This window comes from Hemicordylus capensis, chromosome 1, assembly GCF_027244095.1.
Source record: "Hemicordylus capensis ecotype Gifberg chromosome 1, rHemCap1.1.pri, whole genome shotgun sequence".
Lineage (NCBI taxonomy): Eukaryota > Metazoa > Chordata > Lepidosauria > Squamata > Cordylidae > Hemicordylus > Hemicordylus capensis.
This window is the reverse complement of record NC_069657.1, coordinates 9,775,725-9,833,857: the sequence shown is the minus strand read 5'-3', so window position 1 is coordinate 9,833,857 and position 58,133 is coordinate 9,775,725. Positions and strand designations below refer to the sequence as shown.

The following is a 58,133-nucleotide window of genomic DNA, read 5'->3' as shown; positions in this document are numbered from 1 at the left end:
ATACTCCCTGATAATTTGCAGTTCCAGCTGCATTAACTTCACATCACCACTGTTATACTGGGCTGTTGATAAACATCCACTTTCCTTTGATAATCATTTGGAAAGAATTCATGACAGCCAAGCCCAAAGTATATTTTTATTAGGAATGGCATAATTCTGTTTTGTTTGTTTTTTGAAAAACCAATGTCCTGTTGTCTTGGCAGCCTAGAGTGGTTTGTGTGTCCAGACTAAATTTATCCACTAGGATTCACACCTCCATTACGCACATCTCTTTCCTACTCCCACCCTGGCCCCTGAGAGGCCCAAGTTTTGCCTAGTGATCTCTTGCTCCCGCAGGATTGGATTCCCCAATCCCTTTCTTCCGCTCCGTTCCTGCCAGTGCAGCTGCAATATTGTCCTTTGGCCAGAAGGACTGGCTGTTCACCAAACTGATGAAAAAGTTGCCAATGATTTCCTGAAGTCCAGCCCAGAAAGATGGTCTGGCGCCAAGTGCATGCTACTGACAGGGGGGTTAGTGTTTTGCTCCGTACATCTATTTAAAACTCAGCCCTGTCTCTGGTTTTGCTATTGTTTTGTTTTTTAATTGGCTTCCATTTCCTAAAACGATGTTTCTAGCCCTCATGACTCGTGTGTGTGCGCGCCTTCCCCCAAATTCCCAGTTTTTCCTCCTTGAGCACTGACGTCTATAAACTAGGTTGACATTCAATTTAAAGAAGTCATGAGCTTTGTTCAGGTTACGGTGCACAACAAGAATCCTCAAACTTGGAGCTGTTGTTGGACTACAACACCCATCATCCCCAGCCAGTCAGCCACCATGACTGGGAAGTTGTAACCCAGCAAGATCTGGGGACCCAAAGTTGAGAAACACCACCCCCTGCCCAGTGTGGCAGTTCATTATCTAACTCTGTTTCCCACTGACCACAAGTGCAGCGGCCTTTGATCATAAACTTGGATAATTTGCATATGCAAGTACAAACATCTAAGTTACTACTTGCCACTTGGAGAAAGTGATGCCTGACTTTCAATTAATGCGGTGGCCAGGTTGGTCTCTGGGTCATCTCGGAGAGCACGTCACTCCTTTGTTGATAGAGTTACACTGGCTGCCAGTAGGTTTCCGGGCAAATTACAAAGTGCTGGTTATAACTTATAAAGCCCTAAATGGCTTAGGCCCTGGGTATCTAAGAGAACGTCTTCTTCAGTATGATCCCCACCACCCATTGAGGTCGTCCGGAAAGATCTGTCTTCAGTTGCCGCCAGCTTGGCTTGTGGCCACACGGGACGGGCTTTCTCGGTTGCTGCCTCAAGACTGTGGAATGCGCTCCCTACTGAGATACGATCCTCCCCATCTCTGACAATTTTTAGAAAGCATTTGAAAACCCACCTCTTCACCCAAGCTTTTTCCGTTCTTTAAAATTTTAAGGTTTTAATTTGTAGGTGATTTTTAAATTGTTTTAAGTTTTTGTATATATGTTACTGTTTTATGCTATTGTTAACCACCCAGAGACGAAAGTTTGGGGCGGTGTACAAATTTGATTGATAAATAAACAAATAAAGGGGAAGGGACAGATGTGTGTGTGTGTGTGTGTGTGTGTGTGTGTGTGTGTGTGTGCGCGCGTGTATAAGAAAGAGCAACTTGGAATAGACAGAGAACAGAAAAAGAGCAGAGTGTTAACTGAAGACTCCGGAGATCTTGTATGAAGTCTCTGAACCGCTGCCATGTAAGACTGCCTCCTGTTTGTCACCATCTCTGCTTTTTTTGGTATATTTGTAAGAAAAGCTGACAAATCTGCCATAAGTCCCCAGTGACATCTCACTCAATCAAACTTGCAGAGTGGTGCTGCCCTTGACACTTCTCACCACTCGGGGAAGTGGGAAGCCTGTAACTCTATCAAGATCTGCTCCTGCGGCTGACATTCGGCGCACAGCACACGCTTGCTTTTTCAAAAGAGAGAGCCAATCAGCTGGCACAGGCAGAGAGACCGACTTCTCCGCCAGTCCTAGATGTCTGCTGCCTGATACATGCCAGCCAGAGGCAGGCAGCGGGCATCGTAGCAGCTGGTCTTCCTAGAGCAGGGTTTCTTAACCTTGGGCCCCCAGATGTTGTTGGACTACAACTCCCAAAGTCCCCAGACATGGCCTTTGTGGCTGAGGATAGTGGGAGTTGTAGTCCAACAACATCTGGGGGCCCAAGGTTAAGAAACCCTGCTCTAGAGGTGTGAGTGTGGCTCAGAATCGTTTTGCGTGCTGCTTTTGGCACCCACTCCACAGGTTGCCTATCCCTGCCCTTGTGCTTTTCTCTGCTCCAAGAAATGCTTTGTTAACTAGTCCTCAGGGATCCTCAACATTGGGCCCCCAGATGTTATTGGACTTCAACTCCCATAATCCCCAACCAAAGGCCGCTGGGGCTGGGGATTATGGGAGTTGAAGTCCAAGAACATCTGGGGGCCCAGCATTGAGGATCCCTGTTGCAGATGATGAAGCTCCACTCCAGTGTTCCCTCTAACGGGGATTCCCAGATGTTGTTAATTACAACTCCCAGAATCCTCAGCTTCAATGGCTTTTGCTTGAGGATTATGGGAGTTGTAGTCAATGTCTGGGAATCCCTCTTAGAGGGAACACTGCTCCTCTCGCCCTGAAAGAGGGTCATCCTCTCCATTCTTTCTCCATTCAGCTCTGCCTGGTATACAGGAAGGGAAGCTGCTCATTTTACACCACCATACCCCCCTGAGAAGCCATGCCTAATTCCCCTCCCCTCCTTCCTGCCCGCAATGGCACTTCAGGGACAGGAGAAGGGTTACACTGCAGATCATTATGCCTGAAAGATGCCAGCAATTTTGCTGCTGAGTGCCAGGAGTTGTTTTGATTTTGTTGAGATTGCCAAGCGAGGAAGCGTGCCATCTGATTGCCAAATCACAATATTGATCAAGTCAATCTGGAGCACCATCAGCAGCTTAATTTATGCGCAGTTTAGCCTGGCTTTGGAAGGAAGCCCGAAAACTCCATCAGAAAAAGGAGGCAGGAAAGAGAGAGCGGAAGTGGTGGCGTGTCACAGTGTCTTGGCAGGATGCTTACACTCATGGCCTCCGCTGGTCAAATTGCAATTGCATCTCCAGTTCTGGCCGGTTTTCAAGCAGCCGTTCACAACCCAACCCGTGTGCCACAAGAGAATTGCTAATGTACCCTGAGATACCTATTAAGGCTGCAATTTGAAACATTTCCTAGAGAGTCCTACTGAACACAGCGGGTCTTACTCCTGAGTAAACATGCTAAGCATTTGGCTTTAAAAGATGTCTAAAAGATACTTTGCTGCAAAAGATGCAAATGGGTCAAAAAGTGGCTTACACCTCGGGATTGTTAAAAAGACAATAAATAAAATGTACGCACCAGAACAGAACAAAATACAGCACCTCACATAATAGGGCAAATAGTGTTTCGGGTTGCATTGTTTAGGAAACCCTGAATAAACCACCCATAGAGGAGGCTGCCACCGCCGCTGTGCTTCTGTGTGAGTCCCTGCTCCTCCTGCAAATACCTCCTGTAAATCAGAAGAGACTTATTGTGCTTATGCCCTTAGGAGATTTATTTGCAGGAGGTAGGCACAGAGCAGGGACTCCCATGTCAAGTTCTCCTATATCTTTACATGGGGTGATAAGCCAATCGCATCCCCTGAAGAGATGAGAAAGAACCATGATCTGCCCTCAGAGAGAGGCACTCCTTGCATCTCTGCACGAATCATTAGCAGCCTGCCTGCCTGTATCATGCAGAACATACTCATGGCTGTTGCTGGTGACTGCCTTATGTTTCTTTTAGATGGTGAGCCCTTCGAGAACAGGGAGACATCTTATTTATGTATTTATTTTTCTATGTAAAACTGTGCTTTGAGAACTTCTGTGGCAAAGCGGTATAGAAATATTTGGAGAAATTTGTAGTAGTAGTAGTCGTCGTCGTCGTAGTATAGGAAACTGCTTTCAGTTTCTCCTGAGTCACACCATTCGTCTGACTGGTTCTGTACTGTCTACAGTGACTGGGCAGCAGTCCCCCAGGACTTCAAACAAGGACTTCTCTCCGCCCTACCTGGAGATGGTGGGTGTGCTCTTTTGGTTAACCCATTCCTTGTTCCAGGCAAGCTTTTGAATGGTGCTTTTTTTACTTTTAGTCCAGTCCTGGTGTAGAGGCAAACAAACAGCCAGCAGCAAGAGCACTGAAAGCAGACTGCCCTTGTTGTTGTTGTGCCATCAAGTTGGTGTCGACGCCTGGCGACCACAGAGCCTTGTGGTTGTCTTTGGTAGAATACAGGAGGGGGTTACCATTGCCATTTTCCAGGCAGTATGAGATGATGCGTTTCAGCACCTTCCTATATTGCTGCTGCCCGATATAGGTGTTTCCCCTATAGTCTGGGAAACACACCAGCAGGGATTCGAACTGGCAACCTCTTGCTCCCTAGGCAAGTCACTTCCCTGCTGCCCTTGCCTCTCTGTAAATATCAAGTTCAGTATTCCCGATTCTACTCCACTGCCTTGTCTTTGCATGACACAACTCTTTCCTCTGGATTCTACACTGAGGACTGAACTGGGGCCTTCTGCATGCCAGGGAGCAAGAGTGGTCCAGAAACATGCAGTCTCCTATGAGTTTCAACAAAAGAGGAATTCAGGAACATGCATCCCTCACAATCTTGGTGGATAGGGCCAGATTATGACATGTTGAGGCCCTAAGCGATGCCAAGGTTAAAAGGCTCCATAGCATTATAAAAACGAAATTTTAGCAAAAGAAGGATGATGAAAACAGAAATAATAAAGCTTTGTTTTTACATGGCAAAGGCAAAGATTCAACAAAAAACAAATAATCGAGCAAACACAGTTACCTTCCAATAAGCCTTTTTGCACTGGAAAAGCCTTTAAATGAAAATACACTCTGTAAAACTTGGAACTGCAGTCTTTCTTTGTATTCAGAGAGGCCCCTCATAAAAGGTGAGGTCCTAAGGTGTAGCTTACTTCGCTTGTGCCTAAATCTGGGACTTCTGTTGGGTGGGAGAAATGTCATGCCTCAAACAGGTTCCAGAAACTTCCTGAGCATGGTTTTCTCAGAAAGTTGGGTCCTACCGACACCTGTTTCTCTAGCTGATCTGGGAATCTCATCAACTCAGCCTTTCTCTCAGGCCATCCCAATGAAAAATATATTCTGACCGGCTTCCCATAGCCGGGTTGCTCGCAGAAACAAGGCCTTGCCAGACCACCCAAGGCCTATCTGAGGTTGGGACTAGGTCGGCCAGTGGGTGGTTTTGATCGAGAGCGATGTTCCTGCCGAAGGTGACTCCAAGTCTGAGACTCAGGCGCTGTGAGTGGTGGTGTGTTCATGTCGCTGCTGCTTCAGTGATTGCTGACTGGAACAGAGGAAGGAAATGGCCTCGGATGGAGAGGGCTTTTTCTTTTTTTTAGGGCAGGAGTGACGCATGAGAGGCCTGTGAAAGAAAAGAAAAGACAATAGGAGGAAGGAGGATCTCCCACCCATCCCCAAATTCTTGCTCTTCCACAGCCCTCCCCACCTCCTGTCTGGGGTTGCTAATCTATCTTTTCTCTTGTAACGTTTTCTCCCTCTTCCCCTTCCTCCTCAGGACTGAGAGGAAGCGATTGTTTCACAGCCCTGGGTGATTATTTGGCCATGTAACCACACCAACAAGGTCATGTTTTCACAAGTTCCGCTTTGAAAGATGTCCCCCTGCCCTCTGCCATGCAGCTAAAGTTTTCAGCAGCTGAAATTTGAAGCTGATATTGACTAGAAAGGTTCCTCAAATGTCTGAGAGGGGAGACATTTTTTGGCAAATTAAAATCAAATGAGTGTTTAATGGCTTCAGCCGAAAGGTGTTCACTTTTTAGAGTGTATAAGATGAGGATTGTAAGCGGAGTCTCAGAGGCCATCTAGTCCATCCCCTGCTTGATGTAGAAAGTCCTGAGCTAAAACAGTCCCAACAGATGGCTGTCTAGCCTCTGCGTGAAGACCTTGAGTGAGGGAGAACCCAACACCCCCTCTAGGTTATTGCTTCCGTAGCTGAACTGCTCTCGCTGTTAAGAAATATCTCCTGATGGCCAACCAAAATCTACCCTCCTGTAACTTAAGCCCATTTGATCTATTCCTGCTGAAGGCTATCAGAGAACAAGTCTATTCCAAGAACACTTTCATGTCCCCCTCGGTTTTTTCTTCTCCAGGCTAGAATGGCCCATCCTCCCTGGTGCACACTCCTAGATGTACCTGCTCACTCAAAGCCCATAGCAGACTCATGCAGGGAGGCAATGGCTAAGCCTATCTCAGCAGGATCAAATCAATGATCCAACCCCCTGTTCCCAGCAGCAGTTGACTGGAAGGAGGCAAGACCAGACCAGTAACTCATTCAGAGGTCCAGTGAGCAGACTCCTTTGCAGGAGATTACTCTATTTGCACAGAAACCTTTAAGGAGACCCATTCAGGGTAACACCAAGACTCTCCAGCTTCCTGGAGAAGAGGCATGGCTGAGAGCTGAACAAGAAAAGGGTGTAGGTTCAGGTGAAGGCAGCAGTAACACTCCAAGGAGTAAAAGGGAATAGTTTTAAAGACAAGCATAAAGTTGGAGCTAGTGCATGGAATAGTGCTCATTGAAGATCTTGCAGTGCCCTCTGCTGCGTTTCATCTGCTTTACACCAAGTGATGTCAACAAATAGCAATGAGCCCTTGGAAAGAGATCAGACTACCAGGGCCAACTCCACTTTATTTATTTATTGAAAATATTTTATTTTCTCCTGCTAAAAGTTTCCACCAAGGGGATTCAAAGCAGCTTACAAAATGGGAAAAAGCGGGGTGGGGGAAATTAAGATAAACTATGATACAATAAAACAAGCAGTAAAACAGTGGTGCATCAGCTGGTAACCTCCAGGTTCAACTACTGCAATGTGCTCTACATGGGGCTGCCTTTGTATGTAGTTTGGAAACTTCAGTTAGTTCAAAATGCGGCAGCCTGATTGGTCTCTGGGGCAACTCGGAGAGACCATTTTATGCTTGTTTTGAAGCAGTTACACTGGCTTAGGTCCGAGTTATCTTAGAGAGCGTCTTCTTCTGCATGATCCCCACCACACATTAAGGTCATCTGAGGAGATCTGTCTCCAGTTACCACCAGTTTGTCTGGTGGTGACTCAGAGGTGGGCCTTCTCTGTAGCAGTTTCTGGGCTGTGGAATACACTCCCGGCAGAAATCCATAATTAGAGTTAATTACTGTCTTTCAGGAGAGCTCTTAAGACCTATCTGTTTGGCCTGGCCTTCCAGGGTTTTTAAATTATTGTAAAATATTTTAAATTGTTTTAAATGTTTGCCCTGGTTTTCCAGGGTTTTAAACTGTTAGAATGTTTAATTGTTTTTATTCTGTTTTTATAGTTTTGATTTTAATTGTAAACGGGTTCTAATTGCGTTTATTCTGTTGCGAACTGTCCTGAGCCATTTTTGGGAGGGCAGTATATAAATCAAAATACATACATACATACGTACATGACGGGCAGCATTACAGAGCCATGATGCTGTGTGCCAATACTTCTGCAGACTTCTAAGCAAGCCAAGATGCTGTTCTGAAGCAACAGATGGGGAAGCAGCATTTCTGCAGGTTTCCCCACATGCGACCCTCTTCTCCCTGTACTCCTTGCTGCAAATAGGGGCCAGCTGCTGTTTTAGTAAGGTATTTTTTGGCAGGGAAGTGACAGAGTGGGGAAATGCTAACCCCTCCCCACAGCCCATGGCCCTGATCTGCATCTCTCCTGACATACACAGCTTACTTTTTGTGAATAAAAGAGGCATCCGCTTTTAAGCTTAACTCTTAAAGATAAACAGACTGGTTCCAGATCGGCAGAGGAGTAAGACAAGGCTGTGTACTTTTGCCGTATTTATTTAACTTATATGCTGAACATATACTGAGACAAACTGGACTGGAAGAAGATGAATGTGGTTTTAAAGTTGGAGGGAGAAACATCAATAACCTGCGCTACGCTGATGACACCACTCTGATAGCTGAGAATGTGGATGATCGGCAGGCTCCAGTAATGAAAGTCAAGAAGCACAGTGAAAAAATGGGACTACGACTAAATGTAAAGAAGACTAGACTATTGACAACAGGCACAGCAACCAGCCTCAGAATTGACAATGAAGACACTGAAGTGGTGGATAGCTTCTGCCTTTTAGGATCGACCATCAACCGTAAAGGATCCAGCAGTCAAGAAATACGCCACAGACTACACTTGGTAGGGTTGCAATGAAGGCCTTGGACAGGATATTTAGATGCTGTGATGTCATGTGTCTATACCAGTGATTCTCAAAGTTGGGTCCCCAGATGTTATTGGACTTCAACTCCCATAATCCCCAACCAAAGGCCACTGAGGCTGGGGATTATGGGAGTTGTAGTCCAATAACACCTGAGGACCCAAGTTTGAGAATCCCTGGTCTATACCTACAAAGATTTCAATAGTTCGGACAATGGTTTTTCCCATGACACTCTATGGATGCGGAAGCTGGACTTTGAAGAAGTGAGATAGAAAAGCATTGACGCTTTTGAACTTTGATGTTGAAGAAGGCTTTTGAAGATATTACGGACAACCAGGAAAACAAACAAATGGAGCATAGAACAAACCAATCCAGAATTTTCACTCGAGGCACAAATGACCAGGCTCAAACTATCATACCTGGGACACAATATGTGAAGACCCAGCTCCCCTGAGAAGTCTATAATGCTGGGGAAAGTTGCAGGAAAGAGAAGAGGACGACCAGCTGCAAGGTGGATGGACTCCATTACGACAACAAGGAATGCACCACTGAGAGACCTGAAAGGCCAAGTTGAAGCCAGATCATCATCCTGGAGAGACTCTATCTATGTGGCTCTGTTGCCGGATTTGGCTTTTTAAAAGCCAAATTTTGGGTTACGGCCCATTTGACTCACGAGTATACCCCTGAGGTTCTTGCCACCCTGCTATGTGGTCACTAAGAGTCCACACCGACTTGACGGCACTTAATCAAACAATCAATCTTAAAGAGGGGCTTAATGCCAAAGGTTCTCAGACTTAGGTCACCATATGTTGTTGGGCTACAACTCCCATCACCCTCCTCAGCCACAATGGCTGAACAAAATGTTCTCCAATGCTATAGCACAGGTGGTGTTCTAAAACTTGGGTCCGCTGACATTGCAGGCTGCAACTCCCATCATTCCCAAGCACAGGCCTTTGTTCTTGGAAATAATGGGAGTTGCAGTCCAGCAATGTCTGGGGACCTGAACTAGAGACCCCCTGGCTTAATATAATGCATAGTCCGGCCTCAGGGCATGTCCGCTGGTGTTATTAACCTCTTTCCGCTGGAGTGCTTGTGAATGGCAGAGAGCCCGTTCATGATGTTTGCAGAAATAGCAGAGGATGCACAGCCTTTCCATGAGGCAAGGAGAGGCAGTTGCCTCAGGCAGTAGATGATTGGGGTTCCTGTATAGCAACAAGATGCTCACCTGCCTTCACTTGTTAAAAAGAAGGAACATAGAAAAGGAGGGTGCCCACAAGGGGGCAGCATTCAGTGCTCTGCCCCCTACACAGGAAGGTGTTGCGGCCCATTGAGTACTGGTTGCACATCTGAATGCGTCTGACATGACCATAGCCATGATCTATGTTGGAAGGCTACTCTGGGAAGAGCAGACACAGCTGAGAAGGTGAGGAAGCCTTTCTAAACATCTAGCCTTTTCCCCTTCAAACAAACTAAAAGGCAGAGGGGAGTTTTGCAGGGGCTGTTTCTCTTTCAGGGGTAGGTCTTAGTCTCTCTATCTCTCTCTGTGTTACTTGTTAGGGTTACTTCTGAGGGTTAAGATATCACAGGGCTAGGAGTTCTTAGGGTTACCTAAAGGCAGTGTTTACTCAGTGGTGGGGGTGGAGTCAGCTAGGGCTGGGATAGGCCCACATTCCTTTCCTGTGACTCACATCCTGTGTGACAGTTGGAAGGCTACTCTACATATGAGGTGAAGGCCAGAGAACATAGCGAACAGAGCATAGCGAACAGGATGAAGGAGTTTTGCAGGAGTTTGGCGGGAAGTGTGCGAGGGAGCCTGGAACAAGCCCCTGCGATCACAGAGATCACAAGGAGCCTGGTGGAGAAGAGAATGTAAGTACGTAGCCCTCCCTCGTATCCCTCATATTCTTGGGAAAGACTCTTTGGACAGTTAAATAGTTGACCATTACAGCTGAGACCTGTCCAAAAAAACTATGTAATAAACGGACAATAAGCTCCCTAAATACTGTAAAGAGCTAACTAAAACAGTATGAAGATAGAAGGTCAGCAGGGGAAGGGGCACTTCCCAGTGTATTGCACAGAGTGCCACATGTGCGACTATTTGCCCCATGGGCAGAAGTCATGGGTGTGTGCTCGGTGCAAGGAGCTCCTGGCTCTCCGGAAACAAATCCGTTCCCTTGAGACCAAGGTGGCGGATCTGGAGAAGCTCAGGGAGACAGAGAGGCATGTGAACGAGACCTTCAGGGATGTGATAGAGGCATCCCACTCCAGGGCTGGTAGCTCCTCTGCTGTCAGGGAGAATGAAGGTCTTGGGCAAGGAGGACATCGGTCTGAGGAAGAGGGAAATGCTCCTTTAGAAGGGACCCCTTCCGTGGATGATGAGCCCATATCCTCTCGCACAGGGGATACTCCTCTGTGGGGTGGGGGCCTCCTTGCAGTGGGTGATTTGATCATTAGAGGGATAGAGAGATGGGTTTGTGACCCATGTGTTGACCGCATGGTGACTTGCTTGCCTGGTGCGAAGGTTGCGGACATCACACAGTGTCTAGACAGGCTCCTAGGCAGTGCTGAGGAGGAGACAGCTGTCGTGGTGCACGCTGGCACCAACGATGTGGGGAAATGCAGTCGGGAGGTCCTGGAAGCCAAATTTAGGCTGATAGGTAGCATTTTGAAGTCCAGGACCCACAAGGTAGCATTCTCAGAAATGCTACCTGTTCCACGCGCAAGTACAGTGAGACAGGCAGAGCTGAGGGGTTTCAATGCGTGGATGAGACGTTGGTGCCGGGAGGAGGGGTTTAGATTTGTTAGGCACTGGGACACATTTTGGGGCAAGCAAGGCCTGTACAAAAGGGACGGGCTGCACTTGAACCAAGATGGAACCAGACTGCTGGCTCTTAAAATCAAAAAGGTTGCAGAGCAGCTTTTAAAATGACACCTGGGGAACAGCTGATGGGAGCTGGGCAGTATCCCGTTTGGCAAAAGCCATCCTTTAAAGTGTGAGGCTGCAAAGAATTCAAATAAAACAGTAGGGGACAGAGCAGAACCACATAAAGAGCAGAGACGGGAGCCTGTGCCAGCAGGTCAAAGAGTCAAAAGAATAGCATACATCCGGGGAGAGATTCAGTGTATAGGTGCTTGTATGCCAATGCGAGAAGCCTCCGAGCCAAGATGGGTGAGCTGGAGTGCTTGGTTGCTAACGCAGAAATAGACATAGTGGGCATAACAGAAACATGGTGGAACAGTGAGAACCAGTGGGACACTGTTATCCCTGGGTATAAACTCTATAGAAAGGACAGGGAGGGGCGCCTTGGAGGAGGGGTAGCACTGTATGTTAAATAAGGGATAGAATCTAACAAGCTAGAAAACCTAAGTGGACTGGAGTCCTCCACAGAAACCCTGTGGGTGACAATACAAGGCCGGAAAGGAAACGTGCTACTGGGGACGTGCTATCGCCCTCCGGATCAAAATGCCGACAGTGACTGGGAGTTGCAGCAGGAAATCAGGGAGGTGTCAAGGAGAGGCAGGGCTGTAATCATGGGTGATTTCAACTACCCACACATAGACTGGGTAAATTCACATTCAAGTCATGACAAAGAGGTCAGATTTCTAGATATGCTAAATGACTGTGCCATAGAACAGTTGGTCATGGAACCGACCAGAGGGAAGGCGACCTTGGATCTAATTCTGAGTGAAACCCGGATCTGGTGAGTGATGTCAGTGTCATCGACCCTTTAGGGAACAGTGACCACAGTGCCATCAATAAGAACATAAGAACATCCCTGCTGGATCAGGCCCAAGGCCCATCTAGTCCAGCATCCTGTTTCACACAGTGGCCCACAAGATGCCATTGGGAGCCATTGAGCTGCCGCACATTGAGTCGACACTTTCAACGAGCTGTCAACCACAACCCCAAGATCCCTCTCCTGGTCCGTCACCGACAGCTCGGATCCCATCAGCATATACTTGAAGTTGGGGTTTTTCGTCCCAATGTAGGACCCCACTTCTTACTTCCCTCCATTGTGAAAACTCTCCATTTATACCTACCCTCTGTTTCCTGTCTTTCAACCAGTTAGCAATCCACACATGTACTTGTCCCTTTATCCCATGATAGCTAACTTTCCTCAGGAGTCTTTGATGAGGAACTTTGTCAAAAGCTTTTTGGAAGTCCAGGTAGACTATGTCAACTGGATCACCTTGATCCACACACTTGTTGACACTCTCAAAGAAGTCCAAAAGGTTGGTGAGGCAAGATTTACCTTTGCGGAAGCCATGCTGGCTCACTCCCAGCAGGGCCTGTTCTTCTAGGTGCTTTACAATTTTATCCTTGAGGATGCTTTCCATCAATTTTCCTGGAACGGACGTTAGGCTAACTGGCCTGTAATTTCCCGGATCTCCCCTGGATCACTTTTTGAAAATCAGTGTTACATTTGCCACTCTCCAGTCCTCTGGTACAGAGCCTGATTTCAGGGATAAGTTATATATTTTAGCAAGGAGGTCGGCAATTTCACATTTGAGTTCTTTGAGGACTCTTGGATGGATGCCATCCTGCCCTGATGATTTGTTAGCTTTCAGTTTTTCCAGACAGTTTAGAACATCATCCCTTGTCACTTTTATCTGACTCAGCTCTCTAGCCTCATTCCCTAAAAAGCCTGGTTCAGGAACAGATATATGCTCAGTATCCTCTGCAGTGAAGACAGATGCAAAGAACTCATTCAGTTTCTCTGCAACCTCCATATCCTCCTTAATAATAATAATAATCAATTAATAATAATAATAATAATAATAATAATCACCAAGGATGTCTAACACAGATATTTTGAATTTCAGAAGAGGAAACTTCTCCAAAATGAGGAGTATGGTGAAAAGAAAGCTGAGGGGGGAAATCAGGAGAGTCACTTCGCTCCAGAGTGCATGGATTTTACTCAAAACCACCATACTAGAAGTCCAGTTAGATTGTATACCGAAAAGGAGGAAAGGTACCACTAAGTCCAGTAGGATGCCAGCATGGCTAACGGGTACCGTCAAGGAAGCCATAAAAGGGAAGACTTCCTTCCAAAATTGGAAGACCTGTCCAAACGAAGAGAACAGAAAGGAACACAAACTCTGGCAAAAGAAATGCAAGATGACAATAAGGGAGGTAAAAAGAGAGTTTGAGGAACATTTAGCCAAAAGTATCAAGGGGAATAACAAAAACGTCTTTAAGTACATCAGAAGCAGGAAACTTGCCAGTGAGGCAGTTGGACCTTTAGACAATGAGGGGGTGAAAGGGATTATTAAGGAGGATATGGAGGTTGCAGAGAAGCTGAATGAGTTCTTTGCATCTGTCTTCACGGCAGAGGATACTGAGCATATACCTACTCCAGAACCAGGCTTTTTAGGGATGGAGGCTAGAGAGCTGAGTCAGATAGAAGGGATGATGTTCTAAACTGTCTGGAAAAACTGAAAGCTAACAAATCACCAGGGCCAGATGACATCCATCCAAGAGTCCTCAAAGAACTCAAATGTGAAATTGCTGACCTCTTTGCCAAAATATTTAACTTATCCCTGAAATCGGGCTCTGTACCAGAGGACTGGAGAGTAGCAAATGTAACACCGATTTTCAAGAAGGGATCCAGTGGCGATCCGGGAAATTACAGGCCAGTTAGCCTAACGTCCGTTCCAGGCAAATTGATGGAAAGCATCCTCAAGGATAAAATTGTAAAGCACCTAGAAGAACAGGCCCTGCTGGGAGTGAGCCAGCATGGCTTCCGCAAAGGTAAATCTTGCCTCACCAACCCTTTGGATTTCTTTGAGAGTGTCAACGAGTGTGTGGATCAAGGTGATCCAGTTGACATAGTCTACCTGGACTTACAAAAATCTTCTGACAAAGGTCCTCATCAAAGACTCCTGAGGAAAGTTAGCTGTCATGGGATAAAGGGACAAGTACATGTGTGGATTGCTAACTGGTTGAAGACAGGAAACAGAGGGTAGGTATAAATGGAGAGTTTTCACAATGAAGGGAAGTAAGAAGAGGGGTCCCCCAGGGATCTGTACTGAGACCGGTGCTTTTTAATTTATTCATAAATGATCTAGAAGCAGGGGTATGCAGCGATGTGGCCAAATTTGCAGATGATACCAAACTCTTCTGGGTAGTGAAATCCCAAACGGATTGTGAGCAGCTCCAAAAGGATCTCTCCAAACAGGGGGAGTGGGCAACAAAATGGCAAATGCGGTTCAGTTTTAGCAAGTGTAAAGTGATGCACATTGGGACGAAAAACCCCAACTTCAAGTATATGTTGATGGGATCGAGCTGTCGATGACGGACCAGGAGAGGGATCTTGGGGTTGTGGTGGACAGCTCGTTGAAAGTGTTGACTCAATGTGCGGCAGCTGTGAAAAAGTCATGCTTGTCATGGACAGCTCATCATCTGGTGGGGTTTAGTTTGAATGCTTCGTCTGCCCTCTGCAGGGGTGGTGGGCCGATTAAGATGGTCCGCCCCCGGAGGCTTATGGATCTGCTTGGATTCCAGACAGCCCTCGGGGAGTTTCCAGTGTCCAGAGCTCGTGACCCTGTCGAGGCCCTGGTTGATCTCTGGAATGGAGAGATGGCCCGGGCTGTTGACACGGTTGCTCCTAAACGCCCTCTCCGGCTTGGTGGAGCCCGATCTGCTCCTTGGTTTTCCTCAGAGCTTAGGGCGATGAAGCAACTCGCGTGATGGCTGGAACGACGCTGGAGGAAGAGTCATCATGAATCTGACCGAACACGGGCTAGAGCCCATTTTAGGGACTACTCCGTGGGGGGGGGGCAGCGAAGAAATGCTTTTTCTCTGCCTCCATTGCGTCTGCTCAGTGCAGACAAACAGAGCTGTTTCGTGTGGTAAAAACCTTGCTCCACACATCCCCCCAGACAATGGGGGAGGAGTCATCTACAGCTCTTTGTGATCGGTTTGCCTGTCACTTTGCAGATGAAGTTGCTCGCATCCGTGCTGACTTGGACTCCAGAGTTTTGGCAGTTCCGGCAGACCTGCCTCTGGTACCATCTGGTCCCGTTGTGTTGGATTCTTTTTGGTTGGTGCGGCCTGAGGATGTGGACAAGATCCTGGGCAGCGTGCGGGCGACTTTGTGCGCTCTTGACCCTTGCCCTTCATGGCTAATAAAAGCTGCCAGGGAGGGGACAGGCAGATGGCTGGAGGTGATCGCTAATGCTTCATTAAGGGAGGGCAGGATGCCATCATGCCTCAAGGAGGTGGTGGTAAGACCACTATTAAAAAAGCCCTCCCTTGATCCCTCCAACCTGGATAACTATAGCCCTGTGTCTAACCTTCCCTTTTGGGGCAAGGTGATGGAGCGTGTGGTGGCGTCCCAGCTGCAGAGGGTCTTGGATGATACGGATTATGTGGACCCTTTTCAATCTGGCTTCTGCCCCGGGTATGGGACTGAGACTGCCTTGGTTGCTCTAGTGGATGACCTACGCCGGGAACTAGACAGGGGGAGTGTGTCCCTGTTGGTTCTGCTGGACCTCTCGGCGGCGTTCAATACCATCGACCATGGTATCCTTCTGGGCCGCCTCTCGAGTATGGGAATCGGAGGCACTGCTTTGCAGTGGTTCCGGTCCTTTCTTGGGGGGAGGGTCCAGAAGGTGGTGCTGGGGGACTACTGCTCGGCCCCATGGCCGTTGGCCTGTGGGGTCCCACAGGGATCGGTCTTGTCCCCCATGCTGTTTAACATCTACATGAAACCGCTGGGAGAGGTCATCTGGGGATTTGGACTGAGTTGTCAGCAATATGTGGATGACACTCAGCTCTATCTCTCCTTGTCATCTGATCCTAGGGAGGTGGTGGATGCCCTGAATCGGGGGCTGGAGGCCGTGATGGGTTGGATGTGGGCTAACAAACTGAAATTGAATCTGGAGAAGACGGAGGTACTGTTGGTCAGTAGGAGAGCCAATCTGGATGAGGAGATTTTACCGGTTCTGGATGGGGTTGCACTCCCCTTGAAGGAGCAAGTATGCAGCTTGGGGGTACTACTGGACCCGGCTCTGCTTTTGGAAGCTCAGGTGGAGGCGGTGGCCAGGGGTGCCTTTGCACGGCTTCTGCTAGTGCGCCAGCTGCGTCCCTTTCTCGAGAAGGCAGATCTGGCCACGGTTACCCATGCCTTAGTCACGCCGCGGTTGGATTACTGTAATGCGCTCTACGTGGGGCTGCCCTTGAAGAATATCCGGAAACTGCAGCTAGAGCAAAACGCGACAGCGAGGGTTTTATCCGGAGCTGCCCGTTGGGAACACATCACCCCCATTTTGAAAGAGCTGCACTGGATGCCGGTTCATTTCCGGGTCCAATTCAAGGTGCTGGTTTTGACTTTTAAAGCCCTTAACGGTTTGGGCCCGGGGTATTTGAGGGACCACCTGCTCCCAAGGGTTGCTGTCCACTTGACGAGGACATCTGAGGGGGTCCTGCTCCGGGTGCCGACAATGAGAGAAGCCCGGCTGTCGTGCACTCGGGACAGGGCCTTCTCTGTTGCTGCTCCTAGACTCTGGAATGCTCTCCCAGTGACCATTCGTTCCTCGGACTCCATCACGGCTTTTAGAAAGCTTGTAAAGACTTGGCTTTTTATCCAGGCTTTTACATAATCGTTTTTACTGCTGCTTCTGTGTGTTTTTATCTGTTGTATTGTTTTTATGCCTGTTTTTATATGTTTTTATACTTTTTAGCTTGATGTTTTTATTGTCTTTTTATTGTATGTTTTAACTTTTGAAAACCGCCTTGGGGTTGTCTTTTAACGAAAGGCGGTATATAAATGTAAAAACAAACAAACAAACAAACAAACAAACAAATAAATAAATAAAGGCCAATTCCATGCTAGGGATCATTAGAAAGGGGATTGAAAATAAAACGGCTAACATTATAATGCCCTTATACAAAACTATGGTGCGACCACACTTGGAGTACTGCATACAATTCTGATCACCACATCTTAAAAAGGAATTGTTGAACTGGAGAAGGTACAGAAGAGGGCAACCAAGATGATCAGGGGCCTAGAGCACCTTTCTTATGAGGCAAGACTACAACACCTGGGGCTTTTTAGTTTAGAAAATAGACGACTGTGGGGAGACATGATAGAGGTCTATAAAATCATGCATGGTTTGGAGAAAGTGGAGAGAGAGAGAGATTCTTTTCCCTCTCACACAACACTAGAACCAGGGGTCACTCCATGAAATTGATTGCCAGGAGGTCTAGGACCAACAAACGGAAGTACTTTTTCACATAGCGCGTGATCCACTTGTGGAACTCTCTGCCACAGGACGTGGTGACAGCCAGCAACCTGGATGGCTTTAAGAGGGGTTTGGATGACTTCATGGAGGAGAGCTCTATCAATGGCTACTAGTCGGAGGGCTGTGGACCACCTCCAGCATCAAGGGCAGGGTGCCTCTGAGTACCAGTTTCAGGGGAGTAATGGCAGGAGAGAGGGCATGCCCTCAGCTCCTGTCTGTGGCTTCCAGCAGCATCTGGTGGGCCACTGTGCGAAACAGGATGCTGGACTAGATGGGCCTCCTTGGGCCTGATCCAGCAGGGCTGTTCTTATGTTATGTGAGATAGATATAAACAAACAAACAAACAAACAAACAAACAAACCCCACTGGGCTGTACCATTTTAGACTGCAGTTGGAGAATTGCTTGTTCAAATGTTTCCCAACGTTAAAAAAAATTTTTTTTTAACCCTTCTCAACACATCTGGAAGAAGCAGAGACTGGACAACTTGTTACTGAGTTTACATGTTAGGTTTTCATGTGTAAAGGTAAGGTAAAGTGTGCCGTCAAATCAATTTCGATTCCTGGCGCCCACAGAGCCATGTGGTTGTCTTTGGTAGAATACAGGAGGGGTTTACCATTGCCATCTCCTGCGCAGTATGAGATGATGCCTTTCAGCATCTTCCTATATCGCTGCTGCCTGATATAGTACCAATGGGGATTCGAACCGGCAACCTTTCCCTGCTGTGCCACTTAAGGTGACATGTGTAGGGAGCCTTTATTTCCCCACTTTCACTCAATGAAGCTGCTCTGGCCATAATATCAGGACTCACCAGAAGATGGCGCTGGTCATACTGGGAGGCAGGGCAGTCCCGGATCACACCTGAGGGCAGCTGGTGCACTGGGCAAGGCAGACCAGAGTCAGGCAGGCCAAGGTAAGCTAGTAAACTGCAGGGCACAGAGAGCAAAAGAAGGGCAAAGCCGGATGGGCCAAGGTCAAAATCAGCCAGGGCTGAGAACCAGAGGACAGAAGGACAGACAGACACCAGCAGTGGCGGCTGCAGCGAGAAGGACGGGGTGGGGGGGGGGGACAACTGAGGGGAAAGTCACCCCTATTACCTTCTAAAAAGGGCTGCTGTTCAGTAGGATGGGGGCAACGGAGGCCGCAGCTGCAGGAAGGGGTGAAGGGGAAGATCCCCTTTTACCTTCTAAAACAAGGCTGCTGCACAGCAGGATGGGGATGGCGAGAGCTCCTACCAGTTCCCCTCCTCCCTCCAAAATGACTGCATGGAGAAAGGTCCAAAACGGGGAGCTGGAAGGAGCTCTTGCCGCCCGCATCCCACTATCCAGTGACCTTGTTTTATTTATTTATTATTTATTTTATTTATTACATTTATAAACCGCCCATCCAGAGGCTCTTTTAAACAACTTTTAAAAGACATAAACCCCACAATTAAAAGAATGCTAAAAACAATATAAAAACAATTCAAAATGATTAAAATGATTTAAAACCAAATAAAATACATTTAAAAACAACAACACTTTACAAGTGCTGGAAGGCAAGGCCAAATTAATAGGTTTTTAGGGCTCTCTTAAAGGCCGACAGCGAGCCTAAACTGCAGATATCTGCCGGGAGTGCATTCCATAGACGAGGAGCAGCTACAGAAAAGGCCCTGTTCCAAGTCACCACCGAGTCGTTTTAGAAGGTAAAAGGGGGGACTTTCCCCTTCCCCCCCACCACTGCAGCAGCCACCACCCACTCCCAGAGACTAGGATTGCCAACATCTCATTGCCAGAATGAGGGACACAAGTTTGTGGGACCAACATTTCCTCCCTGAAATGAGGGCCACCCTGTGTAATGAGGGGCAGTTGGCAACCCTACCAGAGACGGACAGCAGAAAGCTGAATCCATCCCTGGACACCAGCCCCATCAGGAAGAGCTGTTGTTGCTCCAGCAGAGGCCTCAAGCAGACTGCAGGCTTTTATACAGGGCAGCCCAGGTTTGAAGGGAGGTGACTCCACCCCAAAGAACAGGACTTGGATGGTTGAAAGGAGCCTCGCTTTCAGGCTCAGCCCACCCACTAGGCAAACGGACATCATTATAACGTGCCTGTCACCACATCGAACAGTGACATCATTATAACACGCCACACCAGGCAGACAGCAAGATCGGAGGCCTGCGCTACATCTAGGAAAGCAAAGGCCACTGATGGAGATGGCTCAGCTGCTGTCTGAGATGCCTCCGTTTCACGGACAGATTCCTCTAACTCTGAGCCAGAAGGCAGCACATGGTCTTCTGGCAGTACAAAGAAGGTTCAGGGTCCTTCGCCCTGTCTCCGTCTTCATCCGTGATCTCCTCCAGGGTGAAGCGGAATAGGGGGTCATCATAAGAACATAAGAACAGCATTAGCCACCAAGCACTCCAGCTCATCCATTTTGGCTCGGAGGCTTCTGGCATTGGCATATAAGCACCTATACGCTGAATCTCTCACCTGATGTATGCTATCTTTCTTTTTACACTTTGACCAGCTGGCACAGGCTCCCATCTGCTCTTTATGCGGTTCTGTTCTGTCCTCTTCTGTTTTATCTGAATCCTTTGCACCCTCGCACTTTAAAGGATGGCTTTTGCTGAATGGGATACTGCCCAGCTCCCATCGGCTGTTCCCCAGGTGTCATTTTAAAAGCTGCTCTGCAACCTTTTTGATTTTAAGCGCCAGCAGTCTGGTTCCATCTTGGTTCAAGTGCAGCCCGTCCCTTTTGTACAGGCCTTGCTTACCCCAAAATGTATCCCAGTGCCTAACAAATCTAAACCTCTCCTCCTGGCACCAACGTCTCATCCACGCATTGAAACCCCTCAGCTCTGCCCGTCTCACTGTACTTGCGCGTGGAACAGGTAGCATTTTGAGAATGCTACCTTGTGGGTCCTGGACTTCAATATGCTACCTGTCAGCCTAAATTTGGCTTCCAGGACCTCCCGACTGCATTTTCCCACAGCGTTGGTGCCGACATGCAACACGACAGCTGTCTCCTCCCCAGCACTGCCTAAGAGCCTATCTAGATGCTGCATGATGTCCGCAACCTTTGCACCAGGCAGGCAAGTCACCGTGCGGTCAACACGTGGGTCACAAACCCATCTCTCTAAACCTCTAATGATCGAATCACCCAATACAAGGAGGCCCCCACCCCCCAGAGGAATATCCCCTGTGCGAGAGGATATGGGCTCATCATCCATGGAAGGGGTCCCTTCTAAAGGAGCATTTCCCTCTTCCTCAGACCGATGTCCTCCTTGCCCAAGACCCTCATTCTCCCTGACAGCAGAGGAGCTACCAGCCCTGGAGTGGGATGTTTCTATCACATCCCTGAAGGTCTTGTCCACATGCCTCTCTGACTCTCTGAGCTTCTCCAGATCTGCCACCTTGGTCTCAAGGGAACGAACTTGCTCCCTGAGAGCCAGGAGCTAATTGCACCGAGCACACACCCATGACTTCTGCCCATGGGGCAAATGGTCATACATGTGGCACTCTGCGCAATACACTGGGGAGTGCCCCCTCCCCTGCTGGCCTTCTATCTTCATACTGTTTTTGTTGGCTGTTTACAGTATTTAGAGATAGCTTATTAGATGGATAGGTCTCAGCTGTAATGGTCAGTTATTTACTGTCCAAGCAGCCTTTCCCAAGAATATGAGGAAGGGATTTGTACTTACTTCTCTTCTCCACCAGTCTCCTTGTGATCACTGGGGCTTGTTCCAGGCTCCCCCGCAAACTTCCCACTAAACTCCTGCAAAACACCTATGTCCTGTTTACTATTCCTGTTCATTATGCTCTGTTCGCTATGCTCTCGGCCCTAAACCTCTTATGTAGAGAGTAGTCTTCCAACTGACACAGGATGTGAGTCAAAGGAATGTGGGGACTCCCTCAGCCCTAGCTGACTCCACCCCTCCAGGCAGGGACAATCATCAAACACTGGAGTTAGCTAACCTTTGCAGGGACAAACACCAGAGTTAGCTAATCCTAGCAAATTCTAACCCTTGCAGGGATAAACACCGAAGTTAGCTAACCCTTGCAAATTCTAACCCTTGCAGGGACAAACAACAAACACTGGAGTTAGCTGAACCGTGCAAATTCTAACCCTTTTAAGGAAAAACACCGGAGTTAGCTAACCCTTGCAAATTCTAACCCTTGCAGAGACAAACAATAAACACCAGAGTTAGCTAACCCTTGCAAATTCTAACCCTTACAGGGACAAACAACAAACACTGGAGTTACAGTGAGGGAAATAAGTATTTGATCCCCTGCTGATTTTGTCCGTTTGCCTTCTGACACAGAAATGACCAGGCTATAATTGGAATGGTAGGTTTATTGTAGCTGTGAGAGACAGAATAACAACAAACAAACCCTCAAAAGCCCAGTGCCCAAAAGTCAGCGATGGATTTGCATTGTAGTGAGGGAAATAAGTATTCGATCCCTTCACAAAAGATGTCTTAGTACTTGGTGGCAAAACCCTTGTTGGCAATCACAGGGGTCAGACGTTTCTTGTAGTTGGCCACCAGGTTTGCACACAACCCAGGAGGGATGTTGTCCCACTCCTCTTTGCAGATCGTCTCCAAGTCAGATAGGTTTCGAGGCTGATGTTTGGCAACCCGAACCTTCAGCTCCCTCCACAGATTTTCTATGGGATTAAGGTCTGGAGACTGGCTGGGCCACTCCAGGACCTTCATGTGCTTCTTCTTGAGCCACTCCTTTGTTGCCTTGGCTGTGTGTTTTGGGTCATTGTCATGCTGGAATACCCATCCACGACCCATTCTCAATGCCCTGGCTGAGGGAAGGAGGTGCTCACCCAAGATCTGACGGTACATGGTCCCGTCCATCGTCCCTTCGATGCGGTGAAGGTGTCCTGTCCCCTTAGCAGAAAAACACCCCCAAAGCATAATGTGTCCACCTCCATGTTTGACGGTGGGGATGGTGTTCTTGGGCTCATAGGCAGCATTCCTCCTCCTCCGCACATGGCGAGTTGAGTTGATGCCAAAGAGCTTGATTTTGGTCTCATCTGACCACAACACTTTCGCCCAGTTCTCCTCTGGATCATTCAGATGTGCATTGGCAAACTGCAGACGGGCCTGTACATGTGCTGCCTTGAGCAGGGGGACCTTGTGGGCACTGCAAGATTTCAGTCCTTCATGGCGTAGTGTGTTACCAATTGTTTTCTTGGTGACTATGGTTCCAACTGCCCTGAGATCATTGACAAGTTCCCCCCGTGTAGTTCTGGGCTGCTTTGTCACCGTTCTCATGATCATTGCAACTCCACGAGGTGAGATCTTGCATGGAGCCCCAGACTGAGGGAGATTGACAGTTATTTTGTGTTTCTTCCATTTGCGAGTTATCGTGCCAACTCTAGTCACCTTCTCACCAAGCTGCTTGGCAATAGTCTTGTAGCCCAGTCCAGCCTTGTGCAGGTCTACAACCTTGTCCCTGACATCCTTCGACAGCTCTTTGGTCTTGGGCATGGTGGTGAGTTTGGAAGCTGAGTGATTGCTTGCTTCTATGGACAGGTGTCTTTTATACAGGTACTGTAACAAGCTGGGATTAGGAGCACTCCCTTACAGAGGGTGTTCCTCATCTCAGCTCGTTACCTGCATATAGTGAAAAGACACCTGGGAGCCTGAAATCTTGCTGGTTGATAGGGGAGCGAATACTTATTTCCCTCACTACAATGCAAATCCATCGCTGACTTTTGGGCACTGGGCTTTTAAGGGTTTGTTTGTTGTTATTCTGTCTCTCACAGCTACAATAAACCTACCATTCCAATTATAGCCTGGTCATTTCTGTGTCAGAGGGCAAACGGACAAAATCAGCAGGGGATCAAATACTTATTTCCCTCACTGTAGCTAACCCTTGTAAATTCTAACCCTTGCAGGGACAAACAACAAACACCGGCGTTATCTAACCCTTGCAAATTCTAACCCTTGCAGGGACAAACACCGGAGTTAGCTAACCCGTGCAAATTCTAACCCTTGCAGGGACAAACAACAAACACCGGAGTTACCTAACCCTTTCAAATTCTAACGCTTGCAGGGACAAATAACAAACACTGGAGTTAGCTAACCCTTGCAAATTCTAACCCTTGCAATTACAAACATACACAGAGAGACTAGGACTTATCCCTTAAAGAGAAACCAGCCCCTGAAAATCTCCCCTCCTCCTGTTAGTTGGTTTGAAGGGGAGAAGGGCTAGATGCTTAGAAAAGCTTGCTCACCTCCCCAAGATGTGTCTGCTCTTCACAGAGTAGTCTTCCAAATAGATCTATCTATTCTGCCCAATATATGCATCTCTAGGCAGTGTAAAGAATTAAAACATAACAAATGTAAAGTAGAATAAAAAGAGTTAAAACTTACAAGACTAAAAACCATCTCACAAGATAAAAGCACATTAAATAGTTCAAAATTAACTTCAGTTAAATGCCTGAGAAAACAAGTGTCTTGAAGGTCTGCCTGTAAAGGAAACCTTTTAAGTACTGCTGCCATCTTCGGGGGGGGGGGCATATATTGACTGTGAGGCCCACTCTGCACAAAATGAGACATTTCAGAATGCTTCTGTTCCAATAAGCTAGCTAAGACAATTTAAGATGAGTAAATCATGGTCAACAGAGGAAATTAGCAAAGAATTTCTTTCTTACTGAGGCTAGATCTGACAATGTAAACATTTGCATAGATAGTTGAAAATATTTGGATAGTGCAAACATTTATATGTATATACTAGTAAAACAGCTTACTTTGCAAGGGATGTGCAAACAGGTTCAATGTCAAACCTGTTTGGTTCTACTGTTCGGGGTCGAACCGAACCATTCCCTGTTCAGTCCAACCCCAGCCCAAACACTCCCTGATTGTTCGGGGGGTTCATGGATTTAAAAAAAAAAAGATTTTTAAAAATATGTTTTTTACTTACCCCCTTCAGGGTTGTTGTTGGAGGCAGCAGGAGGGTCTGCGGAGGTTCCCCCTCCCCCAGCCAGCCTCCTTTTATGGCTCTTTGGCCTGTTTGGGCCTTACCCCTCTGGCGCGCCGGCCATTTTGGAGGCTGCCGCACCTGCGCAATTGGCCTCTTTGTGGCCTGGGTCACACGGAGGACAATTGCGCAGGTGTGATGCCCTCCAAAATGGCCACCGTGCAGGAGGGGGAAGGCCCAAAAGGGCCGAAGAGCTGATCGAACGGCTGGTGGCAGCATAAAGGGAGACTGGAGGCTGGCAGGGGGAGGGGGAACCTCTGTTGACCCCCACCACCTCCTCCGACAACAACCCTGAAGGGGGTAAGTAAAAAATATTTTTAATTTTAAAAAAGTTCACGAACCCCCCTGAACCGAACCAAACTGGGGTGGGTGGGTGAGGGGGTCCGGTTCGGGTCCAGTCTTGAACCGAATTGGACCTGTCAGTTCCATGCACATCCCTACTATTTTCAAGCATATGGACATCTGATCTCTCTGTGATTCTAGTCTTTTTCTCTGTCTATGAGGTATCATTCCCCATGCTTTCCAGTGGGAGAGTTTTTCTGCATTTTCTTGAACTAATTATTTCTTCCAGAGTTTTGGGTTTATGTGTTAGTGTGGCTGAGGTCTGGAAGCTACCTGCGAAAATGGCATGTTTCTATCTTTTGTGGTTTGGTCTTGGAGTTCCATGTCAGTGAGTGAGTGAAGCCCAAGCAACTTTATATTATAGGTGCGTGTGGATGTGCAACTTTTGAGGTGCATTTGAGAATCCAAAATAAGCAGATATCCCAAAATTATCCATAAGTGCTTGGATTGTGCACATAGAATTTGATGTCCGCTATAGAAGATATAGAATTCAATATTGGTTGGAGGCTCTCAGCTTTAATTAAAAAACTACACACACACAAATGCATAATCCTTCCATTCCCACTTGCAGAGACTTCTGTGCTGAGGGGGAGGGGTCTGTGCTCACAGTGGTTGTCCCTATAGGCTTATACGAAGCCTCCCCTTCCCATGTCCAGGTCGATGTGCTTCTAGTGAGACCAGTACACAGTTCATTTCCCCCTTCCAGCCAGTGAACCACTCCATTTCCTAGATGACTCCTGAACTCGGTATTGCATCCTCCAGTATCACCATCTTAAAACCTTCCGGGAATCATATTGGATAATGCCACCACCATTTCCGAAACCACTTGTAGCCCTTGCTCAGGGATGGAGAGGCAAATGAATGCCTGGATAAAAGGGAAGTGAGAAGCAAATACCTCGAATGCCAGGAGGGTGGCAGGACCCTGGGGCAAACAGTGGAGCAGGCCAAAGTCCGACTACGCCTGGCTGTGGTGGAACCCAGAGACCGTTTCCCTTCAGAGGGATGAGAGAGGAGAGCTGGCCCTGTGATAGCAAGCATGACTTGTCCCCTTAGCTAAGCAGGGTCTGCCCTGGTTGCATATGAATGGGAGACTTGATGTGTGAGCACTGCAAGATATTCCCTTCAGAGGATGGAGCCACTCTGGGAAGAGCAGAAGGTTCCAAGTTCCCTCCCTGGCAGCATCTCCAAGATAGGGCTGAGAGAGACTCCTGCCTGCTACCTTGGAGAAGCTTCTGCCAGTCTGTGTAGACAATACTAAGCTCGATAGACCAATGGTCTGACTCAGTATATGGCAGCTTCCTATGAGGCAGAAGGTGGAGTCACCTTACAAAGAGAGAGTGCCTGATGACTGATTGGGCAAGGAAGGTCAGGAGTTCACTGCTTCCCAGGGTGATGAGTCTCCCTATGTAGACCCTAGACAGATGGCCATCCATGATGACACTGAGCTGGCAGATGGAGAGCGAGGTGGTGGGAGATGCAAGCACCAGGAATGTAAGTAACAGGCAAATTATGTCATTTTGTTGCATCTGACACAGACTGGACTCCTTCACTACAAGTCCAGAGGCTTCTCATGCAAACCCAATTCGTCAACAGGTTGCAATAAAACAAATCCAACCATTCTAGAAACCTACCCTGTCATAAATTCAACTCGCCTCTCTTCCAATCCTTTGCTGATAGCAACATAAGGGAAAGTGCTGTGATGTGGGGCTAGCCCCATGGGCCAATGTGGGTGCTGTACAGTTAATATGTGCAGGAGTCTGTGCTAGCACAGCAGCTCCTTGGTGGTTATTGCTGCTGGTGTCCACCTTGTGTTTCTTTTTAGACTGTGAGCTCTTTGAGGGCAGGGAAACATCTTTATTGTTCTTTTCTATGTAAAGCATTTTGAAAACTTCTTTTGTTGAAAATTGGTACATATATAGATGGTGGTGGTAGTACAGTACAGGAAGGGTTTCCCATTGCCATCTCCTATGCAGTATTAGATGATGCCTTTCAGCATCTTCCTATATTGCTGCTGCCTGATATAGGAGTTGCCCATCATCTGGGAAACATAAAAGCTGGGATTCAAACCGACAATCTCTGGCTTGCTAGTCAAGTCATTTCCCGCTGCACCATTGGTGTTAGTAGAGCCTATGTAAGATGGTAGCCTGTATTTCCAAGATGCCATCATGCATCCCTCCCTGCTTTGTAGGTAGGTGGACCTCAGAAATGCTCTGTCCATGTGTCATCCCTGCCAAATTATCTTTTGTCTGGTTTATGTTTATGCTGCTCTCTCCCCCACACAATGCATCGTGTCCAAAGCAGCTCACAACAAATCTTAACCTAAATATCAAGATATAGCACCATGTTGAGACACTTCTCATGCAAACCCAATTCGTCAACAGACTGAAATGAAACAAACCCAACCATTCCAGAAACCTACCCTGTCATAAATCCAACTCGCCCCTCTTCCAATCCTTCGCTGACAGCCACAGAGGGGGAAATGCTGCCGGGTGCCAATGGGGCGAAGTCTAACTGCTGGTGAGTGTGGGCACTGGGATGTGGGGGTGGGGGTGGGGAGCACGGGGACGGAGCGGTGGGGGCGATGATGCCCGCAGTGCCCGCGTGTCTCCCTTCGCTGTAGCTGCTGCTGGCACCTCCTCTTCTCCTCTGGCTGCCCTGTTAGAGGTTGTTGATTTTTACCCACAATAGGTAGAACAGCAGAGCACTAAGGAATGAGCACACACTCCAGTTACAGAGTAGGTAGCAGAGGATGGTTTGGATATTGCAGCTATTTGGAGAAAACACATGGAGATCCTTGTATGACTAAACACTAAATATTTATTGGTTAAATACACTTAGATAGGAAAGACCTATCTCTAATCTAAAGGACTACATAGTGGATAGATAAAGAGAGAGAGAGATGTTTCCATCTGCTCTCTAGGAGGAAAGGAAGGATTGTGGCTCAGCACAGGAAGTGCTGCAGAGTCAGTCCAGGGCAGGGATTCTCAATCTTGGGTCCTCAGGTGTTATTGGACTTCAACTCCCATAATCCCCAGCCCCAGTGGCCTTTGGTTGGGGATTATGGGAGTTGAAGTCCAATAACATCTGGGGACCCAACTTTGAGAATCACTGTTCCAGGGGTCATAGAGCAGGGACAGATAGGGAGACCCTGACTCACTGTCTCGACTCCCAATGCCCCTAGTGGTCATTAGGACAGTTGCTGCAAAAGGTCGAGGCACTGGAAGTTCGTCTCCAACATGCCCACCCACTTTTCCTGCTCCCAGCTCCCAGCCAGAAGCAGGAAGCGTGGCAGGAGGTGCAGGACGGGGCCACTGGCTGGCTCACGGGCTTATCTGGAAGTCGGAAGGGCCGACAGCCTAAAATCGCCACAGCAGCATCTCCTCTCCTACTCTGGCCTGCCTGCTGGCCAGATGCTCTGGTGGCAGGCAGAGGAGGCGGCAGAGGCCCCAAAGACAAGGGGGCAGCTGGCGGGCTGCAGTGGCCGGGCTTTGCCTGGGGCGCCAAAAGTCCTTGAGGCAGCCATAATGATATCCAGAATTTCATCGAAAAACTTAAAATGTTTTCAAGATGCATATTCTGGCATAAAGACTCGTGCATTCAGCTAATTTAAGTGGCAGGATTATCCATGCACGATTTGCACAGGTCCGCCCTGGTTGCATATGAAAGGGAGTCTAGAAGTGTGAGCACTGTAAGATCTTCCCCTCAGGGGATGCAGCCGCTCTAGGAAGAGCATCAGAAGGTTCCAAGTTCCCTCCCTGACAGCATCTCCAAGATAGGTTGAGAGAGATTCCTGCCTGCAACCTTGGAGAAGCCACTGCCAGTCTGTGAAGACAATAATGAGCTAGATAGGCCAATGGTCTGACTCAGTATATGGCAGCTTCCGATGTTCCTATGTAATCTGTAGGTAATCGGGAAGTATGACTTTATTTTGCACCAACAAATTCTTCAGAATATACGATAGGTATGCGTTATAGATATAATGTGTGAGTGTGCTTCACTTTTCGGGGTGGTGGTGTTAAAAACAACCATCAGTTGTGGATGATGGGAGTTGTAGTCCACAACCTCTGGGGACCCAGGATTGACAACCCCTGCCTTACATGATAAATGATTGCCTTACATATTTACATTGGCCTTGTACATATACATCTACAGCACCGATGGCCTCAACAGCCCTCCTTCTCTTTTGCATTCAATCTGTCCCTGAAAGGATCATCCAATTTAAATCACAGCTTCGCTTGTGAGCGCGTGTCACCACTAGGGGGCAATACGCCATCCAATTACACCAGTACCGGCAGGGTCCTCTGGCAAAACCACCCTTGATGATCTTAAATGGATTTTAAACCTTAATATAATAGGTATTTAGTTAAGAATAGAGGAGGGTGGGGGCTGCGGTGGTGGGTAGGGAGAGCGTTTCCAACAAGCCAGCGGGTTGCAAAGAATGCATTAGAAATGCTGAGTTCTGAGTGGCTACTAAATTCATTTTGATATTTAAGAGAATTCCAATTGTCAAGGAGGCTTGGGGGTGCTAATGCGAGGAAAAGCTCATTTTGATAAATGCCGACGCAATGACCCTCATGAATCGCAGACTTATTTCTGGAGCTAATGGAGGGTTACTAATTTCACACCGTCAGAAGGAGCTTCTTCATTTATTTAGCATGCCTCCTGCTGGCCAGAGCAGAGGGACTTAAAAGAACAGGCAGAGGCAGCAAAGGCTCCTTTTGAGTGCAGCTGATAACAAAACTCTGTCTGAATTACAAATTTGATGAAAAGGGCAAAACCAACAGGTTCACGGAACATTTTTTTTTTTAAATACAAAAAACATACGGAATCATTTTTGCCCCATTTTTACTGAACGTTTAAGGCCTACTTCTCACAAACATCAAAGTGGTCAACTTGTTTCTGGACTATACCACCTGAAAGTGCAGGTAAGAGCTCATTCACATAGTTGAATGAGCCCTCATACATACACATTCTTGACTGTACAAAACCTAGCTTCTCAAGGAAGAGGCTATCCGCCTCCACCCCGGCAGGCTAGGTTTCTGTGTTCAGGGGATTTGTTTTGGTTGGAGGAGCATTCTATGGCCTTCCTGCAGTCTGAGATGGAACGGTCCAGAAACAGATTTAAGCATCACATCTTCTGTGAAGGAAAAGAGACTCAAGCAGTTATTCTTACCCTGGGTGTAGGAATGAGGCCTAGACTTCTTGGTTTTTGTAAAATAAACCCTTGAATTATAAATGAATTGAAGTGATATTCCCAAACTTCTTCTTGTTGTAAATAAGGCCTTGTAAAATTGTATGAATATGCACAAACCTCTTCATTATTGTAAACAGGATTTCTGTTTTAAGATGCTTGCAAATCCCTATGCATGGAAAAACTAGCAGGGTCAAAAGTTCATGCCAGCTGTTTTTTAGTTTCACACTGAGAAAGAACGGTTTGGCAGTTTAATTTGGGAGGCAAGAAAAATTTTTGAAAAATGGAGGGAACTTTGTGTTGTGCGGATTGGATTGTTTGAAAAGGATTGTTGGAACAATTTGTGTATAAAAGGAGGTTGCTTTTAGCACAGTTCAGTAGAGTTTTGGAAGTCAGAGTGGGAGAGTCCTGGAAAAAGTCAGAGTGTAATTTTGGAAGAGAGAGAGAGAGAGAGAAGGAAAGTCTCTCTGAAGAGTCAGAGTTGAAGTCAGTTACAAGAGTTGGAGTTGGTGAATCAAAGTCAATCAGAGTCAGAAGGACAAGAAGTAAATGTTGGAAAGCTGAAGGAATTGAGTCCAGTCCAGGTGGAGGAACAGAGGCCAGTCACAGCTGAAGAATTGCTAGCCCAGGCTGAGAGAATCAGTGCTGTGGCTGTAGCAAGAGCTGAAATCACAGTTTAAGGCCTACTTCTCAGTTATTTATTCTAAACTCATGAAACAACTTTTGCTTTGAACTAATTGCAAAATAAAATTACTTGTTTATCTTTAAAAGAGAAAGTGTAGTTCTGTTTCTTCCACCTTACACCTATAGGTCTTACCACTCTACCAAAGCTTGTTTTTGCAACAGAAGTTTGAAAGGCTGTTGTGGTAGACTCCGCCTAAAGCACAAAAGTCTATTTGGGGGCAGTGGTTAAACTGGTTAATTGTCAGGGAGATCTGTGTCTTGTGTTAGTAGCAGGGCAGATGCTGCACACGTGGTGGCAAAGTGGTGGGATAGGCAGCTATTCCTTCACACACTGCTACAAAGAAGTGGAGGACCAGGGCTCTTTAAAAAGAAAAATTGGAACTGTACAGTACCACAGATCATGCGTGCTGCTGCTGCATATCTGCATTTTGGCTATTAGAAATGAACTCTACCGATGATCAGATACCCTTTCCTCCTATGTATCTCACAAGGTCAGGACTCCGATAGATCCCTAGACAGGGGGAATTAGTTTGCATGAGCATCCTAAAGGATGACCTACTACAGCTTCGTTTTTGATATTCCTTCATAGTAATGAAAACCACCATTGGCAAGGGATGACAGTAGTAGTGCAAACAGTTGGTGTTAGCTCTTCCAGTTGCTGGAAAGGGCAACGTCACAGAAGAGCTTTTGCCTCCATGCCCCATTTTTGGGCTCTGTGAGGCACACCTGGCCATTGAATGAAACAAAATGATGGCCTTGATTGGCTCTTGGCCTGATCTGGTGGGGTTCTGCTTGGGTGCTTCTGCTCTTACTGCTATGCCTAATAGTGGTATAAGGTTTTATTGCTAAAATCAGATGCCGGGGAGGGGTAAATAATGGAGAAGGACTGCTGCCTTCAAGACCTACTCTTGAGCTTCCTGGAATCATCCTGCTGGTAACGGTGAGGAAAAGGGATGCAGGGGATCAAGCGGTCTTCAAGCTAATCTAGAAGGGGCTCTTCTTTTGATCCAACTTTTGATGCTCTGAATGAAGTCCTCATTGCAGAACAGAGCGGGACCAGACCATATCAGTGTGTTCCCGCCCTCTCATATATGTTTCAGCTTGGCAATTGTACAAAATTGCATAGCACAATAAGGCTTTGGAAGTAGGATGGCTTTCTAAATAAACTGGAGATGGATGGCCACAGTCTTGTCTGTAACAGCGTCCTGCTGCAGTGCTGGCACAGGAGACATTTGGGTCACACCCCAAAGCAGAGTCACAGCGTCCTTCTTCAGCAGTCCCAAGAATGGGCCCTGTTTGCAAAACAAAGAAGAGAGGCCTATCAATCCTCATGCAAGAGATGTGGAAGTTTTCCCCTGGGGTTTTGAACTGAGTTCAAACTTCAGCAGAAGAGGCCTGCTGAAGGCTAAGACTCCTGAAAGCTGATTAAACCTGCTTGGTATTTGGGCAGGTCTTCCTGCCCTCTCTTCATGCAAAGGGCAGGTTGTTGGTTCAAAGTGAACGATGACCTAAAAGATGAGGAATGTTCCAGAGACTCCAGCCCTGTGGAAACCAGGGCTGGAGGGACGCACCGCCAGGTTAGCACAACGGTCGGCATGAGGCCTGTGTGATGTAAGCAACAAGACTGATCAGGGTCAGGAATTAAAGGCTAAACTGGATTAAACAAAAGAGATTCCCCTTGTAACAAGTGAGGGGAAATCTTCAAAGGCAGGTTTTGTTCTTGCTGAAACAAAGGGAAGGAGATTGTCAGGGTTGCCTGAGGACAGCCCTCATGGGGGCTTCCAATTTGCTCAGGACGGATGAAGAAGCAGGTTGCCTGTTCTGGTGTCTGAGCTCTAAAGAGCTCCCGGGGGAAGAACTTTCGGTTTAAAGGCTCAGACCCTGGGCTTAAACTGATTTTCCTCGTTAGTTGTTTTGTTTTGGTTTCTTTAAATGGAAAACGTGATTGGCAGTGCCCTTCTGCTGTCTTCTCAATAGCACACTCAACGGTGAGAAACTGACCCCAGAGAGAAAACATGGAACTTCTTGACTTCTTAATTGGTTGCAGAGCTCTTTAGGAGCTACCTATGCTTTTGATGCTCCCGCAAACATGGATTATGTTTAGATTATGGAATGCAGTCATGTTTCACAGTGCCGGCTATCCAATTGTGGGTTTTTCCCCCTTTTCTTTTTTCATTGTCTTTCCCGTGAGGAAAGGCCAAGTCATTGGGGGCTTTTTAATGTAGAGAAAAGACAACTCAGGGGGAGACACGGTAAAGGTTTTATGAAATGATGAATGATGTGGAGAGATTAGATGAAGAGAAATTCTTCTCCACCTTTCATAATGCGAGTCATCCAACTTGGAGTCATCCAACAAAGCTGTCAGGCAGAAAGTTCAGGATGTACCACATGTATACTTAACTTACAGAATTCCCCACCCAAGTTATATTTCACAGAATTCTCTGCCTCAAGATGTAGTGATTGTCACTAGGGATGTGCAAGGGAAAAAATGCATCTAATTTTTTCATTCATTTTTGCCATTGAAAGCCTCATTCATGCTGGGATGTATTCATTTAAATGGTGTTCAAATCATGAAATTCAGTCACTACATTCAGCCCCTTTGATTTTGGTGGGAGAAGCAACTGCACGTCTCTTCCCTCCTAACTTTGCTGTTTTCATGCCAATTGGCATGAAGTTGGCAGACATTCTAGAGCCTCTCAAAGGGACCACATTTCACATACTATCCCATCAGTAGGAGGAATTTCTATTTTTAACTGGGTTTTTTCCTGGTTTTTTAGTGACTGCGACCCCCCCCCCTGCCCAGTTTCCATTGCTTTCCCATTGCTTCCCAACTGCGAATTCGCCAACTGCACGGTTTTCTAGGAACAGAACCCTCGCAGTTGGCAAGGGACGACGGTACCTCTGTACCTGCATTCAACTTAATATAAATGACAATACCTGTGTACATATCTGTACCTATGTCCAGTCTAAACACTTATTGTATGAGTGTTGAACATAATGTGTGAATGGGCCTCTAGTCAATGGTTTCCCGCAAATTGGCATGGATTTTGCAGGACTGTTCCAAGGGATCAGACCTGCCAAATTTCAGTCAGATCGGACAATGAGGTCACCTTTTAGAGGCTGTTGACATACAGACACAGCCCAACAGATATTGAAAATAAAGGCAGAAACTATAGGCATGGCAGAGGGGCACTCAGGTGGACCGATCTTGACAGGTTCATAGAAAGGCAGATTGTTCTCACTTGTCTTGAAGTCTCTCTGTGTGTGTGGTGCTGAAAAATACAAGTATCTTCCAGGAAAACCAGCACAAGAATGTTTATACAGAAGCCCTGGTATACTCAGAAAGAAGGGCAAGCCCCCAATATACTGGATGAGAAGAAGTAATTTGGGGTGGGGTGAAAGATCAGTTCTTTAGAAAGCAGATTTCAAGTGAGCTACCTCCCTAAAATCACCTCATACGAAAACCAATATCACAAATTCAGTAGATCAGCAGAGGTTCTCAAATTTTGGTCTCCAGGTGTTGTTGGACTTCAACAACTAGGGATGTGCATAAAACCGGTTCTCCCGGTTCGGTTCGGATCCGAACCGGGTCCGAACCGGACCAGGGTGGTTCGGTTTTGGTTTTGCCGAACCACCCCCCCGGTTCGGATCTCAAAAAATAGCTGGTTTGAAAGGGGACCGTGTGTTCTACCTGCCACCCAAATTTCAAGTCGATTGGACCTTCCTCTGATTTTTGGCGATTTTTTAAAGTTTTAGTGACTTTGGGGCAGTTCGGGGCATAGCATGGGATCTGGGCAAAAGGAGTGGGGTGGGGTGGTAGTGCCTAATGGGTTCAGGCTACCACCCCAATTTCAGGGGGATTGGGCAAAGGGCTGATTTTTGGTAAATTTCTGAAAATTTCATGTCTTTGGGGCAGATTGGGGCATATTGGGGCAGAAAGTGGGGGCTAGGGCAGAATAGTGGGGTGTGGTGGTAGTGCCTAATGGGTGGAGGCTACCACCCCAATTTCAGGGGGTTTGGACAAAGGGGTGATTTTTTGAGAATTTTTGAAGTTTTAGTGACTTTGGGGCAGTTTGGGGGCAGAAAGTGTATCTGCCCCAAAATAGTGAGGTGGGGTGGTAGTGCCTAATGGGTGGAGGCTACCACCCCAATTTCAGGGGGATTGGGCAGAGGGCTGATTTTTTGAGAATTTTTGAAGTTTGGGTGTCTTTGGGGCAGATTGGGGGCAGAAAGTGGATCTGCCCCAAAGGAGTGGGGTGGGCTGGTAGATAGTGCCTAATGGGTGGAGGCTACCACCCATCCCCAATTTAAGAGTGATTGGGCAGAGGGGTGAATTATGGTGAATAGAAAAGGTGTGAATTCTCATTCTATCATAGCAAATGAGATATTTTTCAATTAAACAACTCTCATGACCCCACTTTCACTTTTTCACACTTTCCTTTACTATGAATAATATGAGGAAGTAATCAATTTAGCACACTTCACCTTATGAAGACAAACCTCATACAAATAAATTCACCATAATTCACCCCTCTGCCCAATCACTCTTAAATTGGGGATGGGTGGTAGCCTCCACCCATTAGGCACTATCTACCAGCCCACCCCACTCCTTTGGGGCAGATCCACTTTCTGCCCCCAATCTGCCCCAAAGACACCCAAACTTCAAAAATTCTCAAAAAATCAGCCCTCTGCCCAATCCCTCTGAAATTGGGGTGGTAGCCTCCACCCATTAGGCACTACCACCCCACCCCACTATTTTGGGGCAGATCCACTTTCTGCCCCCAAACTGCCCCAAAGTCACTAAAACTTCAAAAATTCTCAAAAAATCACCCCTTTGTCCAAACCCCCTGAAATTGGGGTGGTAGCCTCCACCCATTAGGCACTACCATCACACCCCACTATTCTGCCCCAGGCCCCACTTTCTGCCCCAATATGCCCCAATATGCCCCAAAGATATGAAATTTTCAGAAATTTACCAAAAATCAGCCCTTTGCCCAATCCCCCTGAAATTGGGGTGGTAGCCTGCACCCATTAGGCACTACCACCCCACCCCACTCCTTTTGCCCAGATCCCATGCTATGCCCCCGAACTGCCCCAAAGTCACTAAAACTTTAAAAATTCACCAAAAATCAGCCCTTTGCCCAATCCCCCTGAAATTGGGGTGGTAGACTCTACCCATTGGGCACTACCACCCCACCCCAAAATTTTGCCCCTGGGCCCCTTTTTACCCCCCGAATCGATTCGGATTCGGATTCGGATTAAATCCGAATCCGAACCAAATCAAGGGTGATTCGGGTGACCCAGATTCGGGCACAAAACAGAACAGGGGTGATTCGGTTCGGGTCCGAGCCAAATCACCCGAAATCCCAAATTGCACACCCCTACTAAGCACACACACAGAGAAGAAGCAGGAGGCGGAGTGTGGATTCTATGATAGCATATTAGAGTGGATTGATGGTGTCTCATTGAAAATCTCATTTGCTATCATAGAATCCACACTCAATACCTCAGAAACAAGAGAACCCTGTACCCATGGGGGTGCCCCTACCAGAGATCCCTGTACCCCATGGGTTAGAAACCCATGGGGGTGGTTGGCACCCTATGTGCACTACACCACCACTTGCTCTGGGCCACCCCAGCACCCCCATGTGCACTTATAGGGCTGCTGAAAGCTCCATTATAACTTATTATGAGGAAAAACCTTAAAGACGCGTAAACTTCAAAAATCACTTAAAAATCACCTCTTTGCCCAATTCCTTTCAAATAATTCTGATAGCTTCCTTGCCCACCCTAGGAACTACCACCCACCACACTGCACTCTACGACACCCCTTTCCCCCCGACGTGAAGCTATACATTTGCTGCAATCCTAATTATTCTCTATGAGGAATTCAAAAACACTTAACAATTCACCAATAATCAGAGGAGTGTCCAATTGCCTTGAGATTTTTTGGGTGGTAGGCACCCAAGCCTGTCTACCACCCACCCTGCTTTTGTGCTCCTAGGTCCTCCACAACAGGGGATATGGACTGGTTCGGGTCCCATTATACTCAATGAGAAAAATAATTAAAAATATTTCAAATATTCATAAAAAATCATAGGGGTGTCTGATTGCTTCAGGGTTTGCATGGTTGTTGGCACCCATGAGTGCTCCACAATAAGAAATAATGGCCTGGTTCGGGTCCCATTATATCCTATGAGAGAAAAATAAAAATATTTTTCAAAAATTCATAAAAAATCGTACGAGTGTCCGATTGCTTTGGGGTTTGGGTGACAGGTACCCCTGGGTGCCAGCTACCATCTGACCAATTTTCAGCTTTCCGAACCGATCCAAACCGGTCCGAACCGGTTCGAAACGAACCACCCCCAGTTCGGTTCGGATTCGAACCGAACCAGGGGTGGTTCGGTTCGATCCGAACCTCCGAACCGGAACCGGTTCGGACCCGAACCGGTTCGGATCCAAACCGGTTCGCACATCCCTATCAACAACATCTGGTCCCCAAATTTTTACCTATATGTTCCCGACTTACTGGCTTGCTGGCAGTCATGTGAAGCTGCCCATAGAGAGATTGTGAACATTCAACCAGGGGAGTCTGAAATACCAAACTTTCCCTACGTGCATGCTTGCTCACAGTCTGCTCTGAGCAAGTTAGCATGGCCTATGCTTATCCGATTCTGCAAGCTACCACAGCCTCCCTGTATCATTTCCTCAACTGTGAAGTGGTTGCCTTTGGTGCTGGAAAAAGTATGATGCGAGCAGCTGGTTGGGTGCTTCTAAGGCCGTAGCGAGATGCACTTTCCATGGGAACAGGGACTCAGACTTCCATCCCCATCATCCGCAGTGGGAAGCAAACACTATTTATGTCATTTCCACCAGAGACAAAAATGATGAGGATGATAAACTTTATTTGTAAAAACACATAACACATAAAATCACAACACACCACACACACAATACAATACAATACAATTTTTTTAAAAAAACTTTTAAAAATTTAGTTTTAAAGATCAAGGCCTGAGTGAACAAAAGGTCTTTACCTGGTGTCTAAAAGAACAAAATGATGAAGCCAGTTGAACCTGGTCTGTAATACAAGCCAGGTTGGCCCCTTCCCCTGCAATTAAACTGTGGATGATAGAGATTTTATTCTGGACTGACCTGGCATTAAATAAATAGCACTAGCAGGCCAAAGGACAAGCCAGGAACCCTCCTTTTATTATGGGAACAGCCAGAAGAAAAGATAGAAACAAGATGTTGGACCACTCTTCCCCTTTTCTGGAGGGAGAAGACCCTCTGAGGCTGCTCATTGTATTTCCAAGGTTCAAGAGCCAGATCAAACAGAAGGACAATGTGTACTTTCGATTGTTCTGTCAATTGGACCTTATTGAAGCCATTGCTTGGAGAGAATAATTTAATGAGGTGCTTGCGCCAGTGATTAGATCTCATCTTTCATAGACCAAAGCCTGGCTAATTCTACTAGGAAATGAAACCATGACATTGTGCAGCTCTGAAGCTTCTAAATGTCTATTTAATTATCCAGGTAATGTAATCATGCAAGGGGCTCTAATCTGATAGCAGAAGGTGGAGAGGTGGCCTCTTTGGAGAGCGCAAAGGGCCAGTTGCAATTAAATGCCACGTTCTTCACGGCTGACATGTGAGATCAGTTTTCTGGCATCCCGTCTCTGACTTACCACAGCCATCCAGATCTGAGCTTTGACGAGCTCTTGTGAGGGATGAGGGGAAAGCACTTTCCTGAAATCTTGTAGACTTGTATTGATGGTTATATGGTGCAATGAGATAAAATCTGTGGCTACTCCGCCCTGTAACTGGTATTCAGAGGTATCCTGCCTCTGAGGCTGGAGGTGGCCTATAGCCCTGCCTTAAGTGGCACAGCGGGGAAATGCTTGACTAACAAGCAGAAGGTTGCCGGTTCGAATCCCCAGTGCTATGTTTCCTAGACTATGGGAAACACCTATATCGGGCCGCTGCAATATAGGAAAGATGCTGAAAGGCATCATCTCGTACTGCGCAGGAGAAGGCAATGGGAAACCCCTCCTGTATTCTACCAAAGAAAACCACAGGGCTCTCTGGCCTCCAGGAGTCGATATCAACTCAATGGCACACTTTACCTTTATAGGCCACCACATACCAGTTCTAGGGGAGCAACAGCAGAGAGAGAGCATGTTCTCAGCACTTGCCTGTCTGCTTCCCAGAGGCATCTGGTGGGCCACTGTGGGAAACAGGATGCTGGACCAGTTAAGTTGTTCTTTTGTTCATGCGTGCATGTGCAATTTTTCAGCTTTGAAGGACTGAAGCCATAAGAACACAAGAACAGCCCTGCTGGATCAGGCCCAAGAAGGCCCATCTAGTCCAGCATCCTGTTTCGCACAGTGGCCCACCAGATGCCTCTGGGGAGCCCACAGACAAGAGCTATGTGCATGCCCTCCCTCCTGCTGTTACTCCCCTGCAACTGGTACTCAGAGGCATCCTGCCTTTGAGGCTGCAGGTGGCTGATAGCCCTCCGATTAGTAGCCATCGATAGACCTCTCCTCCATGAAGTTATCCAAACCCCTCTTCAAGCCATCCAGGTTGTTGGCTGTCACCACATCTTGTGGTGGAGAATTCCACAAGTTGATTATGAGTTGTGTGGAAAAAATACTTCTGTTTGCTCGTCCTAAATTTCCTGGCAATCAATTTCATGGGATGACACCTGGTTCTAGTGTTATGTGAGAAGGAGAAGAATTTCTCTCTATCCACTTTCTCCACTCTATGCACAATTTTTATAGACTTCTATCATGTCTATCATGTCTCCCTGCTGTCATATCTCCCCCCCCCACCTCTGTACAGAGTGGTGCTGCTGTGCACAGCACTTGGGCATAGCATTTCCTTTAAAGGGAAATAGATTTGTGAGAAGCCTCAGTGCTGTCTGGGGAGCTTTGTGGGAAGGATGACAAAGAGCACTGGGAGGTGTAGTCCTTCCCCGTGTTTTCCCCATTGAGTGGGGTGGGAACGGCCACCTCCATGCAGGGCCCGCGATGATGTGCACATGATTTGACTGGCCCTCTGCAGCCGCAGAATTGCAAAGCCTAACAGCAGTAATAATAGGCCTGGTGGAAACCCAGTATAGTGGTTATCAAATATAATAAAATAAAGATTCCAGCAGAATTTTGTGGTTGGTCCTTGAGATTATCTGGAAGAGTCTTACATAGGAACATAGGAAGCTGCCTTCTACCGAGTCAGACCCTTGGTCCATCTAGTTCAGTATTGTCTACACAGACTGGCAGTAGCTTCTCCAAGGTTGCAGGCAGGAATCTCTTGCAGCCCTATCTTGGAGATGCCAAGGAGATAACTTGGAACCTAGATGCTCTTCCTAGAGCAGCCCCATGCCCTAAGGAGAATGTCTTACAGTGCTCAAATATAGTCTCCCATTCAAATGCAAACCAGGGCAGACCTTGCTTAGCAAAGGGGACAATTCATGCTTGCTGCCACAAGACTAGCTCTGTGTACACCTATGTTTACAACCATATTGGCAATGAGGCATAGCAAGGTCTGGCAAAGGAAGGCAAGCCAACTCAGCCCTTATGGGTGGACAGTCAAGGCTTTTCAGTCCTTCCAGGGATTCAAACCAGTCTGATCTTAATTTTACGTTTTTCTGGCTGTTGATTGGCTGTTGATTACCAGTGTGGCTTTTGTGTTCTCATTCTATTCTCATTCACTGTGACCAGAGGCGTATCTAAGGAAAATAGCGCCTAGGGCAAGTACTGAAATTGCGCCCCCTGTCCAAACATCTGATGCCCATCTTTCAGATAATTTTACCATAATGTCAGCTGAAAAATACAAGTCAAGCTCATTAATCTTTTAATATTTCAAAAACTATTTAGCAGTGGATGTAGCCAAACCAAAAAATGCTGGAAAACTGCCAATTTCAGTATGCTGGGGCTCATGAAATACCCAAATACTATGTGGAGGTTTACTTGGAAAACTAAACAGAAATGCCTGTCTACTATGCATCCACTAGCATCACTATTACATAAGTTTTAAAAATAAATGGAGAATTTGACTTTTCCCAGATACTCTGAAAATAATTAAAAGATATGCAGAATAAACTGTGTCACTGCTTGGAATATTATTATTATTTTTACATATTTCAGAAAGACAGTTAAAATGAGAGAAAGAGAGCAAGAAACTCCCAGTGGGCCTTAATACTAAGGATTTCACACTGATTCAAAGACAAACTCACCATTAATAACCATATTTTTAAGACACCACATTTAACTCACTTATCACAAGAAGCAAAGTAAGAGCAAATGAATACAATCCTAGCTCATAAGCTTCAGCTCAGTATTCACAAGCCCTGATTCTCTGTACATAGTGCCAATCTGAATATGTGTACAATGACTTACATTATATTATTTTTTTTTATTTTTTTAACCTGTAGCCCCTTCAGGGGGCTTCCTAAAGGCCATGGGGGTCTTCAAAGGTTCCCCCTCCCCTTGCTGGCCTCTGGGGCCTCATAGGGACCATTTGAGCATGTGCGGTGGCCATTTTTCAAAATAAGTTTTGTTTTTTTTTAAAGGCCACTGAAAACAAAATGGCCACCATGCATGCACAAATGGCCTCTGTGAGGCCTGGCCTGGCATTTCAGTGGCCTTTAAAAAAATTAATTTTAAATAATGGCGCCCCCTCTTCAAGTGGTGCCCGGGGCACATGCCCTGCCCGCCCCACCCTAGATACGCCCCTGTGACCTGCCCTGAATTCCTTTGGGATGAAAAAGAGCAGAATCATTTTAAAAAAGAAAACCTGGACTGAAATTGACTTTTTTTGCTTATAACCTTTAACAGATATGACAGAATCATGCATTAATTTGGATTCTAGCAGCTGAAAGTTTGTACAGAAGGGTCAGTTCTTGCAGTGTGTTTTCTATCGGGATGACTCAGATCTTGCCAAGTTCACACGAACTGCCAAGATCTCTGTCTTGGACTGGGAATACGTTTTCTTGAATTAATTAACTTTAATGTTAATTTTAAACACACGTAGGGCTGGATTATGACATGCTGAGGCCCTAAGCCATGTCAAGCTTAAAAGGCCCCATAGCATTACCAAAACAAAAAAACCTTATACAAATGAGAATAAAAATACTAAAGCTTTATTTTTATCTGGCAAATATGCACCAAAAAAAAAAAAAAAGCAGAACTAATAATCTTAACAAAAACAGTTATCTTGCGATAAGCCTATTTATTTTATACTGCTGCCCCATACACAAGTCTCTGGGTGGTTCACAATCTACAAACACAATCATTAAAACACTAACACAATTAAAACATTTTAAAATACATACAAAAACTCTAAAACTTAAAACTATAAACTAATTCTATTGGTATTTGAAACACCTTTAAATGAAAATACATTATGCACAACTTGAAATTTAGTCTTTTTAAAATTCAGGGGACCCAGGTTTGAGTACCCAGGGATTAGGGCTGATTCATCCGAGTTTTTCATAGATAATGTTAAAAAGTGGTGCTAGCCAGCCTATTTCTTGGCGCAATCTTTATTCCTATTGCAGTGAAGCCACCTAGTGGCACAACGGGCAAGTAACTTGCCTAGAAGGAGAAGAGAGCTGGTCTTGTGGTAGCAAGCATGACTTGTCCCCTTAGCTAAGCAGGATCCGCCCTGGTTGCATATGAATGGGAGACTACATGTGTGAGCGCTGTAAGATATTCACCTCAGGGGATGAAGCCGCTCTGGGAAGAGCAGAAGGTTTCAAGTTCCCTCCCTGGCTTCTCCAAGTCAGGACTGAGAGAGAGTCCTGCCTGCAACCTTGGAGAAGCCGCTGCCAGTCTGTGAAGACAATACTGAGCTAGATAGACCAATGGACTCTGACTCAGTATATGGCAGCTTCCTATGTTCCTAAGAGGTTGCTGGTTTGAATCCCCACTGGTATGTTTCCCAGAAACACCTAAATTGGGCAGCTGCGGTTTAGGAAGATGCTGCAAGGCATCATTTCACACTGTGCAGGAGGAGGCAATGGTAAACCCCTCCTGTATTCTACCAAAGAAAACCACAGGGCTCTGTGGGCACCAGAAGTCGACACCGACTTGATGGCACAACTTTACCTTTAGCTTTACGGTTCCAAAAGTTGAAATGAGCCCCTGTGGCAGGATGGGAAATGTTATCTGAGGAGCTGTTAGTTTCCAGGAGCCATGGTCGGCATAAGCTACATTTGCTAGCGAGTAATTTAAATATTACCGGTCACGTTACATTGTGGTTGTTTGGAAATAATTATATCCATATCACAGACAGTAAATAATAGATGTGCTTTCAGTAACATTTGATTCATGTTCTGTTTTAATATGGCAAACTTAGAAGTAATTTAATCTCCCAGTAAATTGAACTGGTAGGGGGTTCTTCACACAGAAGATTGCAAGTTATTAATTCTAGACAGTCCTCGTCTTGTACAATTAGTCACTGTTTGCAGCTGGCAATGTTTTATTAATTTTCCATAGCAGTTGATTTTCCACAGTTTTCTCAGTTTAAATTAAGCAGTAAGAGCTGCTGTTTCGTCTTAAATAAATTTCCTTTTCACAAAAAGACACATGCCTCTAGCTATGTCAATTTCCCCATTTGATTAAAGTGCCAGCAGGCAATTAATAACGTAATGCATTTTAAAGTACTTTTGGAAAAGTAATTTGAATAGCCAAACTTGTATAGTTGAATTGATTGTTGCACAAGATTTAACACAAGCTCTCTCTCTCTCTCTTTTATTTGAGGGGGGGGAAAGCAGCACAATACCTTTCAAAGGACAAGTTAGGAGAAGCCGGGGGCGGGGGGGGCGGATTTGGAGGGCAACTTTTCCTCACCTCCATATCAGTGGATTATTAAGACTGTTCGTCATCTGCAACAATCAATAATAACAGAAATGGAGGAGGAGAATTTTATAACGCGAATTAGAACAAAAACTTCTTTCCCCTGATAAACAGATATCGTGTCCCATTGGGTGGTACAAAACGATCAAGAGGAAAAGAGGCTTCTAATTATGAAATTATGTCCCTGTGGTTCACGTCATGAGCTTCTGAGGATTTATCGAACACTCAGCCTTCTCTTCGGCTGTTATTAACGCTGCCACTTCCATCTGGGTTGCCATCTTGTAGCCGTCAACATTCAGGTCAACAACAATGGATTTAAATTCTAGACTCGTACAATGAGGAGCGTGTGGTAAAATTGGGAGGGGGTGGGGTGATACGAACAAGCCCCTCCTTTTAAAGGGACAAGCGGACTTAATTAATTAATTTCTTATATTTCTTATATTTTATATTTTGCTCTCCCTCCAAGGAGCCCAGAGCGGTGTACTACATACTTGAGTTTCTCCTCACAACAACCCTGTGAAGTAGGTTAGGCTGAGAGAGAAGTGACTGGCCTAGAGTCACCCAGCAAGTCTCATGGCTGAATGGGGATTTGAACTCGGGTCTCCCCGGTCCTAGTCCAGCAATCTAGCCACTACACCACACTGGCTCTTTAATGATATCATAATTAATGATATGTATACCTGGCTTTTCAGCCAAGGTTGGCTCAGAGTAATTTCCCACAGTTAAAATCCAGAAGAAGGTACAATAATATAATTAGGAATGCGTAGTGGTTGGGCTTTTTTCCAGTGGGAGGAGAGCTGCTTTGCCTGCAGAAGCTCCTAAATCCAATCCTCGGCAGCATCTCCAGGTAGGCCTGGGGAAGATTCCAATCTGCAACCTTGGAGAAGCCACTGTCATTAAGGGTAGGCCAGGGCTGCTCAACTTCGGCCCTCCTGCAGGTGTTGGCTTACAATTCCCACAACCCCTGGCTATTGGCTACTGTGGCTGGGGATTATGGGAGTTGTATAGGAAACCCCTCCTGTATTCTACCAAAGACAGCCACAGGGCTCTGTGGTCGCCAGGAGTCGACACCGAAACACCGACTCGACGGCATACTTTACCTTTAGTCCAAAAACAGCGGCGGGGGCTGAGTTGAGCAGGCCTGGTGTAGACGATACTGAGCCAGATGTAGCAGTGGTTTGACTCAGTATAAGAACATTTCACATGATGTAACACATGCATGCATTATCTAAAAAGGAAGAAGAGGGGAGGGACCATAGCTCAGTGGAAGAGGACCTGTTTTGCATGTATCTTAGAGAGCGCCTTCTTCTGCATGATCCCCACCGCACATTAAGGTCATCTGAGGAGGTCCGCCTCCAGTTGCCACCGGTTCGTCTGGTGGCGACTCAGAGGCGGGCCTTCTCTGTAGCTGCTCCTGGGCTGTGGAATGCGCTCCCTGCGGAAATCCGCAATCTGAATTCTTTACTGACCTTCAAGAGAGCCCTTAAAACCTATGTTTGGCCTGGCCTTCCAGGGCTTTTAACTAGTTGTAATTGGTTTTAATGTTGTGACCTGGTTTTCAGGGTTTTTAAAAATTGTTGTGATTGTTTAATTGCTGTTTTATGATTGTTAATTGTTAGTTAGTTAGTTAACAACAATGGTTAATTGTTGTTTTATACTGTTTTATAATTTTTGTTTTAATTGTTAACTGATTTTAATGGTTTTGTTTTAATTGTAAACCGCCCTGAGCCGTTTTGGAAGGGCGGTATAAAAATCGAATAAATAAAATAAAATAAAATAAAATAAAATAAAATAAAATGCAGGAGGTTCCAGGTCCTGTCCCTGGCAGCATCTCCAGGTAGGGCTGGGGAAGATTACTATCTGCAACCCTGGAAAGCTGCTGTCACAGTGCAGGCAAGACTGAGCTAAACGAACCAATGGTCTGACTCCATTCAAGGCAGTTTCCTATGTAACCTATGAGATAATCATGGCAGAGTCATAGGATTTTAGACTTGAAGGGACCTTAGAGGTCTTCTAGACTGACCCCCCTGCATCCCTGACAAATGGCCATCAAGCCTCTGAAAGCCTCTAGACAGCCCCCCCTCCTTGCATGAGGCAGGCTGTTCCACTGTTGAACAGCTCTTAGAAAATTCCTCCCAATGCCTTGCCTAAATCTGATCCCTGGGATTTGAACCCATTCGTTCTAGTCCTCTGTGATTTGGTGTTGACTTGCAGTGGTGCTCTGCTCTTTCAGCTCCGTCTAGCGCTCCACTTGTATCTCTGTAAATCAACCACATATCACAGTGACACCCGGAGCTTTCCCAGACAGCAGACTTCACTGCAGGTTTACTGTGGGGCTGTTATGTGAGTTCGAAGCTGCTAAAACAACAACAACAGCGGATGCAAAATTGGATTCTTTTTACCCCGGATATAAATCAGACTGCACTTTAATGCACAGTGAAAAACCCAAATTGTGTGTGAAGTGCTCCCTGATAGCTCACCGGGACGTCGAGGTAAATCTAGACAAAATGTGAAAACTCCCCCCCACCCCCATTCCAGAGGAGATGTGGGCTAAAAGCCAGGTGTGGAAACCTTCCATGTGATCAGCTTCCAGTGATCTCTCCTCCACAGGAAGCCAGAATCTAAGAGGAATTTTACCTCTGGAACATCTCACCACTTGGGGAAGTAGGAATGGGTGTGTAACAGGAACGTCTATGTGAAATATACCAAAAAAATTTCTTTCAGAACTCTTCACATGTGGGACATAGGAACATAGGAAGCTGCCATATACTGAGTCAGACCGTTGGTCCATCTAGCTCAATATTGTCTACACAGACTGGCAGCGGCTTCTCCGAGGTTGCAGGCAAGATATAGAGGCTCACACGATTAGTGTGAAGAAGTGAAAGGGGGTTTGCGGGGAAAGCGGGATTGACCTGCTCTCCCAGCAGATGATCTCTAGCCTGGGCACGTCCGAGCAAAGCTGTCACTCGCTCGGGCGCTCCGGGGGTTGGGCAGAGGGAAGCACCGCCACATGGCACCCCGTCTCCTAGACCCCCACCTCCCAGAGCCCCAGTAATGCACTGCGCAAGTGTGCAGTGCATTTGTGGGGTCCCCTTTCCCTTCTCTCCCCTCCCTGAGTGTGTCCGCTTCAGCTGCAAGCACTTGTGGCAGGGAATTCCATAGGTTGATTGTGCATTGTGTGAAAAAGGACTTCTTTTTCTCGGTCCTAAAATTCTTGGCAATCAGTTTCATGGGATGTCTCTTCCTAAGGGGCAACAGTGTTTTCGAATCCTTTTTCTGGAGTACACTCAGTTTCAACAAGACTCACTGAGACGTTTTCCTCTGCAAAGTATGCGAGAGCTGCCACTTTAAAAGGTACCTCTTTGCCCAGTCCGTAGGGGTTTAGCGTCCTTCGACGTGGCTGCCTCAGAGGGCAAAAATCTATAGACGGCCCTTAAATGCCTCCCCGGTGTCTTTAATAGCCCCCCCAGCATGTTTTGGACAAACATCTTTTATCAAGGGCACTTCTGCAGCTTAAGACATTGAAAGCAACTAGCCTCATCATACATACCTCTACTGCTGTGGCTGTAGGACAGGCCTGCTCTTCAGCCCTCCAGCAGATGTTGCCTACAATCCCCATAACCCCTGGCTATTGGCCACTGTGGCTGGGGATCATGGGATCTGTAGTCCAAGAACAGCTAGGGCCCCAAAGTTGAGCAGGCTTGCTGTAGAGTTACAGTGAGGTGTGTGGGCTTTAGCCGCCTCCTTAAGTTGTGGAAGTGCCCTTGATATTCCTCTTTCAAAAAAAATAATATTTGGACCAGTGAGTCTGCTTTGTGCAGTGGAGGACTCACCTTTCCTGGAGGTTTTCAGAGAGAGCCTGGACTGCCACCAATCAGGAATGCTGTAGCCAATTCCTGCACTGAGGAGGGGGTTGGCCTAGATGACCTCCGAGGTCCCTTCCAACTCAAAGATTCTATGAGGTCTCCTGTTCCTTTGTGTAGACTGCAGAAGATGGAACCTTAGCAGGGCCAGGTGAGAGCTGCTTCCCTACAACCTTTAAAAGCCCAGGGGTTCTTCTGGCTTCCTCAGTTCTGAATTGCTGTACCATTAAAACACCGATAAAATTAGGGCTACTGTTTAAAAAAATAAAATAAAAATGCTCTATTGGATCCAGAAAACTCCCCTCTTTAAAGCTAATGATTAATCAATGTAAGTTATCGCTAGTATGCAACGAAAAATTTTATACTCCAATTAACCTCGTGTACCAAAATGTTGTTGTAGGAACCATGATTTTGGCTTGTCCAGCAGAGGTCGCTGTACTTCCGCAGGATGAAAGTTTCCTCAGCAAACCAAATTTAGTGAGCAAAGCTCTTAATCGTCCTCTTGGGAAGTGCGGTGGGGGGGTGGGCATTCCATTAGGATTACCACCCACCAGCTGAAAGGGAAGCACACGTTCTAAGGCTTTGCGGGATCCAGGCCTAAGAAAGTTCAACCTTCACCAGCCGCTGGCTGTCAGTCCTGGAATGCTCCAGCATCTGGAAGCAAAACTGTTTTTTTAACCACAGTATCCTTGCATCAATAGGACAAGCTCCTTGTTCTACGACAAGGAAACACATTGCCCTGCTCCTGTTGCTCGCATTAAAAAACAAACAAAAAACTACTGGATGGTTCTCTTATTTTATTTATTGTATTTATATACCGACGCCTGTAAAATTTCTGGGTGGTTTACAATCAAAGCCTGACAACAGTTAAAACCTTAAACCATATAAAACAAATTAAAATAACCATCAATAAAACTTTAAAACATTATAAACTAAAAGCCTGATGAAATAGGTGCATAAAATAGGTTGCCAAGAGTGCTCCAGGTAGGGATGTGCATGTTCCAGTTCAATCACGAAGCAGACTCAAGCCAGGCCGGTTGGAGCGGTTCGATTGTGGACCACTTCAAGCTGGTTTGTCAAACTGATTCGAATGCCATGGTTCAGTCCGAATTCAGTTCAAATCACTTTAATGCAGTCACAGACCAGCGCGCGCGCACACACACACACAGAAGCCCAACAGAGTAAACCATAAAAGTTGTAATATATTTATTTATTTTATTATTTATTAATCAAATTTGTACACCACCCCAAACTTTCGTCTCTGGGCGGTTAACAATAGCATAAAACAGTAAAATGTATACAAAAACTTAAAACAATTTAACGATTTAAAAATCATCTACAAATTAAAACCTTAAAATTTTAAAGAACGGAAAAAGCTCGGGTGAAGAGGTGGATTTTCAAATGCTTTTTAAAAATTGTCAGAGATGGGGAGGAAGGAAGTATCTCAGTAGGGAGAGCATTCCACAGTCTCGGGGCAGCAACCAAGAAAGCCCGTCCCCGTGTGGCCACAAGCCAAGCTGGCGGCAACTGAAGACGGATCTCTCCGGACGACCTCAATGGGCATTGGAGATAATAATGAAGAAGAGGATCTTTTAGATACCCAGGGCCTAAGCCATGTAGGGCTTTATATGTTACTAGTATCTTTCAGCCCGTTAAAATAACGGGTGCTAGTAGCCTTCTCCGCCCCCCCTCCCACCCGGGCCTTCCACCTCCCGTGGTGGTTTTTTTGGGGGGGGGGCGCACTTCTCCTCGGATGGAGAGATGGGGGAAGGCAGACAGGAAGGAAGGACGGGAGGCAGCGCTTGTTAGGTAAGCTTGACAATAACGGGTGCTAGGAGGGGGCGGGGGGAGCAGCAGCAGCAGCAGCAGCAGCAGCAACCACCAGCCTGAGACACACTCGCTGCTTTCTGTTTCCCCCCCCCTTGTCTCCTCTGCAGGCAAGCAGAAGGGATGGGAAGAGGAAACGGCTTCCCTGGTCAATTATGATTAAACCATCGTGGCAAATGCTGCCTGTGCCTCTTAAAAGAAAACGATGCTGCTTCGCCCGTGACCTTTAGAATCATGGCGAGTGGGCTGAAAGGGGTCTCACGGTCCAGCAGGGATGCTTCTGTTTTATGTTTGTTGGTGTTTGATGGATGGATCGTATCCTGCTCTTCTTCCGAGGACGGGGCTGCAATCTGAAGGGACCCCACACAGTTTGAAAGAGGCACCTCCTCAGAAGGCAACCAAGGCGAGTGATCCGCCCCAGGGGTGGTCTGGAAAAGCAGCCCTGGGCCTAGTAAGCAGAGGCGGCTGGAGCCCAGGAGACCGCGCTGCTGCGGCTCCTTTCGTGGCCCCTCATTCTCCTCCTCCTCGGCATCCAGGGACCGGGAAGGGAGAAGTCTGCCTTGCACAACCTCCCTCTCTCCCTCCCTGTTGCTTCCCCGAGGAATGGGCATTGCCGGGCGACCACCAAGGGCGCCAGCAGCGGCAGATGCCCAGGACACTCCAGGGAGTGACTCGGCTGCCAGAACCAGCCGGCGATTCCAGGGGAGGCGGCCGGGGCGAGGGTGACGGGGAGGGCGTGGTCCGGGTCTCCCTACCGCCGCCGGCCTATACGCCGCCGCCGGCCGGGCCGATCAACATGGCCGCCTTGTGCCTGCGGCCGTATCTTTCTCGAACGTTCCGGGCATGCGTCTGCCTGCCTTGCAGCCATTGGTCCTGATGGAAAAAAGGGGCGAGCTCCCGTGGAACAAGCCAGAGGTTCAAGAAGAGCATGGGTTGGGTTCAGACAGACTGTGCCCCTCAGGGGGAGAAGCACTTGGATGTACAAGCTGATTTCAAATCATGGTTACAGATCTCGGTTTGAGGCCCCAGGTGAACTTCAGGTTCCTACAGGGGCAGAGCAAGGCTGGCGTGGGCCCAGGGGCAAAAAGTGAAGATGGGGCCCCACCTTCTTCAGGGAGGAAGGCAAGGCCCAAGCGGTCCCCCAGCCAGTGTCCGGCCTGTCCACTAGGAGAACTAGGCAGTTGCCTGAGGCGCCAACGGCCTGGGCCATGGGCCACCCGGTGAGCCAAAAGCAGGTGCAGCCACCTGCTAGGCAGACCTAGGCAGCCACCTGGGGTGGCCACCTGTGGGTGCCCTTTTGCATGCCCACCCCCGTTGCCCATGTGAGCACCCCCACCCCCTATGCACATGCGCACGCCACCCACTGTCCGAACAAGCCGGGACTCCCTATCTCTGTTGCCTGCCTGGACACCCACTTGCCTCCACCCGCCGCTCCTGCTGCTCACAGCGGTTTCTGGGCAGCCAGTAGGCTGCGGCGACCTATAACCCCATGGCTGGGCTGCGTGGCAACCTCGAGATAACATCGCAGCAGGCTGGCTGCCCTGAAGCAGCCATGAGCACCAGGTGACGGCAGCAGCAGGGCTGCCCTGAGGGCACGGCAAACAGGGCGGCCGCCCCGGGTCCCGCTCTTTCAACCTCCATTAGAATGAACTGGAAGGGGCCCCTGCACGGGCTGATTTGACCCGGGCCCCGCACCCCGCCAGGGATCTCTAAGGACAGCCCTGGGCAGCAGAGCAGGGAGAGCGGTAAGTGGGCGGGAGGTCTATGGGGACCACTTGCCCCGATGACGGGGACTTCCCAGCCACCTACTCGAATAACGCAAGATGCCTGTCTGTGCGGGCAAAGGCTGTGGGGGACACTTAAGCCAAGCTTCGCTTAGGGGCCAGCCAGAGATGCCCCTAGGCCATTTTGGAGTCTGGACCTAAAGGCCTTTGGAACCGCCCCCCCCCCCCCCACTGCAAATTAAGCATCCTTGGCATGGCAACCACATCACCTGGGACAGACTAAAGAGGATTGGGGGGGAGGTGCTGTGGAGGCCCTGGACTTAGGCCCAGAAGGTAAGAGCGCCTCTGGTGCCAGCAGTCCCCAGGGGCCCAAGGTCATTCTCCCCCCACATTCAGTTGTAGGTCGTCCCGTCCCCCCCCATCCCCCGCCCCGGGTTTCTGCCTTGCCATGGGTTCAGACAGTCACAGAGGAGTCAGTTACTGGCTTTGCAAGTAGGTTCCGTGTTCCATGTGAACCTGCTCTGTTTCTACGGAGCAGGGGTGGCAGTCGGAAGGGTGTTTCTGGGGAACAAGGCTCCCTCCTGCTGAATTAAGCGCAGGATCGGGCCCATGCAGGAGCCTCCCGGGGATGCTTTGGCGACTGCAGCCCCCAGCTCAGTTGCCTCTCTCTGGATACTGTCCTGTGTGCACTAGAATGCCAGTACCCCATGGGTGTGAGATTGCCCCACGCCTCCATTTGGGAGGGGGAGCATCGCTCAGTGGGAGAGCAGCAGCTTTGCATGCCAAAGCTCTCAGGCTCAATACTTTTCCCAGCTCCAGGAAGGGCTGGGAGAGAGTCCTGCCTGGAACCCTACAAAACTGCTACCAGCCTGTGCAGACAGTCCTGAGCCAGATCGACCCGTGGATATGACCCCGTGGCAGCAGCAGCAGAAGACACCTTTCCACTTGTGCATCTGCTGCTGTCGGCACACTGAGTGTGGCTGCTACAGACACTCGTACAGCAGTACTGATCACCTTAGGGGTGCTTTCCAGTTTAGGCCCTGCTACAGGGTCACGGCATATCTCTGAAGTGTGCTTCCACACTTCCTGTGTTGTGACACCACAGTCCCAATGCGGACAGCAGGGTGCCGTTCTCATTTCCGATGCCTTGTTTCGGATTTAATCACTGTGAAATAGAGCTAGGACGTCATATATCCGGTGTAAAGAAGTTGCTGTTTTTGTTCAGGCTGTTAGATTTGCGAGACAGCTCCCCCTGCTGGGCGCTTTGCTATTTACGTTTTGACTGTGATTTGCCTGAACGGAAGCATTTTGCCTCCGTTGAGCGGCTAATCTGGAAAGCGCCAGGGTGTGTAAGCCTTACCTCCTTTAAGTTTCTATCCTCTTGCGGCTATGTCCAGCCTGCCTGCCTACATCTAAATTCCTTTGGACAGAGACTGTGGTTTTGATGCCATGGGTACTTGTATAGGAGTTGGCTGTCCTAACGAGTTGGCAGGGGGCATGTTTATTTGTGTATTTATCATATTTTTATACCCCCTGATATGTACATCTCTAGGCGCTGTAGTACAAAATTAAAATGTTTGTTTATTCATTCATTTTTTCATTCATTCATTTATCAAACTTATATACTGCCCAAACTTTAGTCTCTGGGCGGTTAACAACAGCATAAAACCAGTTAAAAACATATACAAAAACTTAAAAACAATTTAATAATTTAAAAAATAAACCAGAGATTAAAAACCCCAAATTTTAGGAAGCTGAGAAATCTTGGGCGAAAAGATGGGTTTTCAGGTGTTTTTTGAAAATTGCCAGAGATGGGGAGGATTGTATCTCAGCAGGGAGCGCATTCCACAATCTCGGGGCAGCAACCGAGAAGGCCTGTCTCTGTGTAGCCACCAAACGAGTTGGTGGTAACTGGAGACGGACCTCCTCAGATGACCTCAATGGGCAGTGGGGCTCATAGTGAAGAAGACGGTCTCTTAAATACTCAGGGCCTAAGCCGTTTAACTAGCACTTTGTATTTTGCCCGGAAACCTATCGGCCGCCAGTGTAACTCTATCAGCAAAGGAGTGATGTGGTCTCTCCGAGATGACCCAGAGACCAACCTGGCTGCCGCATTTTGAACCAACTGAAGTTTCCGGACTACATACAAGGGCAGCCCCACATAGAGCGCATTGCAGAAGTCACGTCTGGAGGTCACCAACGGATGTACCACTGTTCTGAGGTCATTGATCTCGAGAAACGGACACAGCTGGCGTATCAACTGAAGCTGATAGAAAGCACCCCTGGCCACCGCCTCAACCTGAGAAACCAGGGAGATATGTGAATCCAGAAGTAATCCCAGACCGCGAGCCTGTTCCTTTTGGGGAAGTGTGACCCCATCTAGAACAGGCAGATCGACATCGTCTCTAGAGTTCTGACCCTGCACAAGTTCTCAGCTCTCAAGTTCTCAGTTCTCACCCTGCACAATAAGTACCTCTGTCTTATCTGGATGTGTGTCTTCTTGGATGTGTGTGTGTCTTCTTGGATGTGTGTCTTCTTGGATGTGTGTGTCTTCTTCTTGTGTCTTCTACAGCTTCAGATGCTGTAGAAGACACAACTGTCTCCAGCTCCCAGCAGCTCTGTTGTTCCTCTCTCTCTCTCTCTCTCTCTCATTCTGCCCAGCCCCAGAGTTAATGAGCCACGCTGATCACTCCTTGCAGCTCTGCAAGTTGTGTAGAACTATGCAGGTTGGTCAAAGATTAAGCAGCCCCAAAAGCTTTACCTGATGAATGTCCAGCCTGCAAGCAGCACAGCTCTTGTTAATTCCGGGTGGGTGGGGTGGAATGCGAAAGAGAGATGCAACATACAGGAATTTTCTATAGTAGGGGTTCCCAACCATGGGTCTCCAGATGTTGTAGGACTACAACTAAAATGGACAAAGGCCTTTTGGGCTGGGAATGATGGGAGATGTAGTTTAACAACATCTGGGAACCCCAGATGGAGAAGAGGAGAGCTGGTCTTGTGGTAGCAAGCATGACTTGTCCCCTTAGCTAAGCAGGGTCTGCCCTGGTTGCATATGAATGGGAGGCTTGATGTGTGAGCACTGCAAGATATTCCCCTCAGGGGATGGAGCCTCTCTGGGAAGAGCAGAAGGTTCCAAGTTCCCTCCTTGGCTTCTCCAAGAGAGGGCTGAGAGAGATTCCTGCCTGCAACCTTGGAGAAGCCGCTGCCAGTCTGTGAAGACAATATTGAGCCAGATGGACCAATGGTCTGATTCAGTATATGCAGCTTCCTATGTTCCCTGCATTACAGGAGCTCAGAGGACAGCAGCCATTAGGGCAGGGCTGTTCAGCTCCGGCCCTCCTGCAGATGCTGGCCTACAACTCCCCTAACCCTGGCTATTGGCTACTGTGGCTGGGGATTACGGGAGTTGTCGTGCAAAAACTGCTGCGGGGGTGGGGGGGGCGGGCAAAGTTCACCATGCCTGCATTAGGACTAAAGACTTCATTGTGCTACAGGAAGAGACAAGTTCAACAAGTGGTACAGGTAAAGAAAGGACTCTGCCTTTAGTTAGTATGACTTCCAATAAATGCTAGTGCCACCTACTGGCTGGGACCTTTCACAACACATTTCCACACACCCTGCTCTATACCAGAGCAGGTAATCAGGCTATGAGATTGTCAACAATTTGATATGTAGCCCATGCAATGTCCAATGTTCACCACTAGATGGAACCAGATATTAAAATTTTGTTCTGGAGCAAAGTATGAAGAGGAAAAATAGATTCTGAGAGGAGAAATTCTGTATGTGTTGCTTACCTTCTGTCTCTTAATCTCACACTGACCAAAGTCCTTGAAATTAAATGGGATGCCAAAAGCGTACTGTCAAAATTAAGCAAAAAATACACCCTTTTTAAAAAGCACAATTTAAAAAGCACAATTTAAAAGTCCTAAGTGAACAAAAACGTCTTTTTGTTCACAAAAGGTGATGAAGCCAGGTGAACCTCACTGGGGAGGCTTTTCCATAAATGGGGTGCAACCACAAAACTACTACGGAGAGGCCCCCACAGTAGCCACTCGGCTCACCTCGTTTGGCAGGAGCCTCCGGAGGAGGGCCTCCAAAGAAGATCTTCAAGTCCAAACTGGGACTTTGACTCGCTCAAATACCACTACGGATGCTAGAAGGAAAGCTAGCAGGAAAAATATCAAGAGGAAGGCAGAGGAAGGGATGGATGGATGAGCTGCAAGAATGGTTAGAAATGGACACAGAAGATATCATCCACGATTCTAGGGACCACGATCTATGGCTTTTGCTGGATGCCAACTTCCCAATCGGAGAAGTTACATGAATACATGAGATAGGGTGGGGGGAGAGAATTAACAACAACAACAACAACAACAATAACAATAATAATAAATATATTAAATAAACCACTTTTTAAAAACTGCTTTGAGAACTGGTGGTGCTGGTGGTGGTTATTATAACAGCCTATTTCACATAGTGGCCCACCAGATGCAGCTGGAAGCCCACAGGCAGGAGTTGAGGGCATGCCCTCTCTCATGCTGTTACTCCCCTGCAACTGGTACTCAGAGGCATCCTGTCTTGGAGGCTGGAGGTGGCCTACAGCCCTCCGACTAGTAGCCGTTGATATAACTCTCCTCCATGAAGTTATCCACACCCCTCTTCAAGCCATCCAGGTTGTTGGCTGTCACCACATCTCGTGGCAGAGAATTCCACAAGTTGATTATGCATTGTGTGAAAAAGTACTTCCGTTTGTTGGTCCTAGATTTCCTGGCAAGCAGTTTCATGGGATGACCCCTGGCTCTAGTGTTATGGGAGAGGGAGAAGAATTTCTCTCTATCTACTTTCTCCATACCATGCATGATTTTATAGACCTCTATCATGTCTCCCCGCAGTCATCTTTTTTCTAGACTGAAAAGTCCCAGGTGTTGTAGCCTTGTCTCATAAGAAAGGTGCTCTAGGCCCCTGATCTCCAGAGAGGTTTGTATGCAGCTGCCACCAGTTCAAATCCGCGAAACGGTCTAGAAGGTCAATGTATATGACACAAACATATATGTTTGGATGCTCCATTAATTCAACATTTTATGGATAAGTCTCATTCACTGGATGACTTGAGGTTTTTTGTTTTATTTAAATATTCTCCACGTTTTTTAAAAGCAGGATATTCAGAGGATTCTTCTCCAGAAAGAAGCTTGGTTCATCTATAAATTCAGAACGTGTTCTCCTACAGGGTTAAATGTTAATTGTGATTTTTCTAGTTTTCTGTAGACACGTGTTGTTCATCACTGTTTGAGAATATAGTATATACTGAGTACATCTTTTCCACCTGTTGTTAATTGGATGATTTAGCTGACGTGTATTTTAACCTTGTGCTTTGAGTTTGGTAAGGAGTCAAGCAAGCATGCTGGTGCAGATACTTGTTACGGTTTGACAGAGCAAGGCTGTTCTGGATAGAAGGTTTGTTTTCACTGAAGCAAAGGAACAAGTTTGTTCATTTGGAATGTATATTGTGTTAATGTTTGTTGTTTATATATAGATATGACACACTTCTGAGGAAGACTGTTTTCGAAACTGGCCAAGATAACCTAGGACGCCTGTTAAGGGATTTATACATCTCACACTTGTGAAGAATGAAGATTTTTGCCATCTCCCGCTTTGAAGTATTTTTCATGTTGTGTACTCTAGCTGTGAAGATTGGACTTTGAACCTTCATATTTGCCAGTTGTTCCATCTTTGCTATCATTGTATATGCTGGTTTCATGAATGGTTTGGGACTTGTCATATACCTTGTGTATTTACATATATGTTTGTGTCATATACATGGACCTTCTAGAGACTGTTTCACAGATTTGTTGTTTCCCGTTTGGTTTTTGGTCCGTGATTCCCCATATGGTATTGTGTCCAGTTCGTCTAGTGGCTACACAGGGACAGGCCTTCTGTGCTGCTGAACCCTAATTCGAGCCCCGGTTGGGAGCGGAGAGCGGGAGCTTTAAGAAAGAGGAGAGCAGGTCCTTACCTGCTCCCTACTGCTCCATGCAGCTTCCTGCTGGGGCTGTGCTCGGCCCAAGTATCCCCGTGTTGTAGCGCCAGCAGCTTGCATATGGTGGCCGTGCATGCGCAGGCGCCATTTGCGTGGTCAGCAACACCATGCTGACCAAGCAAATGGCACCCACGCATGCGTGGAAGCTGTATGCATGCTGGTGTTATGACACGGGGGTACTTGGTCTGAGCACCGCCCCAGCAGGAAACTGCATCAGGTGGCAGGGCGCAGGCAAGGACCTGCTCTGCTCTTTCTTAAAGCTCCCACTTCGAACCACGGTTCGAGCACACTCCTATCTGGAATGCAATCCCTGCTGAAATAAGAGCCTTCCCATCTCTCATAACTTTTTAGAAGTCTCTAAAGACACACTTATTCACTCAATCTGTTTAACTAGATTTTGGGTTTTAAATTGTTTCAAGATTATAATTTCTGTTTTAATTTGTTTTATGTTGCTGTAAACTGCCCAGAGATAGAAGTCTGGCACGATGTACAAATACAATAAATAAATAAATAAATATTAGCATTTCTATAGGGCAGGGACTCCCAACCTTGGGTGCTGAGATGTTGTGGACTGCAGCTCCCATCGTCTCCAGCCACCATGACCAAAGGCCATTGTGGGTGCGGATGATGGGAGTTGTTGTCCAACCACTGGACACCCAAGAGTGAGAACCCCTGATGTAAAGCATTAGTGTGTCCAAAGTGTTCCACATATATTTTCTCAGTTATGCATACAACACTGTACGGTAGGCAGCTATTACTTACCCCCATATCGTGGATGGGGAGAGGGCTAAAGATGATAGAAAGGACTTCGCCTAGATGTACCTGTTGATGGCAGAGGTAAGATCTGAACCAGATCTTCTTCATGGCCCAGTATAAAACAGGGTTCTCAAGCTTGGGTGCCCAGATGTTACTGGACTACAACTCCCATCATCTGCAGCCACAATGGCCATTGTGGGTGGGGATGATGTAGTCCAACAACATCTGGGCACCCAAGCTTGACTGTTGATGGAAGACTCTCTTTTTGAAGCTGGCTTTCCCAGTTCAAATACATCCCTGCATGAGAATTCTGCTGTTTCCTGACCAGGCACAAGCAGTGAGAGGCCAGTCCATC

General features: G+C 47.1%; 2 long non-coding RNA genes across 2 annotated transcripts; one reads left to right on the top strand and one right to left on the bottom strand.

The window, feature by feature from the left end:
• Positions 1–4,794: 4,794 nt before the first annotated feature.
• On the bottom strand, positions 4,795–47,815 carry LOC128340159 (uncharacterized). Its single transcript, XR_008313495.1, has 3 exons — positions 47,402–47,815; positions 44,669–44,796; positions 4,795–5,458 (listed from the first exon to the last, which is right to left on the bottom strand). It is a non-coding gene; the product is annotated as an uncharacterized LOC128340159 (long non-coding RNA).
• Positions 47,816–56,329: 8,514 nt separating this feature from the next.
• LOC128340158 (uncharacterized) lies at positions 56,330–56,830 on the top strand. The gene is made up of 2 exons (XR_008313494.1): positions 56,330–56,439; positions 56,519–56,830. It is a non-coding gene; the product is annotated as an uncharacterized LOC128340158 (long non-coding RNA).
• Positions 56,831–58,133: the final 1,303 nt, after the last annotated feature.